Source organism: Copadichromis virginalis, linkage group LG15, assembly GCF_057382275.1.
Source record: "Copadichromis virginalis isolate Kocher_CV1m ecotype Utaka linkage group LG15, C_Virginalis_male_GT1.1, whole genome shotgun sequence".
NCBI lineage: Eukaryota > Metazoa > Chordata > Actinopteri > Cichliformes > Cichlidae > Copadichromis > Copadichromis virginalis.
Window position 1 is genome coordinate 33,540,012 of NC_140632.1, and position 62,865 is coordinate 33,602,876.

At 39.9% G+C, this 62,865-nt stretch overlaps 2 protein-coding genes and 1 long non-coding RNA gene across 6 annotated transcripts; 2 read left to right on the forward strand and 1 right to left on the reverse strand.

The window, feature by feature from the left end:
* The first annotated feature begins 2,192 nt into the window (after positions 1-2,192).
* Positions 2,193-6,189, forward strand: LOC146692799 (uncharacterized). 2 transcript variants are annotated; one of them, XR_014915034.1, is made up of 5 exons: positions 2,193-2,709; positions 2,839-2,942; positions 3,009-3,114; positions 3,409-3,470; positions 6,037-6,189. It is a non-coding gene; the product is annotated as an uncharacterized LOC146692799 (long non-coding RNA). The 2 variants fall into 2 exon arrangements; XR_014915033.1 differs by having other exon boundaries at positions 2,839-3,114.
* A 22,769-nt stretch (positions 6,190-28,958) lies between these two features.
* On the reverse strand, positions 28,959-34,699 carry LOC146692800 (uncharacterized). The gene is made up of 5 exons (XM_085432992.1): positions 33,986-34,699; positions 33,845-33,904; positions 30,452-30,532; positions 29,799-29,864; positions 28,959-29,483 (listed from the first exon to the last, which is right to left on the reverse strand). Exons 1-5 carry the CDS (start codon positions 34,515-34,517, stop codon positions 29,257-29,259), a joined length of 966 nt encoding a protein of 321 aa, XP_085289118.1. The 5' UTR covers positions 34,518-34,699; the 3' UTR covers positions 28,959-29,256.
* A 4,703-nt stretch (positions 34,700-39,402) lies between these two features.
* cep85l (centrosomal protein 85L) lies at positions 39,403-58,820 on the forward strand. Of its 3 annotated transcripts, none has more exons than XM_085432993.1 (12): positions 39,403-39,820; positions 41,647-42,461; positions 44,554-44,639; positions 46,624-46,741; positions 46,832-46,999; positions 47,111-47,263; positions 48,197-48,351; positions 49,686-49,803; positions 49,883-49,933; positions 50,727-50,834; positions 54,350-54,527; positions 57,507-58,820. In XM_085432993.1, the coding sequence occupies exons 1-12, from the start codon at positions 39,775-39,777 to the stop codon at positions 57,671-57,673; spliced, it is 2,163 nt and encodes a 720-aa protein (XP_085289119.1). In that variant the 5' UTR covers positions 39,403-39,774; the 3' UTR covers positions 57,674-58,820. The 3 variants fall into 3 exon arrangements, with proteins under 3 accessions (XP_085289119.1, XP_085289120.1, XP_085289121.1); XM_085432994.1 differs by having other exon boundaries at positions 48,200-48,351; XM_085432995.1 differs by lacking the exon at positions 50,727-50,834.
* Positions 58,821-62,865: the final 4,045 nt, after the last annotated feature.

A 62,865-nucleotide genomic window follows, 5' to 3' on the forward strand; every position in this document is an offset into this window, starting at 1 on the left:
TATATCTTTCAGCCCAATTCTACTTTTTCTGCATAATCCATCATACAAAATGTAATGAAATGGAAAAGTCTTTTTAAAATTTGTTTTATTAGTTTTAACCTTTTAACTTTATGCATCAAGCAAAAATGTAATTATATGCAACATTCTCTGACTGGAAGAAATTTGTTTAACATTTAAACTTATTTTCTGCACATTCCAGCACATAATTTTTTTTTTGTGTTTACACTCAGTCTTTCAAATAGATGCAAGTAAAACACAGCAGAAAATAAATAAAATCAAACACTAGTGGTCCTGTTGCTCTATTTTCACCTGTAAAGCAGGAGTGGCGTAGGCGGAGGTTTGCCCTGGTGCAGGTGTGCCGCAGCGGTCAGTGGAAGAATCCGCGAGTTTCTCTGTGAGTTTCCCATTACGTCGCAGCACACTCGGTGCTTGCTTGGAAGTTTAGTGGGGGGGTTTTCGCTGTAAAAAGAAGTTTTCTTCCCACACACAACGGACGCTAATGTTTTTGTCACTTTTTACGGAATCAAACTCAAAATAAGGTCAGTACTTCCACGCTTTAAACGCTGCACGCTCATACTCTCTCCCGCACTCGATCCACTGTTGATCTGCACACAGCTGTTGTCACGAACGTCGCACTCGCTTACGTCACTGTCATGAGACATTGTCGCCAAAAAAAAAATTAAAAAAAATCACGGTTTCAGTAACGCAGTGTTCCTACGGGAAAGTAACAGTAATCTAATTACCGTTTTTGCAATAGTAATACCCTTACTTTACTCGTTACCTGAAAAAAGTAATCAGATTACAGTAACGCGTTACTGCCCATCTCTGGACGTACCTGGCCAGAGGAAAGGCATCAAGAGACACCGGTACCGACATAGGCCTGTGGGCACGTGCTGGTTTGTATTATTATTGTGATGGGTACAGATTGTATGTCAGAATTCCTAGTGGGACTTCTGGTCTCTGTGCCATGGTACGTTTAGGTGCACCTCTCGTTTTAATAGGTGGAAAGGGGGTGCGGCTGGGTAAGCCCGGCACCGCTCATCTGACAGCCAGGCGGAGACGCCATGTGTTGGCCAAACAGTCACCAGGATCGTTTGACCTTACAATAGGATCACCGACATATATAGATGCCATTGGGGTTCCTAGGGGTGTGCCTAATGAATTTAAGTCAGTGGACCAAATTGCTGGAGGGTTTGAAAATCACCCAATAATTTCTGCATTCTTTCCAGTAACTCCTAGCAAGAATGTGGATCGTATTAATTATGTGCACTATAATGTCCTGAGACTGGCAAACCTTACCAGGGACGCAGTTGAAGGGCTTGCTGAGCAGTTGGGTCCAACATCTTTAATGGCAGTACAAAATCGGATGGCGTTAGACATGTTGTTGGGGGGAAAAGGGGGTGTTTGTGCGATGTTTGGGGATGTGTTGCACCTTTATTCCAAATAATACAGCTCCCGATGGCTCTGTGACCCGAGCGCTGGAAGGCCTGAGGACGTTGTCCATCACAATGCATGAGCATTCGGGAGTGGATAACCTGCTGGAAGCATGGATGACCTCTGTCTTTGGGCAATGGAAAGGTTTCATTACTAAGCTAACAGGCAGAATGCTACAAGCATAGCTCTAAAGAATGTAGCATCATGGGCAGTGTAGTCCGTGCTGCAGGGAGAATGGACTGCCATACACGTTGTGGGTCTGTGAGCGCGAGGAGGGAGAAAAAGGGGAGTGGAAAGGTACGAGTTGTCATCGAGGAAAAACGGCAGCTGGAAGCATGTAAATATAATAACCACTGCAGCCAAGAAGAGTGCCTGACGAGCCCAGTTGTAAGTAAGCTATTAAGACTCGACTGTACACCGTGTTCGTGTTTTCCTCCAAAAACAATAAGTTCCGTTGGAGCAGCCTTTCAACGCCTCTCTCTGTCCCTCGCAAGAAAAGTTGACCCACACAACAAAGTAAAGCTATTTTTCGGCTACAAGCCGACAGGGACCCCGCCGTATTAGTCAGAGGTCCCTTTACTACAGTTCGGAGTCGCGGACCTTCAGTAATAGTAATAAATCACACAGCAACAGTACATTCACGTTGTTGTAAAAAGCATATTAAGTAATCCAAAGTATTCAGAATACGTTACTGTCATTGAGTAACGTATTCCGTTACTCCATTACAGAATACATTTTGGGGCATGTATTCGGTATTCTGTAATGGAATACATTTTAAAAGTAACCTTCCCAACACTGTATACACATGCACTTACACACAGGAATGCGCACACGCATGACACACATGCTCGCACACACAAACATGTAAACATAGTGCTTAGTTTTATGGCACCTGGCAGAGGGCTTAGAAGGGGTGGGTCACATAAACAAAACTGTTTAACAGACAAAGGAGTTGAGATCTGCAGAGGAATTCCGGGGTCCTGTACATCTCCCTTCTAGAAGGTGTAATCAATGAGTGTGGATTAATAAAAGTGTTGTGAATTGACTGAGTCCCGGTGTTCTTTCTGGAGGCCTGAGGAATCAACGAACCGGGGTGAAACTGCTTTCACAACATAAGACATCACACAACCATGAGAATTTGAAATGAAATTACTAGGTTTAACATGATCTCCATTTGTTTTTCAAGATAATGTATCTAAAAGAGATGCGGGTTGTCTTTGTTGACCCATTTGGGGCAACACAAGCACAAATGGATAAGTGCAGGAATGTAACAAGGTAAGTAAAAAAGGCTAATGTTAACCACAGCAGTCATTTTTCTACATGTGAATTACATAAGGCTGCTGCACTGAATAACATTCAGTACCTGGTGTATTTGTTGTTGTTTTTTGGGTTGTTTTTACACAGCTCTGGTTAGGAGAAAATGTCCAACCATTGGCAAATGGACGTGTTCAACTGTTGCCCATCCAAAAGAGCAGGACCTAACATCCTGTGGCGTCTTTGTATGCAAGGTAAGTAAAATGCTCATGGTGTATTGTACCTGAATGAACAGATTCTAATGAGTAGACAATGTTCAGCTTGCAGAACAAATACTTTCAGGGACCAATATACTCTACCCTGTTGACGAGGAGGGGGTTGCCAGGCTCAGACTGGACATAGCGCTCTCTCTGATCCAAAACTCAGGTATACCCGAGAAACAGCATTTGGACCTCCATTTAAAACATTTGTGTATATCCTCATTGTGGCATATGTATTTTTGTACTCAATTGCAATCCCGGCAATAAGTTCTGGAATCTACAACTTTTCTACCAGGGCATGTGCTGATGTCATTGTTGAGACTACCATGATAATGTAAAAGTGACTTAAAAAAAAAAAAAAAAAAATCAGCAGTTTCAGATTTGTCTTATTGATAAGGAGGAAGAAACTATAGGGGAAATTGAGAGGGCATGCAGAGAACTGTTGTGTGACTCTTTGCAGATAGTGAAGGACAAGGAAATCTGACAGAGGATCCAATTACAACTTTAAGAAGTTGACCTAAGGTAATCATTGCTTTTGGTTTATGAATTTACTAATTATGGTAATTCAGTTTCCATTGATGTCAAGACTACCATATTTTCCGCAGTGCAAGGCGCACTTTAAATTCTTATATTTTCTCAAAAATCGACAGTGTGCCTTATGAATTCTGGTTGTGCTTACTGACCTTGAACAGATTTTCCGTGGTACACGGCACTCAAGAATCTGTTTTAGTACGACTTTGGTAAGCTATGAAGCCATACCGCTTGATGGATTGTTGGAGCTTTACAGCTACCGTAGTCAGGAGCCTTGGAGTAATCTGGGAGAAAACTCTGCTTCAGGTCCCAAAGTCAAACGAACACTGCGGCATCACTGAGAGTTAACTGTCTGAATTCCTTCATCTTTAATAAAATGATCTGTGTTGCTGCTTTAACAGGTGCAACAATTAAGTTTAACATCCACACATCCATGAAAACAGAATAGTTTCCACCTAAACGTAATATACCATGTTCTGACTGAGAGACTTCTCTCAACAAAAAAAAAAAAAAAAAAATTAAAACATACAGCTCTGCTATCACTAACAGGATAAATAAAGACGGAAAACTAAACAGCAATGACTTTTGTAGGGTTATTGAAGTTGGACTAGCTTGTATATAATGATGTGCTACATGTAGCACATCATTATATACAAGCTAGTCCAAATGATCACTAGCAACACAACTATGTTAGCATAATAAACTCAGGCTACGTACACGGGTATTTTTGAAAACTGAGATTTTCGGCACAGTGTGACGTCAAAAAAGGCGCACACCTTTGACGCTGCGTTTTCTCAGTTTTTCTCGTCCACACGTAAATGCAAAAATCTCCGTTTTCAGTGACCGAAAACGCCGTTTACGTGGACGAATGGTGCAAACGCATAGAAAAATCTGCGTTTTCAAAAATACCCGGGTACGTGTGGACGTAGCCACAATGAAGCTGGAGGATAATTGCTAACTTTTTTCCACTTGATAAAGTTACGTGAGGGTTCCCGATGGTTGGGCACAAATGCAATCGCTTGGCAGGATGCTGTAAACTTCAGTCAGGAGAACTACTGAGATAATCCATCCACAATACGAGGTTAGTCATTAATATACTGCAACAACGTGGGAATAATGCAGCTGCGAGAGAATTCAACATTAATGAATCAATGGTATGGAAGTGGAGAAAGCAATTAGAATGAGTTGAGCAAAATTTGACTTATCTGACTGTTTTGTTTCGCTTAGTGCGCCTTATAATCCGGTGCGCCTTGTGGTCCGAAAAATATGGTAACATAAAAGTGTTGCAAGACTAAACACTTGAAAACCATGAAATGCAATATACCATTAAACATCACACATTAAACCAGAGGTTCCCAAAGTGTGGGGCGCAGAGCCATTGCAAAGGGGGATGCAGTATGAAAAATGGACAGGTTTTTGATGGGGCTCCCACACAAACGCAAAGCAAGAGATGAAGCATCGCCAAATATGTTTCCAAACAAACTTCCTTCCAAGTCAAATACTAGAAAATATGATAAAGCATATCTTGCCTTTAGCTTCACCTGCACAAGTGCCGAGGTAGGTCTCCCCGACAGAATTAGTTTCCCCTACATCAGGAGCACGCGGTGGGCTGTCCAAATCACTGTTTGTCCGTATCCCACATTCTTGATTTTTAGTTTATAAACACTTCTTACTTCTTGACTAACTACTCCTGACATTTTGGAGATGTTCGCTCTTTATACAGTAAAGATACAAATAATATCAGTCTGATCCGTCACAATTTGTTCCTCCAGCCCAAATTACAGACAAACAGTATCTCACAGTTGTTCATGTTTTTGAACCCATTTTGCACAGAGAGGTATTTTTTGAAAAACGTATTGATAGCAATGTTGAATATTATTACACAGGAAAAAAAGCAACTACATGTAAAATAATTACACCATGACGCCTCTGTCTTTCTAAATAGAGGGACTGTGTGTGTGTGTGTGTGTGTGCGTAAAAAAAACAAAAAACTGCAGATATTAAGATTAACAGTATTTTGTCGCCATCTACCACTGTAGAAATTTATCTCATGTAAACAATAACGTGGCGCACAGCTTTGACGTTGCGTGATGAACTCCGTATTCCTCGTCCACAAACGCAAAAACTGAGTTGAAAAAAAAAAATCTCAGTTTTCAGTGATTCGAAACGCTGTTTATGTGTGGACGCAAGATCCAAACACAGAAAAAGCTGCGTTTTCAAAAATACCCATGTACTGTAATGTTCTCGAGAAACCTAATATATTGTTTTTGGTGTGCTGTAAAAGACAGTTTCCCCTTTGTTCTAAAAGCAAATAAATATTGCATTATAAAAAAATACCCATGTAGGTGTGAGCGTAGCATAAAAGAGTTAGTAGTTTATTTTATTGCTACCTGTAATTTATTGCAGTTTACTTTTATTTGTTTACGAAATAAACTGCACGGGAGTTTGAAAACAAAACCAAAAGGGGGCCTAGCAAGAAAAGTATAAGAACCACTTCATTAAACAATATTTTATTGGTCAACTGTTGCTTGAATTAAAGTCACAGCATGTCTTATAGAGCCCAGAAGATACGGAAGGATCAAATATACGAGCCACCTCCAGAGAAGACCACAAGGAGAGAAAGGGCAACACAGTGTATAAATTACAGGTAAATCAATCATTATAAACTTTAATGAAAACATAATGATCAGTCCTAACATAATGATCACTAGAGGTGCAGCTCTGTCTTTCATACACAGTTCAGAAAGGAGACGGTTACATCACAAGAACCTGAGCATTTTTAAGTCAGAAAGCTGTGTATTAAACAAAGTGCAACACTGTGTTCTCTTGTGCTGAAAATTATTTCTCTTCCATTTCTAGTAGTCTTCCTTTTAATAGATTTCCCCTGCTGATTAATTTTTCATTGCGGTAGGTTACACAGATGTCAAATTGAGGAAATTAGCATTCTGTTATGATCTGTGTGCAGCAGGCAGGAAGGGAAGACCAAATGCAGACTCCAGGACATGAAACTTCAACTCAAAAAACTCAGCTTTATTGCTGGCACGAGTCAATACAAAACCAAACTGGAAAACTATGAAAAGAACACACAGGCGGGCATGAGGGAGATCGCGAAGCTGAACAGAAGAAAACAAAGGGTTTAAATACACAGACAATGATGAGGGAACGGGAAACTGATGGTGAACACAGCTGGGACCAATTACACACAACGAGACAGAGAATGGAAAGCTAAACATAACGCATGAGACGAGGTACCTTCAAAGTAAAAGAAGCAAAGCAAAACATGGTGCACACAGACAGGAGACTACAAAAGTAAAACAGGAAGTAGCGGGAACACAAACACATAGATGCAGACAGACACACAGACATGACTGGGGAAACATCGATAAACATGACAGGCAGGGGGAAGAGAATGAAACACGAGGGAAGCGAGACACAAGAACTCGCAACAAAGATAAACACAGACACACAGAGGGCAAAAACACAAGAGGGACTCTAATAATCAAAAAGCTAAAAAGAACAACCTTGGCACTATAGAATAAATCCTTAGCATAACAAAGTGGACTTAAATATAAATCGGAATACAAAATGAAACACACGAAACTCGTGACACGTTCCCAACTTTAAATTGTTAAAGTCACAATGCTGTGCACAAAAACCATACATGCATTAGTTGGCCTTTAAATATTTTAGGTTTCTATGAGGGTATGTTACAGTATAGTAATTTATGTGTTTCCATATGATAAAACAGAATGAAAGCACTTTTACTTGACAGAAATTTTAAATATCTTCTCAAAGTAGGCATATAGGCACTGTGCTGTGGAAAAGAAAGGAAACAGAAGTTGTTGTTACTGTGATTCCATCACAGATAAAAGGGTGTTCACCACAGTGAGGTGAAACCACTGGAACCTCATCAATCACTTCATACTCTACAGCTAAATTTCGCAGTACCCTTTCCAAAGTCAGTAAGGTTTTGGTAGAAGTGAAAAACATGTTGATGACTGAGTCTTTAAAAAGTGGAGAAGGTTTTTTATACAGCCATCACAGAGTGGATGTGACTGAATGACTTAACCTTTTTTTTTCCACATATGTGAAAAAGGTTTTGATCGTTGTGCTGTGTATTGCACAGGTGACTCTGTGTTTTTTTGGCTTTTGAATATTTGATAAGGAACACAGTGTCCAACACCTACTAACGGCAGATTAATCAATATAGTCATCTAAAATGAGGTGATAAGATACTTGTTTTTTTGAACATCCAGTGTGACAGCTATTCCAGGTGGTTTCACACACAGTGCCTCCAGATGAACACAGAGCAGTTTTGGAAAGCAGAGGCTGGAGAATGGGACCGCTCTCTGTGTGAAGATGAATGTATGTTGTCAAGACAACAAATGGGTTTTCTAACATTTTCTTTATCATTTTGAAGTCTTTGTGTCCTTGTGAATAATGTATATAGTGTTGAATAATTTCATTTAACTTTAAGTGTTTTTATCAGAAAGTGACAAATAATATTTTTCTTTTTTTTTTTGACTATTTTAAGTGGATTTTTGATATAGAAGCAGAATGACAGAATGTTAAAAGTTACGTTTAGCTGCTCTGGGCTGGGAATTGGATTCTCTGGCTGTTCAAAGCCATGGAACTTTAGACCTGTCATGCAAATAAGCTAAACACTATGACATTGAGTCAATAAATATCATAAAACAACATGAACATGATGTCCTGGGTCTTTGACCCTGCATTTTCAGTTTTAGGACGTTTCCATTCTAACTTAAACTTATGACTTGTTCTTTTGGAGTTTTAGATGTGGATTATATTTGGGCTGTCTCTAGTCTTTTCACTATAATATTGTTTCATTGTGCTTCTAAGTGTCCCTTTTTTTCCACTCAGTTCATATGTCTTAGTCCTAGTCTATGTTTGTTACTTCCTGTTTTATTTATGTTGTCAATTTTATTATTTGATATGTTGTATATGTTGTGTGTGTTGTGTTTAGTTTTGCTTTTCCTTGTCTCGTTAGTAAGATTCTGTTCAGCTATGTTCCCTGGTGTTTCTCATGTCCCTAATAACCTGGCGTATATATGTTGTTGAGTTTTTGTTTTTTGATCATGTTATTCCTCCTGGGTGTTTTCACACTAACAGTATGATTTCCCTGTTAACTCATTCACTGCCAGCCATTTTCAAATCAGGTAACTCCCCACTGCCAGGGTTTTTGAGCATTTTTACTCATTTTTGAAGAGCCACAGAAAACTGTGTTATGATCATATAAACGCTGAACCTACCAAAATGAAGAACAGACTCTCTTCTTTCATCCAAAAAAAAAAGCTTGTTTCTACCATTTTCCATTCTTTAGTAATCAGCTGTAGAAGAGAGGTGGGTTCCACCAAAAATGCCTGTTTTGACCAAAAAAAGGGAGAAAACGAGCTTTTTGTGAAAAATACATTTCAAGCAGAAAAGTGCCTTTGACACTAATATTTCTTGCTTTGTGACACCTCTAACATATAAAATAGTTTTTCACTTCTATAAAACAGAAATAACACTGAGAAAGGTTATGTTATATCAAAACAATTTATTTACAAATATATGAAAAAATAAAATGTACATAGTGAAACATTTATTCACAATGAATAATTCACTTTTGTGTGGTAATCATTATAACACTTTCCGGGATGCAAGGGCACACAACAAGACTTGCACCACATTTTTGTCTCACTGTGCGATCCCTTACGTGCGCAAACCCTGCACCTCCTTGCAGGTCTACTTTTACTGCTGGTGGGCTTCAGTTTTTCAAGTTGCCTGAGGTTGTATTCTAGCCCCTCCCATTGAAAAACGTAATTGACGTCTATAGACGTCAATGGCAGTCAACGTAAGTTTTTCTATAGACGTCAATGGCAGTGAATGAGTTAAGTGGAAGGCTTGATCCCCCCCCCCTCCTCCTTGTATTGTTGCTCGTGGTATTTTGTATGTTGTTGTGGTTTAATAAAATCACCGTTTGGATTATTCCCTGATGTGCCCGAGTTCTGCTCTTGAGTGCAACTGTGAAAGGCACACAGCAAGCCTTGACACATAATTGTTCTATAAATTTCGATGAATATTGCAGCGGATAGAGATGAAACTTGGCCCAGATGTAGACTCGTTGGAGGAGGATTGTGTCAAAAGTTTGACGTCCCCCCCTCATCCCTCTTTTTTTTTTTTACGTCTTTGTCATAAACTAGAATGTTTAAGGTAGAAATATAATTGAATAACGAGGTTTGTTTATTTTCACAGTAGTGTGCGGAAGTATGGAGGGGAATTTTTTTATTTTATTTGCTTTTTCTTTCTCTTTTTGCCTCTGTCGGTGACTCTAGCTTGGTTTCACAGGGCCCAGTTTCCTTTTTCCTATGGATCACAAGATCAGCTTATTTGGGGAGGGAAGGGGGGTATTAGGTATTTCTGGCCAAACAAAGTTTTCTGAAGCATTTATAGAGCGCTTTGAGTGCTCAGAAGGGTAGAAAAGCGCTATATAAGAACCAGTCCATTTACCATTGTATTTTGTGTTTAAAAAAAAAAAAAAAAAAAGGTTCATTACTCTCTTTTCAATACAGTCCTCTCTGGTGACCATTGGTGGCAAAGAATATGAATGGGGTTTTTTTCTTGGGGGAGCTGTGATTTCTTGATGTTGGTAAATACAATAGACAAAAAATACATAATAATAACGTACAACACATTTTGGAGTATGCCTCTGCTGTGAGGTCCTGACTCCAGGTACTTTAATCACTGGACAGCTGGACAACTATGTTTATAAATAATATTATATTAGGCCATTTTCTTATACATATTTTTGAACCTGGAATTGATTGTGAATTGGAAAGGGAAAATGCTTATGAACTTGTAAAGTAAAAACATGATGCATTTAAAGTTATTATGTTGGGGTTTTATTTAAGAGAATTTGTTCCACTGTGCGATGGCCGAGTCTGTTTCTTTTCTGGGAGATAATTTCTCCTGCCTTAGAGAAAATAATCTCACATCGAACAGAAGAGGCTGGAGTGCACAGAAAGTGCAATGCAAGTTGGTAGAGATGCAGGTATACGATCTTCCTGGGTCCCACAGACGCACCTAAAAATAATAAACAAATTGCTGCAAATTTTGTAGAGTAACATTTTAAGATTATTTTAAAAATAAAATATTTTTTATTATATTAAATTTAGAACAGCCAACAAAACAAAACAATCTGGAGCACCCAGTCCAAAAACATAACTGGGTCTCCGTGAACGTGCTGTCTTGACAGGCGGTACTGAACGTGGATTTGGGGAGGCAGGCCATGCTTGACGGGCTCGGCTGAGCCTCCGGCTGGCTAGGAAGCCCTAGGCGGCTGTGTGGACTCCCCCGAACCACCAGCAGAGACAGCTGGTGACTGAGAGAGCTCACCAGAGACTCCAGCTGAAACATGATCAGGTTCAGACGCCTGCTGAGCACCAATGGCTCCCACCCGAGAGACTGGGTGTCTTGGTGTCCTGACTGGCCTCGCCCTGAGAACTGGCGTGGGTGCAGGGACAGACCGGACACCAGCCACTCTCACCCGAGGTATCGATACAGGTGCAAGAGATGGCTGATTCATGGCTGCTTTGACCCTAGGAGCCGAAACTGGCACAGGCAGATGACCACTGCCTCCCGCCCAAGGATCAGACGTGCGTGCGAGGTCAAGTGGTCCGCCCTGGAGCAGGAGTAGAGTCCAGAACATTAACTTCTTGAGGTGCTGATATGGGAGCAACACTTGAAACAGTCTTTGAATTTCCTGAGTCTTTGACATGGTCCATGTTTTCCTCAGATGCTCCCTCTAAACAGTTAAACACAGTTCTTTCAGTCTCACAGCATGACTCTGACAGTGTCAACCTTGAAATTAATCAGTTCAGCCTCATGAAAAACACTCATATCAGTGTTTATGGGCACGTTACTTAAATTTTCAAATTTAAATCTGACTTTTTTGACCCTATGCGACCCATATTCGATCATGGTATGACAGTTTGAACAGCACTAATCTGATATTTTCAAATCCGACCCAGGTCACTTTTGTATGTGGTACTGAATCCGATACATATCTGATGTTTCAGAAAGCGACTGCTGTCTAAATGGTCATGTCGCATTAAATCCATCTTTTATGTCACTGACACAAGACAGACGCCAATTATCAGCGCCGGAGAAGCGCCCGAGAAGACATCATGAACGCTTCCTGGCCATCCAGTGAAACTGTTGGGAAGACAGCGTTGGAGAAACGTGAACATTTTATTTGTACTGTATAATCTGCAGATTCTGACAGAAATCTGCAGCTATCCTTTGAAGCACCGCTCCTCTCTAAAACAGCAATAAGGATAATTATTAGGCCATATATAAATAACTTTATAACTTAAAGCAAAATTGGGAAACGTAAAGTCCGAAAAAAGTCTTTATATTAAGGGCCATCAGTCAAACAATACTGTTTGGTCTGGGTCTAAACAGAGCGTGTTGTGTGTGACGTCTTCTTTGCGCATGCGGGCCGCTTTGAGGGTTCACACTAGAGCGCGCTTGCTGTCACATTTTATTTGTAGTGTGAACAACCAGACAAAAAAATCGGATTTGATCAAAAAATTGGAATTGAGCATTAAGACCTGCAGTGTGAACGTAGCCTTACTTATACAAGGGTTAGCCACAACATAAGAGTCCCTGGAATCGGTCACAGTGAGTTCATAATTTGACCCTGGATTGAAACACAAACAGTTTGATAAACAGACTCAATGGAAGAACAGTCTTCAGCAAGATCAACACACAGAGACGCTAAGTAATCGTGCAGGCGAATAAGACAGTGTGTGGAAGGCGTCCCTTATGTCTTAATAATAGCCCTTGTGCTCGTGGGATTGCTGCTGGATGCTCCACTTACAGTCATTTTGTTCCTGAGTGCCATGGCAGGAGTATTCTCAGTCTTTGATATTTTATTGACATGAACAGTTTTTTCATATTGTTAGCTGCCATTAGCTGAGGTTAGTTCATAGACTACCTTCAGAACTGCACAGGATTATTTGCAGCTAGCAGGTTGTTAATGCTATCCATCAAGTCTAACAGTCTGTGGTCTATGAATTAACCTCAGCTAATGTCAGCTAACAATTGTAGCTCGGTGGCTAGTAGCCTTCAGTAATAGCAATAAGTCACACAGCAATAGGACATTGAAGATACTGAAATTGCACATAACTCATGTAGCTACCACTAACTGGCTAACATTAGTTTAAAAAAAAAAAAAAAAGTCTTTTGACGCTGAGAGCAGCTTGGTTCCTGGCAAAGTTTGCATTGAATGGAACACCAACATTAACAGGACACTTACATTAGAGCCTCTTATTTCTTGTTTTGGTTGGGTTTCCAGCAATGTGTGGATTTACCAAAATTAGGAGGGGATAGCGAGAGGATAGCTTAACATATGAAACAGGAAAAGCCATGTAATCCATTTATTTCAACAAAGTATTCTAATTATTACTTTTTTAAACAGTAACTGTAACAGAATACAGTTACGCATATTTTGTATTTTAAATACATAATGAAGGTACATGTATTATATTATTCCTGAGCACTGAGGGTTGCCAAATGTATTTTCTATAACTGGGCATGTCATGCCTGTTTTCTATGGGAGTGATAACATGCTTATTTCAATTCTTCTTCCCACCTACACTCTTGGTCTGTTTTAACTTCTTCACTTTGGAGCTTGGTTGTCTGTGACAAAAAGAAATCACAAACAGAGATTAAGAATAACCCAATTATTTATAATACAGTTAGGGTTTGAAGGGAGATGTGTAAAAGGTTGGGTAGAGAAGATTGCACTTAATTTTTGACTCCTTTATTAAGAAACTGAGACTTTGTTCCAGGAATGCCTAGCAGTCTGTTTGACATGTGGCATAACAATGAGCTAAGGATAATTTGGGGCTTGTATCAAAACAACACACTGATGAACTTTCAGCAATTGCAGTCACATTTTAATATTCCTACAGAACTTTTTTTTTTTTTTTTGGCTTTCTTCAGGTTCCTAAATTTGTTCATCCCAAAATTTCACAATCTGCAGAAACAGCTATATGATAATTTGGAGACAGTTTTTTATTAAGTGAAAAGACATAACTCATTTTATTTCTGCATTTTATTCATTATTGTATGCTCATAGTAGCAGTACAATGAGTGCTGTTTAAAAATGGGAGAGAGATCTGAATAATCAATATACTGATGAGGATTGGAAAGGAGCCATTCACATAACTAGATCCAGTTTTACTTGCAACCACTTGGGAGAAACCCAATACAAAATTTTGCACTTGAGGGGGTAGGGACAAATAAGTAAATACTTCTGCCTACTCCTTTTCAAACATATAATGGAATGATATTTTGTAATGATTGTGAAGGCACATGTTTGAAATAAAAATGAACTGAACTGAACAAAATTTTGCACCGCCTATATATAGCGTCTAATGTTTTGCATAAGATTACACCTCATGTTTTTCACTGTGTTGCATTGTTCTGGTAACATTGACAATAAAGATCTATCTATCTATCTGTCTTAGGAGGAAATGAGGATTTATTCCTCAGTGTTTGGTCTCCTTTGCTTATTTATTTGCCAGATGATTTCTCCCAACTGTTGAGAGGGGCCGGTTGTCTTTAGGGTGCCTCCAGGTAAGTAGGAAGTGAGCACAAAGGATGGGAGTTCACTTTTGTAGCTTCTTTTTAAAATCTGTGGGTGAACAGATGGTAAAGGGGGGGTAATGACTTTAAATGCATGTGATTCTGGTTGGTTTTTGTTTTGTTTTCGTTTTTTGTGCTGATAATTAATTAATTTTTGAATATGATGCTACCAGGCTGTCCTAATGCAATGTGTGTGCGCGTGTGAGTGCGCGCGCAGGTGTATGTGTGTATGGCAAGCCATTATGGCAAGCCATTAGTGCCAAATATCGCCCCTTTTCTAACCCGTTTGGTTAAGAAATGGCATAAAAAATGCCGTTTAATTAATTAAAAAACCGAAAAAAAAAAGGCGTTATCGTCTGTCTTTGGACACCGCTTTTTACGTCACTCGGCAGAAAACGCCGTTTTTTACGGCATTCTGTGTCAGCTGTAAAGGCGTTTAAAACTGCGTTTTATTGAAATTATGCAGGGCACTCCCCATGGTTCCCTCATCCAATTACTTTCAACTCATTTCACCCAATCAAAGAAGAGGAAGTGCAGACCACACTAATGCATCACCAATTCACCTTGCTGCTGAGTGATTGCCTATTCAGTACCAGTGCTTGTCACAGTATTGACTTGTATTATAATCCCACTATGCATTTTGATGTGTTTAAAGCATGATCAAGCAAACAAATGACAGAATGCTTTTTCTGAAACCTTAACTGTGTTACCTGTTATAGCAGCTCTGCTCATTTCTGAGCTTCTTTCTTATTTTCCTCTTTACTTCTCTTAACCTTTAACTTGTGTCTTAACAATCAGATTCTGCCATCATGCATTACCGCTTCGTGCTATATGTTGACTTTTCTCTTCTTTTGTCTCCACTTTTTTCACCCGTATTTGGACACTCGGTGCATGGCTCCTTTGTTTACGTTAGGGATCAGCTGTTAGCGCTGCGCCCTGCAGGCGCTACCGGCAGACAGACCCTACATCCCCAGTGAGGGAAGAGACGGGGTTGATGTCTCCCGAGAAGGACACCTTACACACAATCTCTCCTTCCTGTAATTACTGTAAATATTAGATCGCTCCCTGATATGACTGAGGAGCTAATGACGCTAACCCGGTCACAGTGGCAGTACCCCGGCACTGCCCTGTAATCCCTCTGTGAGTAGGCTGCCTGGCTTCCAGCTGCTGCGGGCGGACAAGACGAGAGACAGCGGTGAGAGGAAAGGAGGGGGACTGGCAGTGTTTGTTAAAGACAGTTGTGGTATCCCTGGGCACATCGCTGCGAAAGAACAACTCTGCAACATAGACATTGAGCTATTAGCCGTTAGCATCCGTGGAGGCAGCCTGTGACTCTCTGTGGTCCGCAGACTGCAAACGCAATCTCCGAGAGCTCTTCTTCTAATATCAGGGGACTTTAATCATGTCTCGCTGGACTCCACACTGCCCACCTTCACCCAGTATGTGACCTGCCCCACCATAGGCAATAAAACATTGTACTAAATGTATGCCAATGAAAAAGTGCCATACAGTTCATCACCTCTCCCTGCCCAGGGAAGATCTGATCGTAACCTAGAGCGCCTTGTCCCTGTGTGCAGCCCTTAGTGTGCAGGGAGCCACCAATCACCCACGCAGTGCAGAGATGGTCCGCGGAGGGCATATAAATAAATAATAAAAGCAAATAAATGACAGTATGCTTTTTCTGAAACAAACGGAGACCTTAACTTTTATCAAAATACCGTTTTACTCAGTTTAAATTGATACCACTGTATAATAGCCTTCAAATTTAATAATGTTAATAGTATCTCAGGAATATTTTTGCCCTTTCAACATGCATTAAAAAAATAGATATGCAGTTTTGAATCAGATCTGTATGTACGTTTTCTGAAAAGTGATGTAAATAAGTAATCTCAAGAACATGAAATAATAGTTTCCCATGTAAATTGGAGATGTCCTTGTCAATGTCATCAGAGTACTCTGGATGTCTTACACGAATTTGAAACATAAAACCAGAGAGTGGCACATGACAGCATTGAACATAACATAACTAGTTTACCTGTATGACATGAAGTTATAAAAAAAAAAAGAATCCATGTAACTTGGTTATGGCTTCTTTCTGATAACTGTCGATACCAATCGGCTGCATTATCTTGACAAAAGTATAAGATACTGAACCCGCTGATACGATGTGGTGGAGGAGTACAAATACCTGGACACCCACATATATACATTTGCTGAACTGGAAGATCAAAACAGAGGCTGTACACAAGAAGTGGATGGGCAGGCTGTTTTTTGTGAGCAAGCTTGTGTGTGCATCAAAATGTTAATGACAGATGTTCTGTTAGTTCAGGTGAGTGGTGCACTTTGATGTGTTCTTCTTGGATCAGGAGAGCAAGCTCTGTGATTGGCTGCACTTCGGAAGCTGTGGTGGAGAGGAAGTGAGTGAACAAACTGCCATGCATCATGGATATTCCTCTCAATCCACCTCACCAGGTACTTCTCTACAAGTGTGACTCAGGTTTGTTGCCCCAAAGGATACAGGAAATGCACTGATTTCCATGACAGAATCATGTCTGTTTAATGCTCCATGATGATAACTTTCCTATGAGCGTTTGAAAATCACTGACATTATGGCTTTTAGCCTCATTGTTTCCGCAAAGAGATTTCTCCAGTCACTGAATCTTTTGATAAAATATATTTTTATGCCTCTAGAGGATGGAATATTTTAAGATTTTACACTTGGGAACATTATTCTGAAATTGTTGCACAATTTGTTAATGGAGTTTTTTTGCAGATTGATCAACCTCTGCCCATATTTCCTCCAGAGCAACTCTGCTTCTCTAAGATGCTCTTTTAATATCTAATCATGTAACTGACCTGTTACTTTTAAAATATCCCTGCAGCTGTTTCTTTTTAGTACCACTTTTTTCCAGCCTTCTCTTGCCCCATCCCAACTGTTTTGAAACATATTGCTGCCATCAAATTAAAATGGACTTATTTTTAACAACGTTGTCTCGGTGTAAACATTTGACATTTGCAAATCACTGCTTGCTCTTTTTTATTCACATTTTACACCGGAGTCCAGTATTTTCAGAACTATGTTTGTAAAAAGCATAATCTGTACAAAGCAAAACATAATCTGCTCACTAATGTTAACACTTTTTTTCTGCTGTGAACTGTCGCAACATTAAACACACGCTAAACCGCTTTGTTAGAATGCCTGGGTCGTTGACCCAGGGTTTTGAGTTTATTATATTATTTATCATTTCTAGTCTTTGGTTTCTTAGAGTTCTGTCTTATGGTTTATGTCTCGGTGTAATCCTTAGTTGCTATATCCCCGTGTCCAGTCAGTGTCTGTGTCTGCCCTGGTCCCACATCTCTGTTCCCTCTGTTGTAGTGCCTGCCTGTGAGTCTGTGTTATGTTTCCTGTTTTACCTTGAAAGTCCATGACTCATGTAAATGCATCTGGTTTTGCTTCCGTGGTTTTGCGTCTCATTAGGCCTGATTTGCCCCTCTTGTTACCTATTCCCTGATTACTCCCTTTGTGTATTTAAGCCCTGTGTTTCTCTGTGTCCGTGTTGCGATCTACCCTTATCGTGCTGTGTAGTCTGTTTGCGTAAAGGTTACCTTGGAGTCTTAGTTTTGTTACCCTTTTGAGTTCAGCATTAAAGCTGTTTTGAGTTCACGTTCCGCCTCCAAGTGTCTGCACATTGGGTCCTCCTACTACCACTCCTGCCTGCACACAGCCTTCACACAACACACTTTATATCTACTACACTATACTGAGCCACTTCAAGACCTACTATACAGTTTTTTTTAATTATTTACTCTCAATGCTTTAGTTGTATTTATCAATATCAACAGCTGTAACTTTTAGATTAATCAAGTTGACTTTATCGAGATTGTTTCAGTTGTAAACTTTCAACTTCACAACTTCCATCTTACACACTTTAAAAATCACTGAACATTTTTTATTGTCAGTGTCACACAGCTTGTTCTTGTATCTCCACTACTCAATGGTACATAGTAAATGCGTATTATAACTTTTCACATTATGTATCCAGTCACCTAGATATTTTGAAGTCTTTCCACTTGCAACGGTTGTTGTTTGAGGCATGAAGGAAGACGACTGTATCCATCAATAGCCCCATGAATGACTATCCTCCACCTAAAAACAGTGGTCCATAAGAAGAGAAATATTATTTGCTTTGTTATTGAAACAATGGAAAACACACTCTTAATTAATTTACATGGCACTATTGCAAGTCAAGTTAGAATTTTTCTCTGTATGTTGCTTGCGCTGTCTGTTCTCTCATCTTCTCCTTTAAACATAATCAGTTGTGTTAGAGGACTGCCCATCCCAGGGCCTGGCTCTATTGGACGTATCTTACTGTTCAACAATTATATTTGATGTAATGCTGAATTTCACTTTGGTCAAAATAGGTGTTCAACAAATCAGTGTGTTTGGTTACCTTATCAGCGTGTGATTTCCATCAATGTGCCACAATGAGTTTGGACCTGCATCCTGATATGGTCTTCATTCTGGTCTCCGCAAAACTGCTCTAAGGGCAGCTGCTCCAGGATTTATCTGTAACATGCTTGCTCGAACCCTCCTTCGCTATACACATAGTCCACGTACTCGCAGGGAGGCTCTGACAGCCTTAGGACAAATTTGTTCATTGCCAGCGACAATGTCCTGCACATGTTCATCAGTCAGTTCCGCATACATTGATGCACGGGTGAAATGATACTGTCTGAAATCAGGCAAAAAAACATGAGTAATGTATCACTACAATAACAACACACTTCATTACTTGACTAGTGGTGCACATTCAAATATACAAATTTTTACAATTTCACAATACCATTTAATTTGAATAAACAGTGAGTGTGTGTGTGTGTGTGTCACAAAGAACTGAAAGTCACACTGGTTTCAAAAGTCACTGACAGCAGACGTCTTCGAATTGTACGAAGTGAAACATTCAAAATATCAGCCATCTGAGGTGCAGTGAATCCACATGACTTCAGGAATGAAAGCTGTTCCCGAGTGATAAGGAAAATGGATCTACCTCTACCTCTGTTGAAAACCACAGGTGCCTGGTATCCAAAACAGCCGGAAAATATATGTTTGGTGTATTTGGAAAATAGGTTAAGACAGAGTCAAAATTTATTTCACACTTTTGATGAATCAAGGAATGTGTGTGCTTACCTTGTTGGCCATGCTGAGTAGACAGTTCGACCTCCTGAATCAATTCAGCCAAGTCACACAGAAGTTGATCTGCTGCAGTTACATTGATCAGTCTTCCTATTGCCCACTGAAGGCTTCTCTGCATTGTCTCCAACCTCAAAGATATCAAAAAATTTCTTCTTAATTCATGTTATATTTTCAGGCCATATCCCCCTTAAACATTTTATGCAAGTTTAAATGTTAAATGTTTTCGATCATGCTTTGATCATACCTCCTTAACGTTAACTGAGGATCACCACCTTAGACAAATCAAGCCAGCTGTATTTAAGACCACCGTTCACAACCAGTCTTTGCCATATTATCTGTTAACATATGTTAGTTATTGGCCTCACGTTGCTGTAGTACTTACCTCTCTGTTCATGTCTTCTTAGTTACTTCCTGGACAACCTTTCACACTCGCAATAGCCTCACTCCCCTGGACGCGGATCTCCACTTGCTCCTCAACAGCTGATGACCTCTCACTCTTTTTTATCCATTCGTGCATTACTCCACCTGCAAACAAGTAAGACTGTTCAGACTGCCTATTTGGATCTTTTCTGAACTTCTTCCAAGACCCTCCTGACTCTGCTCTCCCTCTGTTGCAGTACCTGTAGAGGCTATGCCTACACTTGAAGCCACTGAAGTGTTTGATGGCAGGGGTGAGGCAATGTAACTGTTATGAATTAAACTTGTAACAGCCCAACTCCAAGCTATACTTGTCTTGTACGGCTAAGATTGTTTTTATAGTCATCAGTTTTATTTGCTTGTCTTTGACCAATGTCATTTATCATAACGGCACAGAGTTTACAAACTGTTTGCTTGTTCTGACCAAAACCACCTGGCTTGAGTTACGGTTCTCTTAAATACATTTCCATAAACACACCATACGTAAAAACACAAAAGGTGACCTGTAGCGGCACACGTAAGGTAACAACACAAAAATGGTTCCCACAGTGCTGTTCCACCATCAACTCTCACACCACTGTTTCACTTGCCAAGCTCCGGCGGCCACAGATCATGTTACTGTTCCCTCTAATATGAACTACCGTAGTCCATGTTCATAGCATTTTGCTCCTAGTTGTAGAACTCAAAGTTAACATTAACGCATTCTAGCCTTGTTTTTAATTTTACCTTTTGCATCACATACACGTCTGGTTTTTTCTATTTTATTACTATATTTATATTTCTATTGTACAGCACTTTGGTCTATCAGGTGTGTTTTTAAAGTGCTATATTAATAAATGATGACGGAAAGAACGTTTTCTGTTAACTTCACTCGGAGCCTGTGCCCGAATCTGCTCCTGAGTACACTTCATGTTTCTCGTTGTTTAAGGAAGAGAGTTCGATTATAGTCTTAGTCATTTACAGTGATACAATAGTTGTAGGACATACCCTGCTTGCTGGTGTTTTTTCGTAGACAAACTTGGACTGTATTAGAAATCTATACATTACTGTGATCCTACAAAGACAAAAATTTAAATTATTATTTTCAACAGGTTTACATATTTAAAATTCCACGTCAGTCTTCTGAAAATTGTGACTGAGCACTTTTGGAAACACTCGGTCATCACTGTAATTATTGAGACTGAACATTTACAGAATACATCTGAAATAAATATCAGATTCTAACAGATTATATTTCTGTTAATAGAGTTTTTGAATCTACTCTTCATACATATTCCTATCTTTAATAACAGTATGTCAACTATTTCAACCAATATTTTCATATTTCAAATACACACCCAGGTTAAAAATTTGAATCTCCACATCTTTTACTGTGCATATCTGAAAAATCTGTTTTGATAATGTTACAATTCCATTGTCAAATGTTCCCATCTATGTTATTCATCTATTTTTTTTTTGAAAATGCTGTCCTTAGTATTTATTTTTTTTCCAACTTATTAACAAAATGAACATGGTCTACATTGTTTTGTTCACTTGAATAAAACTACATTTTTGTATCGTACTCGGGGTTCTTGAAGACCACGCTGTCTTTTAACTTTATTCTTTATTTTCTGCGTATACTGTTCTTTATTCATTTCTTTACTTTGAAGCTGTTCTCCTGGCATTCTGTGTTCCTAGTGCAAAGTCTGCATTTCTGTGTCCTATCTTTAGTTGGTTACTGCTTTATATTGTTGACCTCTAGTCTTTTGTGCACTTGCTTTTGCTTCCACTGGTCATACTTGTTTGATTCAATTCACCTGTGTCTTGTTTCTCCCAGCTGCGTCCTCTCTCCCTAATCAACTTGCGCAAGTATTTAAGCTCTCAGCTTTCCTCAGCTCTTTACTCTTTGTTCTGTTTCAAGTTGTACACTTTGTTTGTCTACCTTGTGGCTTCCTGTGTGTTAGTTTTGGATTCTTGGAACTTTTTTTAAATAGTCAATATTATTATCTGTCTTCACTTCATCTTCAATTATCTTTCCAACACATCTTCTAAAAAAGATTTTTAAGGTTGTCAGTTCTGACATTTTAGCTATTTTTAATAGCAGCCTTAGCTCAGGTGTTGTGCCAGCCTGTTTTAAACATGCTGTTGTACAGCCTGTACTTAAAAAACCTAATCTTGACTCCTCCGTCCTCACTAACTTCAGGCCTATTTCAAAGCTCCCCTTCCTGTCAAAAATTTTGGAAAAGATTGTGTTTGTTCAGCTGCAATCTTTTCTAAATGGACACAATGTTCTTGAGAGGTTTCAGTCTGGTTTTAAAACTCTTCATAGCACAGAAACTGCACTTTTAAAAGTTCTTAATGATCTTTTATTAGCCACTGACTCAGGTGACTCAGCTGTGCTTCTGCTTTTAGATCTGACCGCTGCCTTCGATACTGTTGACCACAGCATTTTAATCTCACGGCTGGAGCATTGTGGCGTAAAGGGCACCCCATTAAAGTGGTTCAGGTCATACCTGTCTGACAGGACCTTCTCTGTTAGCTTTGGCGATTTTATCTCTTCCTCAGCTCCCCTTACTTGTGGTGTTCCCCAGGGATCTATACTGGGGCCAATATTGTTCTCCATTTATATGCTGCCTTTAGGTCTAATTTTTAGAAAATACAGCATTTGTTTTCATTCATATGCCGATGATACTCAGATCTATCTTCAATAGAAGGGAAACAGTCCTGCCTCACTAGAACCCTTACTTCAGTGTCTCGGTGAAGTTAAATCCTGGATGGCTTCTAATTTCCTTAACTTTAATGAGAACAAAACCGAAGTGATCATTTTTGGACCAAGCGGCAATCCCAACACTTCTAATTTTAACCTGCACAGTCTTGAGCCTTTTGTCAAATCACATGCCAAAAATTTGGGGGTTATATTTGACAGCAATTTCACCTTTGAAAAACAAATTAGCTCAGTTGTACAGCAGTCTTTCTTCAAACTGAGGCTTTTATCTAAGGTGAGATCATTTTTATCTTTTAAAAACTTTGAACGAGCGATTCATGCTTTTATTATATCCCAGCTGGACTATTTTAACTCCTTATATGCTGGAGTCAGCCAGACCTGCCTGGCAAGGCTGCAGTTGGTCCAGAATGCTGCCGCTCGTCTTCTGACACGTACTAAAAGATGTGAAGACATTTCCCCGGTTCTTGCCTCCCTTCATTGGCTCCCTGTCCGCTTCAGAATTAATTTTAAATTTTTATTGTTGACTTGCAAAGCCCTGAATGGACAGGCTCCCAGGTATTTGTCTGACCTCTTGCAGACTTATACCCCCCTTAGATCTCTTAGATCAAGTGATCTTTTGCTTTTAGCTGTACCAAGGTCGAGGCTGGTTCATAGAGGTGATCGAGCATTTGCAGTCGTAGCGCCTAAGCTGTGGAATAATTTACCCCTACACATCAGACAGGCTCATACTGTCAATCTTTTTAAATCTTATCTTAAAACGCATTTTTATTTACTGGCTTTTAATACAGCATGAGAGTTGTTTGTTAATTCATATTTGGTGTTTGCTTTTAATACTCTAAGTTTTATTATGTATGTTGTATTCTTGTACAGCACTTTGGTCAACGCTCCTGTTGTAATTAAATGTGCTATATAAATAATTAAACTGTGGATTTCCCGCACTCATATTTAAGGTCAGTTTTCAGTTCATGGAGTTTGTCTTTCAGTCTGCAGTGTCGGGTTTACAGACTGCTTAACAGTCTCATTTGGCTCTTTGTATACCCCACTGTATTACTAAATCCTTGTATTGTAGATACAATTATGCATGCGTTTAAAAAGGCATATGCGTGCTTATCAGGATGGACATCAAAAGCTGAAAATTCTGAACATCTGTCACGATCTAATTCAGATGAGTTTACTGAAATTACAACTCGGTGTTGCACTATGACTTCATGGGTTGAGTCTGTTAATCCTGCTTACTGGAAAACGGCTCTTGGGATAATTACTTGGCTGTAGAGTTAAATGACTAAATTTCTCCCATTGAACATAATGTATTATATGCAGCACTTACGCACAACCATACCGGAAAATCAATGCGCAATTACGTGGCTCTAATATTAGAGCCACATAATTGCGCATTGATTTTCCGGTGAGCATGCAAAGTAAAGTCACGTGGGCATGCTGTGTGAGCAATCGAACTGAGTCTAAAGTTTTCATGTGCGAATTGAAGCGGGTGCTCTCCAATCATCAAAGGTAACAAAGTCATTGAACACATTTATACAGTTACGTTTACCAATCATATATCACAGAGTTATTATTATTATTATTATTATTATTATTATTATTATTATTTTTTTAGTACTATGCAAAAAAGCAACCACAGAGCGACGGTCTGGGTCAATGGTGGCCGAGGCGACGGCAAGGCTAACAAAGGAACCCTCAACGCGTTAGGCTAGCTTTGTAACGGAATATAACAAGTATGAAACGAAAATGTGTTCTTTGTTGCTGGACTGTGTTCACAGTGCAATTTATTTGTTGCTGGACTGTAAGATGAAAGTAGACAAAATTTCGGGCTCCCACATTTTGTCCGAAACTGTATATTAACGAGTTTTTTTACTGTACTGGAAATAACGAATAGAAGAAAATTCATTCTTACCTTATACTAATCGTGGTGCAGGCCAGTGCAGTGCATGAACTTGTATGCCTTCTCCGTGAATTCCGCTGAGAGTAAATGTAATGTTCCGCTCTACTGTACAAGACGAATAGTTATGTCTATAACTTCTGTTCCCTGAAGGAGAGGAACGAGGTACAACACATAAGTATAGGATATCACGCCCTCGCGTGTCCTGCCTGACGAAACCTTTATTCACGCCTTTAAGGCAGATGACGTGTGATGACACGTGCACGGCCCCGCCTGCACATATAGCCGCTGTCATCACAGTCATCCTTCAGCTCGATAGCCGCTCTTCACCGAGCCAAACTGCTCAGTGGGGCCACCTTGTGTTTTACCTCGTTCCTCTCCTTCAGGGAACAGAAGTTATAGACATAACTATTCGTTCTCTTTCAGTCGATTCACTCGGTACAACACATAAGTATGGGACATATATACACGCCCCACAGAGCAGCCACCGAACCGGAATCGGACCACCACATCCTTAGTGAGTGGTAGACCCAGCAGAAAGGACAGCATGAGCCACCGAAGGGGCTGTAACGTATAACCGATAAAACCGCATAAACGTGTGCGGTGATGCCCAACTAGCTGCTGCACAAATATCAGCTACAGGCACCTCTTTAAAAAGAGCCCATGAGGTTGCCATCCCCCTGGTGGAATGAGCTCTCACCCCGTGGGGCAAAGCAAGACCTCTGGTGCCGTATGCCAGTGAGATAGCTTCTATAATCCAGTGGGACAGCCTCTATTTGAACAGAGCTCTACCTTATTTGGATTAGCGAAGCAGACAAACAGCTGGTCACATAAACGCACATTCTGAGTGCGCTCAATGTAGGTGCGTAGCACACGCACTGGACAAAGAGAATGCATCCTCCTCTGCTCCTCAGATGCAAAAGCTCAGCAACTCAAACTCCATTGAGCTATAAGACGCAGGCATGATCTTGGGAAAATAGGCAGCATTTGGACGCAATACGACCTTGTGACCATCAGGAGAGAACTGTGTGCAGGAGGGATGCACAGACAGCGCATGAAGGTCACCCACTCGCTTTGCCAAAGCCAAAGCGAGAAGTAATGCAGTCTTATATGAAAGAAATTTCATATCCAGACTCAATGGGTTCAAACGGGGGGCTACAAAGGGCCTCCAGCACCAAAGAGAAGTTCCAAGCAGGGACACTGGACTTAAGCACGGGCCTCAGCCGTCGAACCCCTTTCAGAAAACATATGGCGAGGGGATGTGCACCTGGTGTCACCCTGTCAAACCCAATATGACAAGCAGATATAGCTGCTAAATAAACCTTAATTGCCGAAAATGAAAGGCCCTTAGCCAGCAGAAGGTCCGCCCCCAGGTTCAGGTGAAAGTAAAAAGAGCCGGCTCTTTCGGCTCCGAACCGGCTCTTCAGATTGTTTTGTTGCTTTAATTAATTTATTATTAACAATAATATAAAATTATGCACAAAAGGAATTACTAATGTAAAAAAAGTGGTTTTATTTATATATTTTTATATATAAATATATGCGGTGGCACCTAGAGACAAAACACGTACAAACTCCAAAACACATTTCTAGCATGAACTGAACTTCCAAAGCAAAGCTACTAGATCACTTAAATTACACAACTGAAAGAATGTATGTATTGTTTGTGTATTCATACACAAGCACTCATATATATTCAAATAATAAAAAAAAAAAAAGTTCATTTACCTGTTACTACCACACATCAAATCCAGTCGTTGGTACTTGCTGGATTGTGTAGCCACAAGATAACAAAAGCTCAACACTGCGCCCAGCATCCTGGAGCACTTCTGTTGTCTTTTGTACGTGTTTTGAGTTTTTATATGCTTCTAAGTTTTTACGTGCTTATGAGTTTTTACGTGTTTTGGAGTTTGTACGTGTTTTGGAGTTTGTACGTGTTTTGGAGTTTGTACATGCTTCAGAGTTCGTACTTGATTTGAAGTTTAGATGTGCTTCGTCTCTAGGGGCCACCATAAATATACTTTTATTTATTCACTCCACATAAAATGTAATAAATAAATCATATAATACAAAAATCAACTATTCACATTTCAACTTTTAACTATTTAAATTTTCAGCTTTTTCCTTTTACAAATTGAAAGTGAAAACAACACAAAACACTGCAAACCACAACACAATTAAATATAAATTAAAATATGAAAACATAAAGAAGATGCATATTCTCTGTCATATGGGCCCACATGAATAAACCTTCTGAATCCTTTATCATCTGCAACCGAAAATAGTTGTGGATGATTACTATACCTTTCTAATGTGATGTTGTTGTCCCTGGCTCTCTTTCTCTCTCTCTCCCCCTCTGGCTCTGTTCCTGTGCTACTGAGTGTAACTACCGCCCCTCCCCCCTCTGCCCAGCGTAAAGCACAAGGCTCACGTGCAGAGTGAAGCGGGGAAAAAAGTGCGAGAGAGAGAGAGGGTGAGAGAAAAAAAAAAAACCCACGTGACGGCTCGCGATAAGGAGCCGGCTCGCGTCGTTCACGTCAAAGAGGCGGCTCTAAGAGCCATTTCGTTCGCGAACGACCCATCACTACTGCCCAGATAGCAAGGAAACAATGAGTCAATATCAGGCGATGTCATTGAATCAACGTTGAAGTGTGACGTTGACCTAACGTCACTCTTGCACCCTTTTTTTTTAAACGTTGAAACAACATCAGGTTTTGATGTTGAATCAATGTTGAAACCTGACATTGATTCAACGTTATATTTTCTAATACTGTTGACATTGTTTCAATGTCAGATTCTGATATTGAAACACTGTTGAGCTATGGTGTTGATTTTCCACCTCTTTCGCACAGTTGCTTTTTATTAAAACAACAATTAAATCATGACTGGAAATCTACCATCTACCTTTCTTTATAGGTATTTTAACCAGTACTAAACTACTGCATGTTTCCATCAATACTTAAACCACCTAAACACATAATTGTACTTATTCCTCAAATTGGACACCCTTTATAAAAAAAAACAAATGTCTCACAATGTATCATGTCAATATTAATATCCTAAAATAAGAAAGCATTGCATGTGATGTAACAGAGAAAAAAAATAAACAAAAGGTCAATAGACATGTTTCGTTTGCTAAATACTTTATTAAAAGACTGTTTCCTATTTACATTTATATGTTTCACAGAAGTTTGTAATTTTTTTACTCCGGGATGGGGATGCATGATGTGCGTCCTGCACCACCCAAACGATCTGGGGCGTATCGGAGCCATTTCTGCACTGCTTGTGCAAAGACAAACTCGGACATAGAGTTTGCCCCTAACTGCTGCGTCAGGCCATCTAGGAGACACACACACACACACACGTTTCTTGGGTTAGAGGGACAATTTCTGAAATTTTTGGCAAATCAGACTGGACATAGGGCTATGGGGACACCGGGTTCCAGAGGTGCTAGAGCTACAATATGCATATCAAAAATCATGAAAAAAATCAGCAAACCTATACACAACTTAAAATTTAAACTTTTTTTTTTTTTTGCTCGACTGAGATATAAAAAAGGCTATTTTTTTCAGACATTCTGGTGGTTTGTAGAGACTTTTCTGTAGCTCGGTCTATAAGGACAGTCTGGTGTACAAGGTCAGTGATGTCATCATACATATACACAAAGTATAGTCTGTTCTGAAGGGACACATGGTGTGTAAAGCCAGTTTACTGTACACACACACACTGAGTAAATCTGGTTTAAAAGGACACATGGTGTGTAAAGCCAGTTCACTGTACATATACGCACACATGCACTAAGTATAATCTTCTTAGAAAAGAACGTGTATTATAAGACTGTGACTGATACATCATTATAGTAAAATTGAATAAATTTGCTTACGCTGCTGCCCCCGCGACCCGGCCTCGGATAAGCGGTTGAAGATGGATGGATGGATGAATAAATTAAAAATAATAATAAAAAGACTATATTTTGGTTTTCTCTGAGCATTACAATCTGACATACAAGCATACATAAAACACCACAGATCATATCTGTTGTGATCTACTAACAGGTGGTCAAAGTGTCATTAAAACAACTAGAAGCATAACACAACAGTGCTTGCATCAACTAGAACAAACTATGTTTTATAGAGTTTTTCATTGTCCTGAAGAAACTGGCACTGAGTGGCTGACCAATAAAACAGCACCTTTGCATACCAGGGGTGAGTCGGGCTGACACCATGACTTAACCCTTGTGTGGTGTTCGTATTTTTGTTACTCAGCCAGTGTTCATGGGTCTGGTGGACCTGCTAGAGTTTTGGCTTTCCAAATTAACACTATCAAACAATTTTATGTTAAATTACTCAACAGATGTTTACTTCATCCCAATTACAAGACATATGAACAGCAAACATGGTTAATTTTTTCCCTTTACCTTTGTTAGATCACATTTATGAATTAATGTGCTTCTCGTTTTTCTTTTATATAAAATGTTATAAATAAATCAGTTATAATCAAGTGGAGTGAGTGGAAAGACACAACACATTTACACGTGAAAAAATAATTAATTGTTTAATTTTTCTTTTGAAAAAAACTGAACACGGGTCTCACAGACCCGAACACCATACAAGGGTTAAACATAAGACTTATATCAACACACAACACATTTGTTGAATTACTGAACTATATTTAATATAACCAACTCAATAATCAATTCCTTAAAAGGACAGCATTGTAACAATTATTGAAGGAAAATAAAAGTGAATCCTGGCATTAAAAGACTCAGGCTAACCACACATCAAAACAAAACACTGCCTGTGAGCACAGTGAAGTCAACTACATACTTTTTGAATGGAGAACACTAACCTTGAAATCAGGCCCAGAAAGGTAAAGGCTCAGACTGTCAAAAAGTGCATTTAGTGTTTAACATTTATTTATTTTTTTTAAAGGCCAGTCCTCTGTTGCGCACAAAATCTCGAATGTTTTGAATAGATCTCGTCTCCAAGATAGGTTGTTCCTTTTCTTTGCACTTCAGACACTGCTGGTTGGTGACAGTGATACCGTTTTCAATAAAAGGCTTCATATGTTTCATCACCACTCCTATCTCCTCCTCAGACCATGGTCTCTTCACACACCGCCTTGATGAAACACGTAAACCTGTTCAATAAAACAAAACAAATTTGAAGTTTAAAAAGATCATGTGAGATGCACTTGTAGGTAGAGATGGTGTTCAAAACTGTGAAAACAAGCTGGTACTTGTCTAAACAAATTGTGTGTGATAATAAATAGACTGTAGACCTGATAAAATTTAAAGTTTGATTGTTTTCATTAACATGATAGTTCATCACACTGCTTGGTAAACACAAAATACATTCAGCTTCTTTATATGTTATATAATGTCTAACCACATGATGTTGGTGTTGACTGCACATAGTGCCTAGTGATGGACATGGCATCTGATTTATATCATACCTTTAGTAACTGAGTCAGGGACAGGAGGTGAACCAGAAGTCACACAGGCATCATTCCCCTGGTCATCTAAAAAATATTGCACAGTATAAATGTATGGGCTTAAAGAGGCTTTCTGCCTACCAATCAAACACCATGGGCACAGAGGGGACAGTGACAGCCAGTTCTATTATACTAACTATACACATGGCAATGCTGCTGAACTGGATGAAGTCAACAATACCTTGGGTAATGAGTTTACTGGGAAATGATGTAGATTTTGCACAGGCCAAATCTTGCTTGACCAAAACTGATGAAGCATCAAAATACTAGTCATAAAGCATTAGCGTCACAATTAGGAATGGAACAACTAACAATCGACCATGTAAAAATGTACTGATGGTTAGTAATATTGTTCTATACACAATCCCAGGTTATCGTAATCAGCATAGTAGTGTTAATAGTAAAGTCTGATTTCATTTTTAATGCAATGAAAAACAGAGATGCAAGTGGCATTAATGAAACAAGAGAGCATCGTTATCATACGTGATGTGCGCTGTTAAAATACGTTACTGCACATTTCACTGGATTTGTCTCTGAACAGGACTAACTCACAGATCCCAGCTCATTACATAAGATATGTTGGGCAAACTTTGAGTACAACATTGAAAATGTACCTTGAGCTGCAGTCTCGGAGAAGTGAGGCAAATCAGAAGTCACAGAAGTTAATATTTCTTCATTGTCATTGATAGATTTTTCTAGCAAAAAAAAAAAAAAAAAAAAAAAAAAAAAAAAAAATATATATATATATATATATATATATATATATATATATATATAAAAACACCCAGCACGCCCCTGCGGCCGGTTTATCCTTCAAGCTCGGGTCCTCTACCAGAGGCCTGGGAGCTTGAGGGTCCTGCGCAGTATCTTAGCTGTTCCCAGGACTGCGCTCTTCTGGACAGAGATCTCCGATGTTATTCCCGGGATCTGCTGGAGCCACTCGCCTAGCTTGGGAGTCACCGCACCTAGTGCTCCGATTACCACGGGGACCACCATTACCTTCACCCTCCACATCCTCTCGAGCTCTTCTCTGAGCCCTTGGTATTTCTCCAGCTTCTCGTGTTCCTTCTTCCTGATATTGCTGTCATTCGGAACCGCTACATCGATCACTACGGCCGTCTTCTTCTGTTTGTCTACCACCACTATGTCCGGTTGGTTAGCCACCACCATTTTGTCCGTCTGTATCTGGACTCCTCAGGACTTGCCTGACCCTCTGCAGGTACTTGGTGGTTGCAGCCTTTCTAGCGGCCTCTTCATGGTTCCCATTTGCCTGCGGGATCCCCAGGTACTTGTAACTGTCCTCTATGTCTGCAATGTTGCCTTCTGGTAGTTCAATCCCCTCAGTTCTGACTACCTTCCCTCTCTTTGATACCATCCGACTACACTTCTCCAGTCCGAACGACATTCCAATGTCATTGCTGTATAGCCTGGTAGTGTGGATCAGTGAATCGATGTCTCGTTCACTCTTGGCATACAGCTTGATGTCATCCATGTACAGGAGGTGGCTGACAACTGCTCCGTTCCGTAGTCGGTATCCGTAGCCAGTCTTGTTAATGATCTCACTGAGGGAGTTCAGGCCTATGCAGAACAGCAGTGGGGACAGAGCATCTCCTTGGTAGATCCCGCACTTGATGGTGACTTGTGCTATGGGCTTGGAGTTGGCCTCTAGTGTTGTACGCCACATCCCCATTGAGTTCCTGATGAAGGCTCTTAGGGTCCCATTGATCTTGTACAATTCTAGGCATTCCAGTATCCAGCTGTGGGGCATTGAGTCATAGGCCTTCTTGTAATCAATCCAGGCAGTGCACAGGTTGGTCAGTCTGGTCTTGCAGTCTCGGCTGATTGTTCTGTCTACCAGTAGCTGGTGTTTTGCGCCTCTGGTATTCTTGCCAATTCCTTTCTGTGTCCCGCTCATGTATTGATACATATCTATCTATCTATCTATCTATCTATCTATCTATCTATCTATCTATCTATCTATCTATCTATCTATCTATCTATCTATCTATCTAGATAGATAGATAGATAGATAGATAGATAGATAGATAGATAGATAGATAGATAGATAGATAGATAGAAAATACATACAGTGAGGAAAGTAAGTATTTGAACACCCTGCTATTTTGCGAGTTCTCCCACTTAGAAATCATGGAGGGGTCTGAAATTTTCATCATAGGTACATATCCACTGTGAGAGACATAATCTAAAAGAAAATTCCGGAAATCACATTGTATGATTTTATAACAAGTTTTTTGTATATTTCTTTGTAAAATAAGTATTTGAACACTTGAGTCAAACTATATTAATATTGCCTTTGTTAACAATTACAGCGGCCAAACAGTTCCTGTAGTTCTTCACCAGGTTTGCACACATTGCAGAAGGTCTTTTGACCCACTCCTCCACACAGATCTTCTGTAGATCTGTCATGTTTTGGGCCAACACAGACTTTTAACTCCATCCACAGATTTTCTATTGGACTGAGGTCTGGAGACTAGTGAGGCCACTCCAGAACCTGGAAATGACTCTTACGGAGCCACTCCTTGGTTTTCCTGGCTGAGTGCTTCAGGTCTTTGTCTTGTTGAAAGACCCAGCCAGAACCCATCTTCAATGCTCTGACTGAGGGAAGGACGTTTTGGCCCAAAATCTCACAATCCATGTCCCCGTTTATCTTCTCCTTAATACAGTGCAGTGGTCCTGTCCCCTGTGCAGAAAAACAGCCCAGAGCATGATGTTTCCACCCTCATGCTTCACTGTAGGATGGTATTATTGGGATGAGACTCATCCTTCTTCTTCCTCCAAACCCCAACAATGGAGTTTAGACCAAAAAGTTTTATTTTGGTCTCATCTGACCACAGGACTTTCTCCCATGACTCTGGATCATCCAGATGGTCCCTGGCAAACTTCAGACGGGCCTGGACATGGGTTGGCTTAAGAAGGGGAACCTTCAGTGTGATGAATGATTTTAAACCATGACGTCTCAGTGTATTACTGATAGTAGCCTTGCCAACGGTGGTCCCAGCTCTCTTCAGGTCATTGACCAGCTCGTCCCGTGTAGTTCTGGGCTGATTCTTCACCTTTCTTAGCATCACTGACACCCCACGAGCTGAGATCTTACGTGGGGCTCCAGTCCGAGGAAGACATTAGCCTCTTCCCTTCAGGGGCGCCTGCAGGAGTCTTGCAGAGGGTACGCACAGTCACCTGCACGCGCTCCATCTGGTACCAGACCCACCTGGCCTTTTTGACGGCCACGTCTGGCCCATGTACCTGAAACATAAGAACATCATGGAGGCATCAGCTGTTGATGTTGTGCAGCTGGACGGAACCAAGTCAAAGGAGGCGCTGTTCAACTTTGTCTATGGCGACATCCTGAATAACATCCAGAAGTCTCTCTAACAAAAATCAGCTTGGTGCACGCGCACCAAGCTGCTTGGCAGTGGCTCTGGAGCCCTTTCCAGCTTTGTGAAGGTCTAAAGTTTTGTCTCTTGTGTCGTTGGACAGCTCTTTGGTTTTACTCATGTTGCTGCAACACTTTTGACAGATTGTGGGGTGCACATGTGTCTTTATGAAAGCTAACGGCATCAAACAGGTGCTGCTAAATTAGAATCATGAGCAGAGTGTAGTTGGACTGTTTAAAAGCAGAATAACAGGTCTTTGAGGGTCAGAAATCTGCATGATAAGCAAGTGTTCAAATACTTATTTTAAGCAGTAATATACAAAAATATTTTAATAAAATCATACATTGTGATTTCCGGAATTTTCTTTTAGATTCTGTCTCTCACAGTGGACATGTACCAACGCTGAAAATTTCAGATCCCTCCATGATTTCTAAGTGAGAGAACTCGCAAAATAGCAAATACTTACTTTCCTCACTGTAAATGGTATTAACTACACAGCAAAGTACAAACAGAACTGCAATAACATTATCTAAATATATAAAAATGTAAATTTTAAATACTTTATCAATACAACTGCAAAGTCTATAACACAGAATACAATAATTTCAGTACCTCGCAATGTGGAAGCATCAGGGAGTTGCTGTGATCCAGTAGCCATCCCATCTATGTCATCTATAAAATTGAAAAAATGTTATTAGACCAACCATATTCACAAACACCAAGCCGATTTAACAACATATAAACCATGCATACCACCAATTTCATCCAGAGTTTTTCCTTGAATATCCTTCACACTTCCCTTCTCCATGGCCATGAGCAACTTGGAGATCTTAGCCAGCTGAATTGTTGATTGGGGCAGTCGATAGTATTCTCTATGGACCCTAATGTCATGGCCGAGGAAATCGGCCAGCTGGTCTAGTTCATTATCTTTCAAGTTCATGACTTGGCTTATCGTGGCAATCTGTTTGCGAAGGTTAGTTGTTGTTGCTCCGCAAGCATCTGCAAACTGACCAAACTGCCCTCTGTAGTGACCATCACTACAAGGAATGGCGAAAAGGTACATATTGTTTTCAGATACCCCGCACTCTTTCCTCTTACTAACGAGGAGTGACAGGTTATCGGTCATATCAGAAGTCAGGATCACAGCCACCTTTCGTCCTTTTTCCCCCTTCAGTTCCACTCTGGCAAACTGTTGGCAAAGCCTTTTCTCAACTTCTGTAAGCCCAGAGCTGATGTCATCGTTTAGTTTGGACATGTCACGATCTTCAAAATTTTTGACAGTCATACGTGCTACTTCACCTTCCCTCCTCCTATTGAACAAAATCACTTGACAAAGGATCACCTTTGCTAGTGCTGCATAAGTTCCTGCTGTTGGGTTATCACCTAGTTTCTCCCTAGCCGATTCCACTTGCTGACCAAGATATAACTGCAGCTTCTGAACATCTCTGGTCAGTGGAAGGCTGTCGACCGTGTTGTATTTTGCCTCACTCAGGTTTGATAAGGCTGAATGGGAAACTAATTCAGACCACTTTGTTTCATGAAGTGTGTGAAACCTCCTGATTGAGCCTCTTGATCCTCTTCCATGAGAGCACGACACATGATAATATCACTTATTTTTCTGAGAGAATGTCCAAGCTTCAGGGCCAAACTTGGGGCTTTGAATGTGCTGGTTTCAGTATCAAAACCTGAAACTCTCTTGACAGCATTAGTAAGAATAAAGAAGTTGGCTGGTTTTATTGCCTCTTCCATATTATGGATTCTTGTTGTGTGACGCAAAGTCACAAGTAATCTCCCAAGTTCCCTTACTTTCTGTCTTATATACTCATGCTTTGATCTGTCACTTCCATGCTTATTAAAAAGAGACTGAGCCAACTGCATAATATAATGATCATTCCTTATTGCACTAGACACATCATCCTTGTGCATCTTGCCCAGTACTGAGTAGAGTTCACTTGAAATTGGCTGAGACATTGTGGATTGAGTAGATGCTATACCAAAGACTATCTTTCAGCTTCTCTTCAGCATTATTCTCTGGTCTTAAAGCACATCTTTTCATATGCCGAGAAACTTCTTTTCTGGATATCATACCCTTACAGTATAAGCAGTACTCGTATGTCTCAGCGCTGCTGCTGCTCTTTTTTGAGATCCTTTTCACTTTAAGACAACCTGATCCTGTGGTTTTAACAGCAGAGTTGTGCTTGAAGTTACCAAGGTTTCGTAACCTTTCAAGATGAACTTTTCTGTCCTTTGATGATTTGGGTAACTGAAGCACCTGGGCGACTTCAGCATTTTCATTTACATGCGTCTCCAGATGACGTGCAAATTTTGTTTGAGGTTTTCCACACACAAAACAAAAATTGACTGTGCTTTTGATTAATTTTGTTGACTTGGTTGGGGATTCATTTTGGCTAATATCCACAGTACTCTTTTCGCTACATGCATCTTTTGTTTTCTGCTGGCATGACTCTGAGCTGTCTGGTTCTTGGTCGGGATGAAGATCATCAGTAGTTTCAAGATCATTCAAAATGTGCTCAAAGTTGTTCTTAACATCCATGGTCTGTTCTTTTTCAGCAAAAGTAACGCATAAATCAGGCATGCTAGCAGCATGGGAGTTTTTTGATGGTCCAGGTAACTCAATAGACAACTCTGTTCCTGAGCTTTCTGAATCTGATGCAGAATTTGGGATGTATTCTTCATCAGATGAGACATCACCCTGTTCGTAAATACAGCATAGATTAAATAACAGAAATAAACATGGGAAGGATAAATGCTAAATTGTTCACGTCACAGAGCTCGGGACGTAAACCAAAGTCTCTAGATGTCTTAAAAGTACTAAGAAATACCTCCCGATTTAAAGAAGAAAATGTGCAGCAGATATGTATTTTGTGCAAGTATTTTGATTCTGCTTGATCAATTTGCAATCTGTGATCGATTCAGTACTTTTTTGATATTTGTCCCATTTCTAATATCCAATTTATATTTTTTGAACAATGACATTAACAAAAAAAACAAACACAAAACAAAAAAACTAAGACACCAGCCCTAACCTGGTCCCAGAGCCCCTCCCACAATGACCCCCACAGATCAAAATTTGTAAAACCTTTGAGACTAGATTGTATGAAACTGTTTTGTTTTTTTTTTTGTTTTGTTTTTTTACAAAGGATTATAATAAAATCTAAGTAATATTTTTACAATGTGTTTATTTATTTCTGGCCTCTCTCACATAACTTCTACACTCTATCCAGTCCAAAATCTCTCTGCTTTCAATTCTCTATCTGAGACAACACTTACAAAACTGATTATCCTTATAATTTTGTGATGAAAGAAAAAGGAAGAGCAAGCAACATGTGGCAATCTTCACGAACTGCATCTACGTCAATATTAACTATATTATAATGAAGCCTGCGTAAATTCAACCTGGGAGACACACCTGCACATCGTCTCCATCATCATCATCATCTCAACTCCCTTCAGCTGCTCACTCCGGCGCAGCCAATCCGGAGCTCCCTCGCACCTACGCCTCCATTCAGCTTCCGGGCATTTAAGCTCTTTCACCCATAGCTCGGCCTCTCAGCGTTTTCGCATCCCTCCACCACCCCTGCACCCCCATGCTTGCCCCCTGCCTCCATACCACCACCAGTGTCCAGACCCCGGGGAAGACCTCCTACTTCAATCAGCAATGCTTTTATCAACAGTTTTCCCGCCGGGGTCTGACCGCCAAATATTTAATGTTCAATAAAGCATGTCTAATTCTTTCTCCGTATCTGAGTCTTTCCAGGTTGAATTTCACTGTACACTTACGTCGGACATATCCCAGTCTTCTGAAGATGTCTGGAGGCAGATCTTATGCCACACACAACGGCATTCTACAAATACAAAGAAACCACAGCATTAGACAACAACCGATGATTCATTAAGTTATAATTTAAAAAGTAGCGATCCCACACATCACAAATTATATTCACTAAGACCACTAAATATAAACAAGCATAAAGTGAATTTAAAACCAACGCATAATTCAGAATAAAAAGCAGATTTTTTTTTAAGTTTAAGACACATTTTAAACTTATGAATATGATATACTGCATCATCCTAATAATCAATTTTTTTCATCAGATTTGAGATATAAAACATTGTTATTTTAAAAACAGACTAATTAGTAAACTATATATATATATATATAGATAGATAGATAGATAGATAGATAGATAGATAGATAGATAGATAGATAGATAGATAGATAGATATAAAGGATATCTTATCTTAAATTGACCTGACCAAACTACTCATTATGGGCCACATAGGCCATGTTTCAGAATGCATTCTTGGCTCAAAGACTTCTGGCAGAATGATCTAATGAGAAACAGAAAAGCTAAAATGTTTATCCTACATTAATTAATAAGGATTGAGATAAAAAGGACTTCTACTAAAAAGTCATTGAAAATGTGTAGAGACACCATCAAGCATTTGTATTGCAAATTGCCTGATTGATCTAGTGGAATAGGTCTGGATTAATCAGACCCAGTACCTTATTGGGCTTCCTATATTGACATTGTAAGAAGTTTGCAAGTTTGATGCAATGTTTACTCAAAGGGTTTATTATCATCAAACATCATCTTCCAAGTTTGTGTGTATATGTGTAATTACAGAATGACAAACAGACTTGAGGGCAGTTTACTTCATACATGTTGATACTCTCTTAAATATAATTAAACATTTGTGCATTTTGCTTTATCTTTATATAACAGATCCACCTTTTTCCGCCAGGGCCATTCTTTCCCACCATAGTCATAAGTAATTTCACTTTCCTTCAGTGCAAAAAGGCAGAGATGTGGCTTCCCTTCTGCTTCAATCAACTTCATTCTGCAATTTGGTGTCCTGTGTTCATCGTTTACTAGTCACCCAAATGACCCATCTTCAAGTGCTCCATCAATACTGCAAATTTGGAAACATACATTAAACAAACATTTATAGTGACACGCCTATGAACTATACTATAATTTTTAAGCACCAACACAAACACAACATCCAATACAAGTTTAGTTGTTAAATGCATAATTGATAAGTTAAAGAGGGTCCATCAGTCAAGGACGCGTTGCTTTCTGACTGAGATAAGTATTTGCGCTTCTGTTAGGTTTTGTATTGTTGATTGTCATTTATGCTTAGAAATATTTAACCATATATGCTTAGAGGTGTATAATCAATTGTGTAGTGATAGGACTGTGATCTTTAGCAGGCTGCAAAGGCTTGGTGTGTATTCCACACTGGAATGCACACCTACATCCTAGGAGCATGGAGAGGTCGTACCTTGTTTTATTGTTTTATGGTAGGATTAACGTAGCTACGTCTGTTCTAGTCTAAGTGCTTTTTGTTTAGATGAACTGTTGGATTTTCCAGACCAGCAGGTTAAGGAAGTCGTTTATGGGGTCACACTTTGACCCCACACACACACACACACACACACACACACACACACACACACACAGTATTCTTTGTTTACATGTATACCTATGTGAGATGTTATATGTTAATGACCCTATGCATATTCATTTAACCTCAATAAAAGAGCAGTGTTACGGGAGAACGGAGAGAGCAACTGGGGTCAAGCGAAGGAACGGCGTCTGTCCGGTCTCTCCCGTGCACGAGAAACATGAAGAATTTTGCCTACCCGTGTCTTGCTTTGCTGTGCAATTATATTGTCCTCAACGTTCCAGCGAATAGGTTCAAGCTACAAGCAAAGAGCTTGAAGCAGAGGAAGAGAGTTGTCTTTGTAGAATGTGTGCCAGGTCTATTGCGTTAAGGAAAAAAAGCCAGATCAAAATATGTTCACAATTGTCTACTGACAGTGAAGATGTAAAATGACATAAGGGAATGCAACATATTTCTCTTCTTGTGGTTTCCAAAAAACAATTTTTAAAGAGGCTTTAAACATGACATTTTTCTACTTAATTTACTCGTGTGTGCCATCCAGTCCAGAGGGAAATACCTCATAATCAGAATCGTGTTTATTGGCCACTCGGATGGTGCGTTCAAGGCGCCATCCGGGTGGCAGAAAACCACGGGTTAGAAAAGGGGCGATATTTGGCACTAATGGCTTGTCATACATGCGATCGGGAATTAAAGAGAACAGGCGCTGCCGTAAAGGTGACTGTAGAAGCGCAAGAAATTTGACCGCGGTTTGTCACCCTAGCAATTTGTAGGCTGACTGAAAGCACGAGACTTCTCACGTTATTTGCACATTTTTGTTGAATAATTTCGTTACTGTGCCAGGAACGGTTTCAGCCCAGCCGAAGAATTACTATGAGGCGCATGCAGGTGTCGGAGGAAGAGATTACTGGGTGCACTTCCACTCATGGTTAACCCAGAACGGCCTCGTTTACTGGAAGTATGCATATATGACAGCTTTGCTGCTGGAGACTGTCGCGTCTTGAACGTCTTGCTTTTATTCTCCTTTGTCATCTTAGTGAGCTTAACGTGATTTTCCCTATTCTGATATAAAAAGACCTTTATTTAAAAAATGCGATGCAGAAGTGATTTTGAAGATGGATCCAATCATTTCTAATTTAAAGATGGAATCTAATAAAACAGGTAAGGAGCTTTGGAAATACATGATAGCCAAGTAAGGAGCTGGTTCCGTTTCATCTGCAGTGCTGTGTCCTTGTTAAATCCTTTAACATATCGAGTATACGGCACGGTTGGTTCCGTTGTTACCGAGCTAGAAGTCATCCGTGGCTTTTATTTTTTAGCACAGACATCTGATGCCACAGCATAGTCCATTTAGTAATATTCTTCAAATATTTGATCGTATGTTGTAAAATACATGTAAACACGCTTTATAGTTTATCGTTAAATGACCGTTATATTAAACAATTCTCATGGTAAATTTTTGAAGTAGCCTGAATAACAAGCGTTATTACTGTACATAATTTAGTCATATTGTGAAAACAAAGAGTTCTTAAGGTATCAGATAAATATAATATACATCACATCGGGGCTCTACTCTGGGCCAAGAGTCAAACTTTTAGAAGTTGTGAAAGAAAATTAAGATTACCCACAAACTGAATATGGACAGGATTTACTACAGTAGCTGAAGAATCCACTGGAAAAGGCACAAATGAGACTATTTCGCCTCTGGTTCGCTCTGTTTGTGCCCACGCTCACGCAGCACTCGGCAGAGATCCCGCCCCCCAGCTAAACACCCGACCAATGTTAGTATGAAAATAAGCCGGAGTCGGGTTACTCAGTAGGCAGGGCAGAGCAAACTGAAGCAGCATATCTCTGTCGTCCAAATCACAGCGACTCGTGAGATAAATAACAAGTAAAAATATATCTATATTTGTACAATCAGTGGGAGACACTTCCACTGCTGTTCTTACAGATTTAGTCTGGTAGAGAAGTGTTTCTCTCTGTCAGCCTGTCTGCTGCACAGAGCCTACTGGAGGACCCCGACACAAAGCCCCGCCGAGCTTTCAACTGTGCACTCAACAGATTCATATTCTGATGTAATCACAGCGATTTTAGTAAAGCTTATTCTCTTTCCACCCCAGCTTCCAGCAGCTCACAAAGGGAAAGTTAATGCTGTGTGATAGGTCCTGTCATCTCACCATGTTACAAAAAAGAAAGAGGAATTTGGTGGTCTTGGCCCATGACAAGTTCATAGCAAATATCTTGATTATGGATGAATCTGAGAAAGGACAGTGGAGCTGTGCTGTGCTCTGTGCACAGCTGTGGTGTGTTTGGATATTTTTGGACATCTCAGCACTGAAGTTTCCAGGTCAGCTCTGAGTTCAGTCTTCATTTGGCATCTCAAAGAAGTTGACAAAGGTGGAAAATGTCTTACTCTTTTAGCACACGCGCTTAAGTCTCTGAAAACCCTGGAAGATTATGGCGTAGGGTTAAAAGGAGTTTTGGGTTGCGTCGTAAGTTACAAGATAGATTTCCCAAGGAGCATATATGGTAAATGGTAATGATTCTTATATAGCTACTACTCTCCCCGGAGCACTCAAAGCGCTCTATACAACATACCACATTCACTGTCTTCAGTGCTTTTCAGTGCTTCCTAACTAACATTCACACACATTTATACTCCGATGGATGCAATGGAGAGCAACTTGGGGTTAGTATCTTGCCCAAGTGGCGTGCAGACTGGGGGAGCCATAGATTGAATCACTAGCCTTCTGATCAGTAGATGATCTGTTCTACCTCCTGAGCTACAGCCATCCATGCATTATACACAATCTTGTCACTGCGGTCTTTATGTAAATGGATACAGTACCTTTTTTCTTTTTCTTTTTTTATGCTAAAACCCTTTCTTGAAGGGATTTTTTTTTTTTACAGTTCTCAATAAATATAGGTTGGTGTTGTTATTTGATCCTTCCCATATTTTTTCTTTAACCTTTTATATCTTTCCCTAGATGACTCCAGTTCCAGTACCACCCATCTGTATTCCCAGCCACTCTTGCAGCAGCACTTGGGCCAGGATAATGGCATTCCTACTGTCCATGTAAGGCCATTTGTTTCATCCTCACATAAAACCACTTTTAAAATGCCAGCTTCAAGCCACAGCACAAATTACTCGTACTGGTCTTCTCAGCAGCATGTGCCAGCCACATCTCATCTGGACCCACAAAGTTGTCTAGACACAAAGGACCATCAGTCTATCCGGAGGTGCTCCTCGCTTTCCAACTTATCATTAGGAACTGATACGTGCAATACTAGCACAGCAGGATATCGGTACAACCCAAATGCACAAGGATCCCTAGATAGAGTTCTACAGCATAGGCATAGAAGGGTACCTCAAGTTTCCGATGTCGACTTATATTTACCGCTACTTTCTCCCACAGCCTGCAGTAGCTTACTCCAGCACTCGCCAGGTGCCAGCACAGGTTACCAGTACAACAATTGCAGGCTATCCACTGGTTTGGAGGCAGATATGTCCCTTTTCTCACCTCTGTCTTCACCAGTGAAACAATACATGGACTACAGTATTTATCAACCCATCTCATACAACCAAATGGACTCTCCACTGGGTCATCAGACTAATAGAACGTCCCCAGTTCAACTTGAAGCACGCACCCAGATGTGGCTGACTGAGCACATGGAGCACAGGCTCAAAGGAAAGTGTGGAGGTGAACTTGGTCATAACAGTGATACTGGAACAGAGGGCTGCGGTGGAGATGAGCAGTCACTATGGCAACAGCGACATCAATGTGATCCAGGGCTTAAACAGGTGAGTGGGGTTTTACAGCTATCATATAAAAGTGAAAATAAACATAGAAACGAGGAAAGTGAAAAAGTATGGAAATAAAAAGACCACGACTTGATCCTGTGTAGGTAAATATGCTCATAGATTGAGAAAGGATGATTTAGGACACAGCAACCCTATTATTCAGAGAGGTAGTTACTTGTGGTTTGATCACTGTCTTTCTATGGCTTTCAAATATGTCTTGTCTTTAATCTCACCAAGCAGCTGCTGTTGGCTACCCCTCCCTGAGTCTGGTTTTGACAGAGGTCTTAGGTTGGGGGCAATGAACTTCTCCCTGTTAACATCATAACATGTAGCTCTCTATTTAGAGATAAGGTTGGGTGTTGTTTTAGATGCAATTAGCAATAGTTCACAAATTACAATGTGTTACATTTCAGATGAATCTCATACATTTTGTTATTGGGTTTTTGGCTATATGAAAACGGTTTGCTTGTTAAGTCAACCCAAACCCTGCTGCTAACCTAAAACCTAGATTGGTCACCAATGACCCAATAGATATTTGTCCTCCCTGTAACTCCCTGTAACTGTAACCTTGGTAACACATTGTGAGACTGCTGGGGCAATCACACAGTCTCCAGTGTTTTAAAGTTTTTGTTTTACCGTACAGTACAACAAGCTGTTTTGAAATGACTGTTATGAACTGGCATAAAATAATACCAAATTAAATTCAGATGATTGGATATAAAATTCACCATGTTTGACAAAAACCAAACTCAAAAACCACAGTCAGCACAAACACCTCATACCAGTAATTATTTTTGCAGGCACTGGACATCTTGCAATCATTGTATTATAGTATTCTAGAGTTACAGTGGTGTGAAAAAGTGTTTGTCCCCTTTCTGATTGTCTATTTTTTTGGAAGGTTTGTGTCCCATTACATCGGGCGTAAAAGTAACATAGTATTTCAGAAAAGTAACATCATACCAACAGTATCAATCAATCATTCAATTTATTTATAAGCACTTTTAAAAACAACAGAGGTTGACCAAAGTGCTTTACATAGCAAAAGGGTAAAAACTAGAACAAACACACACAGAACAAACTGGAGCAAAGTTAACATTATCAATAAGACGAAAAACAGAACAGGTAAGACAGGTAGATGGCGAGCCACAAACATCGGCGCTATCTTGGATCTAACAGTGAAATATGGCGGTGGTAGTGTGATGGTGGGGTTGTTTTGGACAATATGGACTGCCAAAACATCCCGAAGCAGAATGTCCGGCCATCTGTTTGTGACCTCAGGCGTATTTGGGTATTTGGGTTCTGTAGCAGGACAATGATAGAAAACACATCAGCAAGCCCACTTCTGAATGGCTTAAAAACCCCCAAAATGAAGTCAAAGTCTGACTGAGATGCTGTGGCATGAGCTTAAATAGGCGATTCATGTTCAATAACCCTTCATTGTGAATGAATTCCTGCAAAGATGAGTGGGCAAAAATTCCTCCACAGCGCTGTAAAAGACTCATTGCCAGTTATCGAAAAAGGCTTGATTGCAGTTGTTGCTGCTAATAGTGGCCCAACAAGTTAGGGTTAGTTTAGGGGTGGTGTCACTCTTTCACACAGGGCCATGTAGGTTTAGATTTTTTCCCCCATTAATAATAAACTTCTTCATTTAGAAACTGCATTTTGTGCTTATTTGTTTTGTCTTTGTCTAATATTTAAATTTGTTTGATGATCTGAAACATTTAAGTGTGACAAACATACAGAAGTTAGGAAATCAGGAAAAGTGTATTTTTTTCACATCACTGTAAATATAACGCCATCTGTCCAACAGGGAAAAGCAAATCTACACAAGAATGCACAAAAAATAATAAAGATGTTGCAATGACCCAGTTCAAGTCTGGACCTTAACGCAACTGAAATGCTCTGTCAGGACCCTAAGAGAACTACATGCTGCTGAATCATGAGGTGTACTTAGTTTTTCACTGGGCAGTCCTGTGAAAACTTTCTCTACTACATGATTATAACTGACTTCAACTAAGGCTTTTACATTATGTCATGATTTCGCTGTGTGCATAAATTAGATTTTGTCTTCTCTATATTTGTGTGTTACCAGATGCTGAGAGGGACCTCCCTGCCTGTCAACAATCTGGTTAAGGTAAAAGAGGATCTACTGAGACAAAGAGAGCAACAGATAAATAGGTACTGAAAGCCAAACAGACAGATATTTTAGTTGCCCTATATGGGTGTGTGTGTGTGTGTGTGTTTGCATGCAGATGCATGCATATATACATTTAGAGTAGGGGTAACACTACCCACTTTCAGGTTGGGGGTCTGACTCCCGACCAGAGCGTCTGTCTCCAGTAAGGATCCCCAGACCAGATCCCCTCATGCCTACCTTGGATAGGGATATGAGCAAGAAAGAGATAATTGAAGCCATACCAGCTCGAACGTTGTCTAGATAACCAAGGTTGGCATGAGGTGTTGAGGAACCAGGACACACTGATGAGAAGTGGGCTACTAGAACAAGAAGGCATAAATTGTAAATGGCCTATATTTATATAGCGCTTTACTAGTCCCTAAGGACCCCAAAACGCTTCACACATCCAGTCATCCACCCATTCACACACACATTCACACACTGGTGATGGCAAGCTACATTGTAGCCACAGCCACCCTGTGGCGCACTGACAGAGGCATAAGTCAACAAGGGATGAAAACAGGGAGCTGTTGGAATTATACTATGCAAATAACCCCGGCGGAGGAGGTTACATGAAGAGGATGTGGAATCTATGGGATCGTTGATACCCAACATCCAGACTGACAACGAAACAACTCAGTGTTTCGTTGTCAGTTTCGTCATTTCGCTCAGTGTTCCAACATTTGGAAGAAGCGTTTGTACCCTCTGAAGGTGTACTCGAAGATGTGAATGCAGCATTACTGATAATCCCTAGTGCAACCATCACTGAATCTAATCATCTGATCTACACGATGGCAGCAGTGATGCTTGGCTGTAAGGTGAACAGCCTCAAGGAGCACTAGCCTCCATGTAGAAGGACACTAGAGGCCAAACTCAAGGCACTGAAAAGGGAAGTTAGCCAAAAATCAGAGTTACAGCTAGGTTAAGTGCAGCAAGCTGTCCATACCTGAGCCCTTAAAGCTGCCAAGAAAAGACCCACAGCCTGTACTCAGTTTACTCTTTGAAAAATATAAGAACAGTCCACCAATACCTATACTTATCTCAAACTAAATATGTGAAAGTTATTGTGGAACAAGCTGCGATCAGTTGCAACTGTGTATATTGTTATTCACCCAGGCTTACACTTGTTGATTTGACTTGTTTTGTTTTCCTGCTTTCACTCCATTAGCATTGGAAATATAAAACTTGTGTTAGTTTACAGAGTTTTAAGTAAAAAGTGAAAATGGTGGTAGCAAATAAGGAGTTGTGTATTTGATAAGAGAAGAACAACAAATAAAAACACCAGCTACAACTACCGCTTTGTGGCAGAGAATCATGGCCTTAGATGTGGATATTGTGATTCCTGTGCCTGCTGTTTGAGATTTGACTACAAACCACACCAGTGCATCCTGAAGGTAGTCAAAGGAGCTTGCAAAGAAAAGCGTCTGGACTTCTTTAAGTTGCTTGAAGACGTTTCACCTCTCATCCGAGAAGCTTCTTCAGTTCTAAGGTCAAGGACTCCCCACCATTTGACCTTAGAACTGAAGAAGCTTCTCGGATGAGAGGTGAAACGTCTTCAAGCACCTTAAAGAAGTCCAGACGCTTTTCTTTACAAGCTCCTTTGACTACGATGACCTGGATGACAGAACCTTCACAGACATCCTGAAGGTTACAAAAGCAAAATTCTAACCTTTTACATGTACAACTTTGATGTTGTTTTTTATTTTTTATTGGAAAAGTCTTGTTCCTTTGAAGTATAAAAAGGCTTGCGAAAAATCCTAAAAACACACAACAATACTATGGTACACTGAAGTGTTCCAAACATTGGTGCTTCTCTTTGTCACTACTTTCACTCTTCATCTGGCATGTTTGGGTATCTTTTGCAGATCCAAATTGTTCACCCTGTCAGTTCTCGAATAAACTTTATTTTAGTCATTTATTTATTGCATATGGAAAAAACAATACAGGTGGGAATCTTTGTAAGTAGGAACGAATTCTGTCTTTCAGACAAAAGCTACAGATCTTGCTACTACATGCGCGGATCAGAGATAATGAACAGAAAATACATCAGGTCTTAAAGAGCCAGAGAAGGTTGTTTGATGACTCTCACACCCGAAACATCCAGGTAATAAATGAACATTCATATCCAAATTTAATAACCACATAAAACATTTTTATAATTAAAGTTATAGCACAAGTTCTGGTCATCTTTAAGGACTCAACAATGAGAACTTCACGCAAGCAGCCACCTGATCAGTTGTCCTGTGATGAAGAACTTGTTAAGAAATTAGCTGTGGCTGAACTTGACACAATCCATTTCAGCAAAGTCTTCAAGCAAATTACTCAGAAATATTCAGAGGATATCAGAAAACTGGAGGAAAGGGTACAGTAATAATTAATATATATAACATTTTTTACTCTTTAAAGTGTACTTTACTCTTGAAAGTATAGTAACGTAAACATATGTTTGAATATGTATTTTCTTCATCCACAGATAAAAACGAGGGATCGCTACATCTGTAGTCTAAAAAAGAAGTTTCAGCGAGAGAACAACCAAAACCAAGAAAACCAGCAACGCATAGAGACACTGGAGAAATACCTTTCTGACCTGCCAACATTAGATGAAGTACAGGTCCAGGCCAACAGGGTAAACACATATATGAGCATACATACACCCTGAGGTGAGTCAGGTTGATCAGTCAGAGACATTTTTCATCCTAGAGACTTGGAAACTCTAAGCAAGTGGCGTTTCATATGGGACAGGGACTCCTCTGTCCTCCGAGCGTAGTGCAAATGGGTTTCTGCAGGACAGTTTTACAATATAATCCCTGAGTTTGTTTTATCCTGTTTGTTTTCACCATATACTCCTCTTTTCTTCTGCTCTCGACCCCTAGACTGGGTACAGTCTAAATATGTTCCTAAAACAAGATAAAATTTGTTGAGGTAGGCTAAGCCTACATTTAAGCTCTGTTTTTATTCAACATTACCTTCTCTGGGCAGTAAACAATTAATGTGCTGCATCACTTTTAAAGGAACAAGCAATGTGTAAAATTGTGTACACATTGCTTGTGTAACCCAGACTACTCCTAAAGATGGTCCACCAGCAGTGGACCTTTTGAACACGATAACTGGAGAAAAATGTCACCTAGGATTTTCAAATTAAAACCCAGGTGTATCTACTAAAACTCTTGGATGATTTTGAATATAAGTGAAGGTCAATTACCAAAAATGTATTTTCATACAGTCTTTCCATTTCAACCTTGTTCATCATTGACTTTATTTTTTATTTGCCTGTTGATATTAGATACTTTGTTTGCTCTCATTTAAATTAAACAATTTCTTGGAATTCCAATTCCACTATATTTAGAAGCCATTCCAGACTTTTCCCAAAACAATATTAGGTGATGTCATCAAGAAATAAATTATATTTTAATAATTTAGACATTTGTATGTTATTTATATAGAGTATAAACAGATTAAGGTCCAGGATTTAAAATTGTGAGACCCCATTTAGTCAGAGAGAGGATTAGGTTTTGTTCGTACTGCTCTACTATCTCACTGTGCATATTTCTATTTTCAGCAGGAGGAGGCACAGCAGAAATGCAAGAAACTGGAGAAAATAGTGTCTCACCTAAAAAAGAGCCTAGAGGAAGGATGTACTTTGATGAAGGACAAAGACATCGAGATGAAGATGCAGGCAAAGAGAGAGAAAGAATTGATTGCATCTGTACATAGGTATATTTATGTGTATATGATACGTTTGTGTGCAAATAAGGTACGTCGTTTCTCACAGATTTGTGAGGACTGTACTAAAATCAGAAAATATACAGTGCCTGATTTAAAATAGGTTCTTCAAGGTCATTTTCTCACTGCTGATATTTTTAGACAGCTCCCTGGATGTCGTCTTATTATTAGCTGTACTTGTGAATGTCTAAAGGATGATAGATATCTCCTGATTCATCACCATAGTGCAAAAATAATTCGTCTTTAATTTAGGAAAGATTCATATCTTAGCCTAGGTCATCAACAGTTGAAATGAGTTAAACAATTATTAAATTCAATTTTCCTTGCCTCTTTAAAGCGCTTCTTCAACAGAGCAAGGCATGTCCAAAATAGCATTACTAAACGTACAAGTTTTCTTTAGAGAGCATTATTAGATCAGTTTTGATAAAATAAGACAAGGGTTTGAGCTTACACTTTGGTTTAGACTTGAAGAAAAGATTTGTTGAATTTTGGGGCATTGAAAATAAAACTTTGGATCAAAAGAAAAGAATCCAAAGTTGGATTCCCTGTTCTTTTTAATAGTTTAAAAAATATCTTTTCATGGGGGGGTTAATGGTCTGTCCTCATCTGCACTTTGACACAGAAGTTGATATTTGTTGTTTTACACTAATATTTGTAATAAGGTTGCAGCATATATCCAAGCAGTCACAGTGAATAGTCTAAGGAGCATTCTAGAAGTATGTAAGCAAGCGTGGTGCAATCAGTCTTCATTTGCTCAAAAGACAATGTTGTAGAAGACGGAGCCAAATTGAAATTGGGTACACATTTTTACCCGTTAGTCGTAAAGCGCTGTTAGTGTATCGCTGTCACCCTATCAAGGTCAGAAGTCAATCTTGGGAATGCCATATCTCAAGAAGGAACTCACATAGGAATTTCACATTCAGCCTCTAGTGATGCATCTAGTAAAAATTTCAGAAGAGTTTAAATCCCAGTGAGCTTGAACTGAAAGTAAAGGTCAGATGGCAAATTTTCAGAAAACTGCCTGGGGCTTTCACATTTATACCATAGGTGAATCTGCTAGAAGGTCAGGGCGGTACCACTTGGAGCCACCTGTATTTGTAATTTTTATGGGTACAGTTCCAGAAGATTATGATCACATATGGTACATGCGCACTGGCAGATCTGAAGTATTTCCTGTCGTTAACTACACAGTTCACGTGCATTAACTGTAAACACACATCTTCATTTACTGTAAAGATGACACAAGTGATACTAAATGATCTATTTATGATATTCTTTTCATTTCATTCATGTCTCTGTTTTGTTCATGTCTTATTCTGGTAAAGTCTACAGCAAAAGGTGCAGCAGTGTTTGGATGATGGAGTGAGGCTACCTATGCAAGACTTGAAGCGGCTTGAAGTGGAAAACCATCAGCTTATTAAGCAGCAAGATCACAGCAGCAAGGTAGCATTCTAAACACATTTATGCACATACACAAAACACATGAAGAAGCCATTCACGTGTTGTGTCTGATCACCTCCAGCTGTTTAAGCATCAACGAGAACAGATTGAGAGACTGACCTCACAACTCATGGTAGGTTGTTATAAATCTACACCCTCACTGTACAATTATTGTATATGCTGTATTTCTTTACATCTGATAATCAGGAGGACCACAGATGATCAGCAACACATGAGAATGAATTAAAATCACTCAGCAAAAGAGCTACTTTGTTTGAAAAATGTCGCCTGAAGAAACTTGTAATGAAGACAATTTGTGTTTTTTTTTAAATCCTCAGCCGTGAAAGGCTGATGCAGTGTTGTGGTCATCCTGCAAAACAGACACTGACCTCGACCTCACCCTACCAAAGCATTATCTGCAAACTTAGAAAACTGTATTGAGAAAAAAAAAAAATTTTCATTAAAGAAAATAATAATAATAATACCAGGCTAACTTCCTGCTGTTATTATTTGAGAACAGTTCCAAGCTTCAGTATAAGTGAGATTACATAACAGAAAGTTTTCCTGCTCAGGCATCAGTCATAAAATTTGAGATCCAAGTCTTTACTGTTTGATTTATTGCCAAAATCAGCTATGGTACCTCTCAGCCTGAAATTCACTTAATAATCGAGGGATGTGATAAATGGTTAGAGAGGCAAAGTTGAAATCATTTGGACATGTACAGTGGATGGATAGTGGATATACTGGGCAGTTGTGAATGAAGGCATCAGACAGGAGAAGACCTCATAGGCTCTTGGATCTAGTGAGATGGAGCTCATCCACTGTGACAAAGACTAAACACATTGAAAGAAGAAGACGATCAATGACTGTATATTATTTTTCTGTAGAAAACATAAGCTCATCTGTCACATTCTTTGTTTTGCTAGTCTACCAGCACAACACTGCAGAAGAAAAGAGGCCTTTCTCGTCAGCAATATTCTTACCTTCCAGAAAAGGGAAAAAGCCTGAATACACCCAGTACAGCCTTCCTTCAGGTATCTGTGGTGGAAGTATTAGCTTAATTCTTCTGCCTGTCTAATTGATTTTTGGTTAGTCATTGATAGGTGCTGAATCTCCTCTGCCCCAAACCTTTAGCCACAACTCAGATCATCACATGAGAGGAAAATTAAGCATATCATTTACTGAAATTACTTTAATTTTAGTCTTCAGATCATTTACTTATTAAACTTGATTCTCTACCAACAGCTTTATTTTTGAGATTAAGTTCTTTCCAACTATCAATGATATATGAACAGTGGTGGTGCTGTTACTCAAAGTAATAATCCATTATTATATATTTCTCATTACTGTTTTAAAAAGTGTGGCAGTGTGTTACTTAATTACTCCCTGTAAAAACACTATTCAATTCAATTCAATTTTATTTATATAGCGCCAAATCACAACAATGTATCTATGAAGGCGCTCAAGGCGCTTCATAGATACAGAGAAAAACCCAACAATCATATGACCCCCTATGAGCAAGCACTTTGGCGACAGTGGGAAGGAAAAACATAACTAAGGGAGGAATCAGGGTCACCTGGTCCAGCCCTAACTATATGCTTTAGTAAAAAGGAAAGTTTTAAGCCTAATCTTAAAAGTAGAGATAGTGTCTGTCTCCCGAATCCAAACTGGAAGCTGAGAAGAAGAGGGGCCTGAAAACTGAAGGCTCTCCTTCCCATTCTACTTTTAAATACTCTAGGAACAACAAGTAGGCCTGCAGTGCGAGATCGAAGTGCTCTAATAGGGTGATATGGTACTACAAGGTTATTAAGATAAGATGGGGCCTGATTATTTAAAACCTTGTATGTGAGGAGCAGGATTTTGAATTGAATTGAATTTGTTTTATTACTTTTGCATTACTCCATAACATGGCCTAAAAGTTCAGAGTACCTGGCTGCCTTTGAGTCCCTAGGTGGGGTGCTTGAGGGTGCTGCTCCTGGGGACTCTCTCATTACTGGGAGACTTCAACACTCATGTGGGCAGTGACAGTGAGACCTGGACGGCCGTGGCTGGAAAAAGCGGCCTGCCAGATCTGAAATCGAGCAGTGTTTTGTTATTGGACTTCTGTGCAAACCACAGTAACAAAAACCTTGTTCAAACATAAGGGTGTCCATAAGTGCTCATGGCACCAGGACACCCTAGGCCGCAGTTCATAAGATCAGTTTTGTAATTGTATCATCAGATCTGCAGAAGTATGTTCTGGACACTCGGGTGAAGCAAGGTGCTGAGCTGTCAACTGATCAACACCTTGTAGTAAGTTGTATCAGGTGGCGGGAGAGGATGTTCGACAGACCTGGGGCACCTAAATGGATATTGAGGGTAAGCTGGGAACGCCTGGCAGAGGCCCCCACCTGTGGGGTTGTCAACAGGAGACTGCGGACATTGAGTTCGAATGGACCTCATTGCTGACGCTGCTGCACTGAGCTGCGGCCGCAAGGTGGTTGGTGCCTGTCGTGGTGGTAACCCCCGAACCAGATGGTGGAGACCGGAGGTGAAGGAAACCATCAGGGTGAAGAAGTCCTATTGGGCTTGGTTAGCCTGTGGGACTTCAGAGGCAGCCTATAGGTACAGACAGGTCAAGTGGAACGTGGCTCGGGCATTAATTGAAGCAAAAATTCAGTTGTGGGAGGAGTTCGGAGAGGACATGGAGGAAGACTTTCTTCTTCAAAGACCTCCTTAATCCCACTAGGACATCTTCTGTAGAGGAAGCAGAGTCTGGGGACGAGGGGGATGACTCATCCATCACTGGTGTAAGGTCACTGAAGTTAAACAACTCCTTGTTGCTGTAGCTCAGGTGGTTGAGCAGGTCACTTTCTAATCGGAAGGTTTGTAGTTAAATCCCCTTCTACTCTCATCTGCATGTCAAATATCCTTAGGCACGATACTTAACCCCAAGTTGCTCTCCAGTGCATCCATCGGAGTATGAGTACGAGTGAATGTTATATGGAAAGCTCTTGGAGCATAGAAAAAATAGCTTGTACGAATGGGTGTGAATGGGCGAATGAGGCAAGTTGTGTAAAACACTTTGAGTGCTCAGAGTAGAAAAGCGCTATATAAGAACTAGTCCATTTACCATTCCTTGGTGGCAGGGCCCCTCGGGTGTTGTAGGGCTGTCAGGGGCGGTACCTCTGGATTGGCAGACCAGCTGGTGGTTCCCATCATCATGAAGGGGGACCAGAGGGTCTGTTCCAACTATAGGGGGATCACACTCTTCAGCCTCCCCAGCAAAGTCTATGCCAGGGTGCTGAAAAAGAGAGTCTATCCGTTAGTCGAATACAGGAGGAACAATACGGTTTTCGTCCTGGTTGCAGAACACTAGACCAGTTCTTTACCCTTTCAAGGATACTTGAGGGTTAATGGGAGTTTGCCCAACCAGTCTACATGCCTTTTGTGGACTTAGAGAAGACATTCGACCATGTCCCTTGGAGTATTCTGTGGGAGGTCTTTCGGAAGTATGGGGTGTCTGGCCATTCGATCTTTATACAACTGTTGCAAGAGCAGTGGGAGTGGCCGTTATTTAATCCTCACTGGATCATTGTCTTGAATAAGTTAGTGCAACTCACCTCCAACCCTTGAGTTAATATTTCAGCTTGCCTGTGAGAGAGATGCCAGTCTGTATTTTCACTGTGCTCAGGTTTGCTTGGAGAATCCCCTATGGTGAACAGTCTTTGTGTGGGTTTGAGAGAGAGTCTGGAAACAGTTGGAAAGTGGGGAGAGCTATAGTGGAGTGAACTGTTCTGATAATCCATCATGTTGAACCAGCAGCGAGACCCTGAATTTCAATAGGTAAAAAAGGCACCGATGAGCAGTGCTGCAGGCTCCGTCTTTGTCTGTTCACATTTAAATGATGTACATCTAAGCATGAACAGACGTGTATATTCTACATGACTGTGGCTTTCACTTTGTAGTCTCTGTGTGCTGGATTTTATTTGGATTACATTTGTGCTTTTGTGTTCATACCTAAATACTGAGAGAAAAAATGTGTGTCTGCATAATATGTTTGAAATGCAAAAGTAATGTGAAGAGTAGTATAACAAATTACATTCTTATGGGAGTAATAAAAATAATTAAGTGCAGTACTTCTTAAAAGTAATGCATGACTTCCAAGAAAAGTGTTTTGTGTAATATGTGTAACACATTACTTTTCTGAGTAATGACCAATAAACAGGGGAAATGCCTCCAACATACACAAATCTGTGATCCCACAGCATGCAGTTAGTTTGCATGAATGTAATTTCTTTGATATGCTGCTTAAAGATTGTGGTTACTTTCAAAGTGAGCCAGTGAGAACCCAATGAGAATCGCTATTGAAATCAGAATCGCTAAATTGGCATTAATTCCCATCCCTAGCTGTCAGTGCATGTTAAATAGGAAAAAAAAATAGCACTCATGCTAGATTGAAAGTTGCAGTGATCCCTGAGAGGTGGGTTTTCTGATACATGGGAACATGTTGTTCCAAGATATTTAAAAAAAAAATTCTTTTTTCTTTTTTTTTTTCACTGACAAGCAGCAGGTGATGGACGAAGGGTTGCTGGTGTCTTCTTTAGCCCATGTGGAAATTCCAGAAGTGGACCAGCTGCTGAAAGAGATGTCCCTTTGTCTACTGGACCTCCAGGGTCTCTGCAGCATCTTGGCTCAGAGAGCGCAGGGGAAAGAGCCCAACCTGTCTTTGCTTCTAGGAATGACATGTATGTAGGCATACATTTTATACTTATTTATACTTATTCTTTATGTATCACTTGTAACCTACTGTAGTTAGAGGGCGAACACAAATACAGACATTTATGATTTTTTTGATACAAATAAGATTTGTAGCATTTGTAAAAAAAAATATATATTTTTTTTTATTTTAGTCACCTAGTAATCAGTTAGCAGTTTTCTTTGTGCGCATGTAAAATTCCTGGAATAGGGCTCTCAAACTCATTTTCGGAGCTGTTGATTTAATTTTAAATCCCATTCCAAGATTTCAGTTGTCAGCTGTCTGGAGCCAACAACAACGACAATAGCTGCTGATTATAAGCTAACATTATACCCACTAATGTCCTAAAAATCACAAGAGTTTATTCAATAACTGTCAGAGTTCAATAATGTCAGCTCAAATTCAAAGAAAGCTTTGGTAATGCCAGAAAGGAAGAGCTAACAACTACAAAAACAGTGCTTAGCGATACTGAGGTGATACTGTTGGTGTCATCTGACAGAAGTGAGTTTCACTGACTCATGGATCTGAATCAGACTCAAAATTTTACAGCCTCTTCCAGAGTAAAATACATGTGGATGGTTCTTACTTAACGTATTGACAGCTGAGGTAAAGTGAGGTTGTTAAAGCGTATCACTTTAATGTTTACTAACTTAAAATAAATAAATGGTAATAAACAGCTGCAAAAACTATTTTATAATTATCTGATTAATTACACAGGTTTGCAACCAAAAATCTGCATAGGGTTTTTTGACTGTTTCTTGTAGATTTTTACTCACTGAAACCAGGAAAAATGTTTTTAAAATTCCATCACGTCAGGTTTTCTTGCAAAACTCATGTTTTTAAGTTTAATTAAGCATACAATTTCCCTTTTTAAACTGAAATCTGGTATCCTATATTTGAGTTTAAAAAAAAACATATCCACTAATGATTTCTTACATGAATTTAATATATATTCTAAGAGCGAAAGCGTGTTCAGAGAAGCATCAATGTTTTTTGCAAAACATGATGGAGATCATTTTTTGATTCAACACCCTAAAAACATAAAATTTACCAAAAGTATGCCATGCTACGGAAGTATGGAAGAGGATTAAGAAGATAGTGAGTATGTCTTTTTTTTTTTCTTCTTTTCCAGAATTCTTTTAAAAAAGTCAGAATTCTGACTTTTTTCTCAGAATTTTTTTTTTCTCATGATTCTCAGAATTCTGGAAACGAAGAAAAAAAAGTGGCCTTAATCCTCTTCCGTACTACGCAGCTGATTTTCTTTCTGTTTTTCTTTTTTGTGGAGACCTGTGTTATCAGAAACCTTTGAACTTCAACAACATATCTCAGGGCATTGAAATATCTTTTTTTTTCTATCAAACACAAAATCATTATTTATAACTTGGATGAACAAAACTAGCTGTGACCCAACTTTGTTTTTCTTAGTGTTCCCCACACACAGATTTTAAGATTTACGTATATAAACAGATGCTAGCCCCAGACTACAACATCATCCTTCTGAACTTTTTAGGTTATTTATGAAAGATTGTCTTCCTCACATCTGACCTACCCCACAAAAAGATTATAAATCTGTGGAAACCACTCAGAGCTGTGTTTGACTCATCATGAAATCAAACTTCTTCACCTTCTGTTTGCACAAGTGGTTTTCTTGCAGTAGACGTAAATCCACATATGATGTCCCTATGTTTAATATTTTGTGCCTGATTTCCAAACCCACAGATATTCCAGCTAACAAATGTATTTGTTAACATGACTAATAGGAAAGTTAGAAATGATTATGCATAAAAGTGGATAGTCATTTCTAACTTTCCTTTCCCCCGATAGAGAAGAAATGTAACAATAAACATGCTTAAACATATAAAATAAGATAAGTTCTCACTTGCTGGACCATCAGCTGTCTGTTGAAGCCACTGGATGGGACCTCACTGTGGCAAACTTCAGAGCAATACACCAGTAAGGACCACAGGTAGCTTACAGTTGAATTCATTTCAATTCAGTTTTATTTATAAAGCACCAAATCACAACAACAGTCGCCTCAAGGTGCTTTATATTGTAAGGTAGACCTTACAATAATACATACAGAGGAAAACCCAACAATGATATAATTCCTATATGTCTGCATGCAGCAGGGACCTACCAAGCACAATAACTCGCACTGGTAATATGTTAGTAGGAGTCACAGCCAACTCACATGAAGAAAGCACCAATCGTGTAACTCATGGCTCTGTGAGCAACACGCAAGGCTGTCTGCATTGGCTGGAGAGAACTCACTCGCCATCCTCTTCCATTAGGCGCCATAGGAAGGTTGCATCAAGCATGTGACCTCATGAACCGCGAGCAAGCATCACACCCAACTTACAGCTGAGTTTTCTTTTTTTGTTTTACAAAGCACTGAGTGTTTAACCCGTGACATCGTGAGCAACACATTGTTCTAAACTCACTCGCCAGGCAGCCAGTGCATCACAAATTTTGGGCCATTCACTCTAGCTAGCGGTCAGCACAGCCTGGGCGGAGTCCTATTTAAAAGGGCCTTGACACAGCAAGGTCCCACCCAGCACGTAAACCATGAGCAATACGCAGGCAAGGGGTCACAGCCAGAAAGTCAACATATGCTTCCCATTAAACAGGCAGGTGGACTAAATACTGTAAACCAACTCAGTCGTAATACTGATGCAGACTCCCAACACTCTGCACAGCTGTGGGCGTGACCAGTCAAGCATAAGTGTCTTAAAGAAGTTTCCATGTGCCCTGATGCCCTAATCATGGAGTCATACCCCGAGTGTAGCGACAGTCTCAATGCGATAGAGCACAGTTGCACTGCATGAGAGACATGTGTATGGTGCCTTCTGCCCTAATCATTTTCTTTTCAAGGCACTGCTTCACATTTCTTCATGCAGTCATAATCTGGCTCACTAAATATTGTCCTTGACTTTTTCATAACATTTTCTCCTTTGTTTTCTCTGTTCAGCGCTGACCTTTTCAGCAGAGGACAGTGACTGCAAAGTGGTGGCAGTGGAAGACAAGTTAAGGTTAAAGCTACTGGAAGTTGGCCAGCTGAGGAAAGACATCGATGCGCTGAGGAAAAGCATCTCAGACTGCTACGATCAGTTTATGGGTGACTGCATTTCTCAGTGACTTCCTTTCACATTCTGTACTTCGCAGAGAAAGAATGCAAAATGATACTTGTATGATTGCTGTGTAGTAACTGACATCTCCCTTTGGAGCTGAGTGGACAGCACGCTCACATATATATGGGACAACCCCAAACTTCCTGTCAAAAAGTATCCAGGTGGAGCATGTTAATGAACAAGGACAATGTTTGTTAATGTTTTCCTAAACTGTTTAATAAGCTTTTAAAAAATCAGTTTTGAGGATCCGCTAATTTGGAAAAACAGCTGCTTGGAAAGACACTGGGATCCCAAAGGCCCATCTGTATAGTTTCTCCAGCAGTCAGCTAATCGTGTTGCTGCTGCTGGATGCAACTTGTATTTTAATACATGGCAGGAGCTCTCTGATGTCAGGTCAATAAAGAGAGATCGTATGAAGGAACTGAATGTAATTGAGTTATTATAAACATGTGTTAAAGAGAGTATATACAAATATAAAGCAAGCTGCACACTGAGATAAAGTAAGGGGACAATATTTAAGTAAGTATATAACAGTAATTCTTGTATTGCACTTAAAGTATGAAAAGAATATTATTGTCCCCCTGAAAGCACTGAGTAGGTGATCGGTTCCATTTGTTTGTCTGTTTGTTTGCAGTCTAGCATCTGATGATAGACACCAACAGCTCGAGCTGATTGAAAGCAAGAACAAAAAGGTGACATCAAATGTCCAAATCAGTAAAACTTTATGTCACTCACAATTTTTAAAGATTGTTTTCAAACTTCACAACAACATACGAGGCCTTTGGGGACATGAGTACCTAAGCTGGCTAAGCATTTGACCTTGATCTTCATTTACGGTCAAAGTTGACCCTAAAGAAACAAATGAGACCGTATGAGCAGTATATGATATATATGAGGAGAGAACTGTACAACACACCTCCTATTTTTTTTTTTCAGTACAATGGCTTACAACATCACAACGATTCCATAATAGGTCTACATCATTATAATGTAATAAAAACATCATGAAACAGATTTAGTACGTGCTCTCTGAGTGATCTTGTTGAAATATATACTGCACTTGTGAATAAGGCAGATTATGGCAGGAAAGACGCAAATGTGCAAGCTTGTTGTGTGTGTATGTGTGTGATTAAACTGTCTGTTGATTGTTTCGATGTGCGGTCTTTATGAATCTCCATTTTCACAGCAGACAGTGACGCCCATGTGAGGATCTTCACTAGCACGGCCCTAGAAAATAGAAAAGTCACTTAGTGTCTCTTTGTTTGTTTTTTAATGAAAATATTAATCTATCACCATGGCTTCACAAAGAACTTACAAACGTGTTTGTTTCCTAGCATTAGCTTTCTTCTGTGTACATGAAGCCTGTTTCACTCCTAATCTCTGATCTGTGAGTTTCACCCTGTGCCAACGGAGCCAATGCGGGTAAGTGGACTCGCCCAGACTGGCTGCTTTGGTGTTCAGGGCCTTGCCTGCCCTGATACGAAAAAACCTGAGAAGCCTTGCAGGTGAAATTGTATCAGTCACACCTGTTACACCTGCAGCACTTGTTATCTGGGATGTTTTTAGAGGCCTGGGCCCGTATCCCTAAAGATTCTGAGAATCCTCTCAGAGAGCTCCTAACTTAACCTAAAAATTCCTTGCCAGGAGTTTTAGCTTAGAAGTGATTCCAGAACATTTTCAGTGAACTCTGAGCAAGGAATGGATGGAAAATCCTATCTTAGCGAGGAGGTGTGGTTGACCCCGTTGCTAGGTATGAGTCATCATTTAAAAAGCCGTGATTGGTTGAACCTACAAGTTTGATGGAAATGAGCTTTTGGTGATAATGAGCAAAGGATGTACCCTCAAATCAATAAACATAATTATACACTCTAATCTTATGCTGACTGTAATTGTAAATAATATTTCACATTCAAGAAAATATCTGGAAAATGAATAGTAAGCTGTAGGGGTTATAGCCATTAGAATCTAAAATATGTGAAAACTTAAACTCATTACACCCTGTTCAAATAATGATTTGTGTCTTATTTGCTCATATTAATATCCTAGCTGACATATTTTGTACTTTCACTCCCATATGGACCCTGTTGAAAACAAGATGGCCTATCTCAAGGGGCTGTCCTTAATGAAGTAGAAATCACAACGTTACAAGTCCAGTGTGGTCTTAACGAGGGTAACACGGCTCAGCTTTTAGCAATGTCTGTGATTGCAGACCCAAGTCATCACTGCTGCATTGTTGCATTTTCCCGGATGCCAAATACCTCAGGGTTGTGATTACTTTCGTCTCCGGTGTAATAGTGTTGTGGCGTCGAGTTGGTGAAGTAATTGCATCTCTAAGGAGATCCACCACAAACATGATTCCTGCACGATCCAATCTGTAGCGTCTCAATAATTCCCTGTCATCCAGTGTTTGCAGGACATCTCTCCTGCCTCTTCTGTTGGCCATTTTGTGCAGCTGCTTAGGGGAACTCCTAAGCCACTAAAAGTCCTCTTCCCTGCTCTTAGCAGATCTCGCCTTAGGAGCCCTTTTAAGCGTTAGGAATCTTGAGGAATAGCTTTTATATTAACTGGGATTGTCATGTCACTTTTAGGGGAAATTCTAAGAAAACGTCATGACACTGAGAATTTTCTTAGAATTTGGCCGCTAGGAGCCACTTTTTGCACAAAGATTCTTTAGGGATACGGGCCCTGGAGCCTGGGCCCCAAGGCTTACTTTAAAAGGTTAGAGTAACATGTACGAGCTGTTTGCATTAGAAAGAATAAAAAGTGAAAAGTTTATTAAGGCAATTTAGCAGGAGCAAAGAGTAATAATCCCAAACAAAGTAATCTCATCACAACTGGGTCAGAAAATGCACTTATCCCTGTGTAAAAACCAGCTGGAAGTATGATCTAAATCAATATCCTTCTGAATGAACCATCCAACACTGCAAAAAAAAGCAGATGAAAAGCCAAAAACTACAAAATCTCCACTGTATTTTCCACTGCGAACGTCTTAGCTCCTGTTGCCTGAACTGTTGATCTCACAGGGGGGTGCGTAGATATGGGGGATAGAAACAACTAGAAAAGCACAATGTATCACCACTTGCTGCACCTGTAGGAGACAAAACTGAAGACAACAGACACAGCACCCACAACACAAAACTTTATACACAAATAAGTGTGTGTGTGAGGTAGAGAGTGTGCCTGTGTCTTTGTCACAAATGTTATTGATAATGAGGGTGGGAAGCTGCAGCGACGCCCCCAGAAGCCTGAGGACACACATCCCAACAGGAAGACTGGACGTTACATCTTCTCACTCCGGGAACGTCTAATTACCTGATGTTCACCCACACCATTCTCTCTCTATCCTTCTGATTTACATGATTTACCACAAAGTTCAAACTTTGAAACGCCTTCATTACATTTTCTTTGTCATTCTTAACATAGAAAATTCCATCGTGTTTACACATTCAGGACACATGAACATGCATTTGAACTAATTCAGAGGAATACTTTCTTCTACTTCACCATTTATTTAATGCAACTTGTTTTTATTAAATCAAACGTCAGTCGGCCATTCGGAGATCAGTGACTCCAGTGTGTCACCCTCATCCTGCATATCCTGGGGCTGATATTATGATTTATTGTTATCATTGTTATTCTGTTTTCTGAATCATTATACTGGTTAAACTAAATTATTATTTTTTTTTATGTATTTATATTTCACGGGTTTAACAGTCACAACACTCAAACATTAGCCATCTGATCTTTAATCACATAAAAAGATCTCAGCTGTGATGGTGGGGTGGGCTTCACTCTCGACCTCACGTCAACTGACACAACAAAGGAGACATCCAGTTAGCCTTGGTCCAGGTGCCAGCACTTCCATCTGCCCCTGAGCGCTGGAGTGGTTAGACTGTAGGATTGCCTTAGTTACACGTGAAGTTTGGGTTTCAAACAAGAAAAGAGAGGGGTGGAAATGAAACTTGTATAGAAGTCCACATGAAAGAAACTGTTCGACTTTCCTCCTATTAGTAGTTTCTAACAGAAAACACTGTGTCTGTGTGTTTAGCTAACCTCTGCACACAAGTATAAATCACTGTTTCCTAAAACTGCCCACCTGCCACCACATCACGCCTCCGACTCAGGCTGTCCCACTCCCTCACACCCACACTCCTGACACCGATGAGCCCCGATATCTGTAGGTGAGTTATTTTATGTCAAAAAACTGTAGCAGGCCCCTCTGGGAAATATATTTTCATTCTACACACTGTTTTGTATGCGGCTCAGGATGATCACGTACAGCATATTTATTGATGACTGTGTTATCCTGGATATTAACACAGTTGTGGGTGTCCAGGGAGAAATGTGAAGGGTTGCGAGAGCAGCCCTGTAGCCAGCTGGGAGTTTGGTCACATCCTCACCAACACCTTCAGTGTTTTACTCTTAAGTGGTTGTTTTCATATTGTTAGGAAGGAAGAAAGCAAGGAAGTCCAAAATACAGTTGCAGGTAGAATCAGCCAGTCAACTTTCCTAGTCTGACTGTATCAAAGGCAGAAGTGTAACCAGGAAGTGCATAGATTTCTGCTGCTGTCTAGATGTTGTATTTTGCAGTGGAGAGCCCTTGTACACGGATCCTTTGGAGCTTTAGATGAACTGTAGCGGGTTAAAAGTCTCAGGGACCACAGAGTTTATGTGTGAGAACTTCAGGGCCACCGGCTTGACGTGATTCCCAGATGATGATAAATACTTTGATGTGTGTAGGACTTCTGCATGTGTTAAAAACTGAATACTTGTCATCACATATTGCCACTACATTGTTCTGTTTGTTGACGTTTGCAGATCTTGGTTTATTTTTCGCACTTCTCCGAGCTTTGAACAGTAAATTTGACACTGAATTTGTTGAGATGTCCACTCATAGGAGGGTTGGCACGTGACTGTTTTCCACTTGTGAATATGCTTTCTCGCTGCAGAACAATGAGCTTCATATTGTTTAGAAATGGGCTTGCAACTGTAGCCAGATTAATGGGCAGTAACACTTACTTTTATTAGATTAATACTGATGTTACCCAGAGGGTAAAGCAGGTCATTACTTAATGGCAGTGGTTGGTAATTCAATCCCTGGGTGCTACATATCGTTGTTACATACTAACCCCACGCTGCTCTATGATGCATCCACTGGAGTGTAAATGTCAGATAAACTGGTTCTTGGGTGAACGAGTG

Coding starts and splice junctions, on each gene's coding strand:
- LOC146692800 (XM_085432992.1), bottom strand. CDS start 34,517: ATGACTGTCAAAAATTTTGAAGATCGTGACATGTCCAAACTAAACGAT. Junction 33,905..33,985: donor AACTCTGGATGAAATTGGTG/GTATGCATGGTT, acceptor TCAATTTTATAG/ATGACATAGATGGGATGGCT. Junction 29,484..29,798: donor CCCTGACTCAGTTACTAAAG/GTATGATATAAA, acceptor TTTATTGAACAG/GTTTACGTGTTTCATCAAGG.
- cep85l (XM_085432993.1), top strand. CDS start 39,775: ATGGATCCAATCATTTCTAATTTAAAGATGGAATCTAATAAAACAG. Junction 47,000..47,110: donor TCAGAAAACTGGAGGAAAGG/GTACAGTAATAA, acceptor CTTCATCCACAG/ATAAAAACGAGGGATCGCTA. Junction 50,835..54,349: donor CCAGTACAGCCTTCCTTCAG/GTATCTGTGGTG, acceptor ACTGACAAGCAG/CAGGTGATGGACGAAGGGTT.